Raw genomic sequence first — 69,780 nt, forward strand, 5'->3', positions numbered from 1 at the left:
GGCTAAGGTTGAGCCTCCGGGCCCTCACATGCCGCGTCACCTGTACCAGCTTCTGGAGCCCCCGGGAGAGTGTCCAGTGCTGGCCCTCCTCCCTCGGGGGGCTTCGGGGGCCTCTCACTCGGCAGACACTCAACCTCACGTGCAGAACCTGCTGTCCCTTCTCTGCCTCGGGGGCTCCTCTCCCCACCACGCCCTTTCCGGCCGAAAGAGGAGACCGCCACCCACCTTGGCCTGCACCCCGGAACCCCGCCATCACCGCCACACAAAGCAGGTGGTTACAATCCAGCGTTGAACCCAGTGGGGTCCTCACCGGCAGGAACCTGGCTGGAGGAGATCTCCTGGCTCAGGTCCACGCCTGACAGCATTCTGTTTCTAGCATCCTCCTGCTTGGTTAAATATCTGCAACATTAATTATTACAATTTATTAAATCTGGAGAAATAAAATCTTACTGGGCTCCCCTGGCCGCCACCCCACTCCACCACCATGGACTATCTTATTTTGCTAACTGCTCAAACACAGAACTCCAACCGAAAAACATTGTCCCCACGGCTCATATTTTTCATCATTTGGTCATTAAATAGTGATGGATATAAACCTATAAAGAACCTAAACTGAACCTTTTAACAATCCATGAGCAATACTATCATTTCTTTAATAGAACCTGCTGACCGTGCCTCGCACAGATGCTATTTGTCATTTTCAGCACGCAATAATCAATAAGTTGGCTTGAAAATAAATAATAGAACAGTCACAATATATTATCTTTCAGACTGGCCTTATACTAACCATAAATTGGACCAAAATAAGAGGGAAACTTTTACATACATGTTAAAAAGTTAGGAACGTCGCAGTGGGGCCTAGCATGTGAATTAGACCATTGTCCTTGTCTCTGTCCCTAATTCGCTTTCAGTTCCGTTGAGCTGGGCCGCTGCTGTTGCCTCCTGCGGAGGCCAGGCGGGGGGGGGGGGGGGTTGATCAGAGCGGTATATGGGGGCCAGATTCGACAGAGTTCTGCCACAGACATCCTGGAGTTCGTGCCAGGGACCCCGGATCACATGACTTCAAAGAGAGAAGGCCGGGTTGGTCACGTACCCAATGCCAGGGCTGGGAGGCAGTTTGCTTAGATCTAAAAGGGGGCCACAGCCCAGATTCAGCCTCAAGGATTTGTGTTCTGTGGGACAGACATGCCACAAAAAGTCCAGGCCACCAGGTGGCATTGATGGAGGGCGTGTTCTAGAAGCAGCAGCACCAATCACGGTAGTCTTCCTGGATTGGGTGACCCTTAGGTGCCCGTCCACAGTTCTGCTTGAGTTTGCCGGCCATCTGGTGCCATTTCTTCATCCATTTCTTCATTTGACAAAAAGTCACGCAGAGTCTGCTTATGTGCCCGGGGTATAGCAGGGTAGTACAGACAAAAACCCCTACTTCCTGGAGCTTACAGGCCAGTCGTGGCCATTCAACAGATGTGATATATGAACCTATGATCTGCCAGGAAGGAGATCACAGGAAGGTCACAGCCAGGAGCCCAGGACTCAGAGGCGGCATGTCGCTGTGAGGAAGGTGACCGTCTCGTTCACCTGGGACTTTCGGGGCCGAAACCAGTGCAGCCCCAGGCAAACCAGCATGCTTGGCCATTCGCAGGCAAGTGTCGGAGCTGGAGCGCAAACTCACTTGGATCTAAGGCTTTCTACTGCCCTCCACCCCCGGAGGGGGCATCTTCTCACTAAAGCTGGCTTACTCCTGGGACACTCATGCAGCCATTGGAGACAGCAACTGTCACTCAAAGTTCTAATATGACTGGGCTGGCAAAGACAGACTTAGATTATTTTTGTTTTTGTTTTTGTTTTTTTTGAGAGCCAGAGAGAGAGACAGATTTTGAGCAGAGAAGGGGCAGAGAGAGAGAGGGAGAGAGAGAATCCCAAGCAGGCTCCGCACTGTCAGCGCAGAGCCCGACGCGGGGCTCCCTGTCACAAACCGTGAGATCGTGACCTGAGCTGAAATCAAGAGTCGGACGCTTAACCGACTGAGCCGCCCAGGCGCCCCTGTTTGGGCTTATTTGCACAGAATTTGGACTCTAACAGACCGAGGATCGGATCCCAGCCCAGTCACTCGACAGCTAGGTGCCCTCCGTCAAACGACTTAACCTTCCCTAACCTTCAGTTTCCTCACCTGAAAACGGGGGCAAACGTGCGTTTTTCAGCAGGGTCTCTGCGAAGATCTGACATCATGCACATGACCCAGCCCACGGTAGGTACTCCATAAGTGGTGGTGTTATTAAGACGTGAAGTATTTTATCCCAGGAGCTAATGGAAAGAACTTCTGCTCCTAGGGGCGGCCTGGAGGTAGGAGCGAGCGCTGGCACATTTATTATGAATCAGCTGGCTATTGTGGAGCCAAAAATACTCTCCGTGGGTAGCGTCTCTGTGACTGATATTAAAAATGACTGATTTAAGAGAAAGTGCTTCACCCCCGTTGCAAACTAAGAAGGTAGGGCCGGAGTATTCTCAGCCTTAAATGCTGCCAGTATTTTATCTTTGGGTAGTCATAAAGTTAAAGGTTAATAGGCTGTACAAATGACAGAGTTTAAAGGGGAAAATGCGGAGGGGCTGAGGCGCTCTTGGGTGGCCGTGGGCATGTGGGAGACAGGTGGCCGCTCACCTGCAGGGACGAAATATAGAGGGGGTGGGGCTGGCGGGGCCCTTTCTGGTCCTTCCGGTTTCTGCTCCCACGTGGGGATTCCTTCTCCCTCGAGCTCTTTCTCCACAGAGGGATTGCTTTCCCGGGAGGATTTGAGGACATGTGGTCTTGGAGAGACAGCGGCTGGGCCGGGTTGTGAAAGTCAATGCTTAACCGAGAGCCCCGAGTGAGAGGCTCTCGGTGGCCTAGGGAGAAGGCCGAAGGCTTCAGAAGGAAATGCGCCGAGGCCCAGTTGACCTCACACAGTTGACCCTGTGCTCAGAGCTCTGGTTCTCAAATTCGGGAGCACAGCACAATCCCCGGGGAGCTTGTTGTTCAAATCCAGATTCCCAGGCGCCAGCCCAGGTGTTGAGAGGGGGCCCGGGAATCTGTATGTTAACAAATTCACACCCAGGGCCATGGGTTCGCCTCACCAGTCACCATCGTGGAGCCTTGGTATCACCTCTTTCTACATGCTATTTGGGCCAGCTCTGTCCTGGGGACTGACAAGCAACGGGTACATGTGAAATGTCCTGGCTGCAGGTACACACGTAGGGCTCCCTAGAGTTCAAAGCCTGCCCACAGTCTGGGGTTTTAGAGCAAGAACTGAGCCACCCACAGACACAAACTGATTTAGGGAAGAAACAAATGTTAAATTCGATTAAGCAGAACCCAGCTGTGTACGTCCCCTCTGGGGGAAGACTTTTTAACTGAGTTTCTTCCCATGCACCAAAAAATGTCTTCTCTCTGTAAGGAATTTAACTGATTCCAACACACATTTATTGTTGTGTTTCCTTAGGTCCTCACAAGAGCACCGTAAGGTACTGGGCACGGTTCCACTTTAGGACAAAGCCACTGAGGCCCAGAAAGGCCAAGGGACTTGTCCAAGGTCCTTGGGTGGGCAGAAGGATGGCCCCCAAAGATGTCCACGCTTTATTCCCCCAAACGTGTAAATACATTAGCTTCATGGCAAATGACACTTGGCAGATGTGATGAAGTTAAGGGTTTAGAGGTGGAGAGAGGATGTTGGCTGATGGTTATGACGACTCAGGTCCTTACAGGGGAAAGAGGGAGGCAAGAGAGTCAGAGTGAGTCCAGGTGAGAAGGACTCCCCCCTTCATTGCTGGCTTTGAAGACGGAGACAGAGACCAAGAGCCTAAGAAGATGGTCAGCCTCCAGTAGCTGGAAAAGGCAAGGAAACAGATCCTCTCCTAGAGCTTCCAGAAGAAATTCAGTCCTGAAGACCCCTTGGTTTTATCCTGGTGTGACCCATTTTGGACTTCTGACCCACCAAAGTGTAAGATAATGAAGTTGTGTTGTTTTAAGCCACTAAATTTGTGATACTTTAAAACAGCAGCCCTGAGAAATGAAAAACAGTCACATAGAAAGAAAAGAGCAGAACTGAACCCAACGTCGCTGGTTCTGGGCAGGCTCCCCACACTGTAGAGGGGTACACAACTGTAAGGGGAAATACTCTGATTGCTGCTACGTTCTTTTTTTCTTTTAATTTTTCTTAATGTCTATTTTTGAGAGAGAGAGAGAGAGGGACACAGAGCGGGAGCAGGGGAGGGGCAGAGAGAGAGGGAGACACAGAACCCCAAGCAGGCTCCAGGCTCTGAGCTATTAGCACAGAGCCCGATGTGGGGCTCGAACCCATGAACTGTGAGATCACGACCAGAGCCGAAGTCGGATGCTTAACCGACTGAGTCACCCAGGCGCCCCTGTGATTCCTGCCACTTTCTTTCTGAGAGCCAGTCATAACAGCCACTGGATGGTAAACAATCGAAACTCCATTAACACCACCTCCCTTCCTGTCCTCAGCCTGGCCTGAGGTCCCTGCTCCCCAACCCGGCCTCCTCCCAGCCCTGCCTAAAGGACTAACTCGGGACGCTCAGCCTTGCCCAAACCCCAGACACATTGGTCCTTCCCTCCCCCCCCCAAGGAGGCCTGATGGGGATCCATGCAGTGCAAGAATCCAGAGGAATCTGCTGCTTGCCCAGCTCCTGACCCTGTCCGGGCCGAGGCAGTGAATGCCCCCCGGCCCTGGTAAGGTCTGGGGCGGTGGCTGAGCCCTGCAGGACAGTCCTGGGAAGGAGCTGCTTGTGATCAATCTTGCCACAGTCTCCATGAATTTTAAATAAAAACGGCTTTGCTCCCTGGGTGCGTCAGACTGCAGCTTTTACAAGATCATATTTCTTCACATTTTCATACAATTATTTTAAATGGACAAGATAATGTTGAAATTCTTATTTAAAATGTATGCAGGTAGAGAATGAGCCTTCCTGCTTTTTATATTTAACAGCAGACAGAGCAATAGAAGGGAATTTTAACAACAGAATTAAGGTGGAAGTGTCTTATGCGTTCATGATGGACTATGGTTTTAAGCAGCTGGGTTTTTTTGATGAATAAATAATTACACCCAAAATAGATAGTTTGGCCATTATTAATCTCATTTTAGACTGTGCGCATTGTATTGATTCCGAAGTACAAGAATTTTTTGTGAGTTTCACCAAAGGCGATTTTCTTAATTAAAATGTAAGTTAAAGGGAAAAAAAGTCTGAGGAGTTTTGTCAGAGGCAGAGGGGCAGAAGGCCTGATTACTTCTAGAATGAACCCTTTCCAGACTAATGACCCCCAGAGATATTTTATGCAGCCAGCTCACCTCCAGAGCAGCCAAGGGGATTAGCGGAGGCCCAGCCAGAACAGGGCAATGAGACAGCACTGCCAGAGAAGTTGGGGGGCCCAGCACCCTCCTGTTCGGTCTCTGTCTGCAGGACCCCAGAAAGCAGAGGTGTTTACCCCCGCCTCCCCTCCTCCCTCGCTCTCACAGATATCTCCTGTGCAAACGTTGAGGCAATTGCATTTTATTTCCTTCAATGCTTAACTAGGATTTCATACATCGAGAACATTATAAAGAAGAAAATTCAATAATCCTATTGCATAGATAATACCTATTGACCTTTATCAAATCAAGGGGGTAGGTATACTTATAAAGTTCGAGTAGAAAAGAAAAGTAGCTAATATTTAGAGAGCACTCATGTGGTTTTCAACATACAAAAATTGCGCAGGGCAGACACGGCATCACCCCCGCTTATGGATGAGGGCATAGATGCTCAGGGACTGCGCGTGGCACGGTCAAGGTCGCCCAGGTAAGAAGGGGCAGCACCGGGTTTCAAACCCAGCAACCTGTCTCTCGTGCCAATTAGTATAACCATCTTACTCCACTGTAGTGTAAGTGGAAGGTTAGAAAGAAAAAGCAAAAGCCACTGGTTTCCCCCAGCCCCTCCCACTAAGGGAATCACTGTCGGTGGTTTCTGACAATGTCTTCCAGAAAAAAGTAAACATTTGCAACAGCACCGTGCTCTGGTTACAGATGTCAGAAACGTGAAGCCGTGGGCACATGTTCTCATTGGTAAAACGGTAGGTGTGTTTGAAGCCCCCCCCTCCCCCCAGCTTCCCCGGGGGGGGCCTCTCCCCTCCTGCTTCATCTGCTGTGATTCTGGGCCTACCTTTATGCAACGGAGACTCATTGATGTGGGAAGCAGCATGGCGAAACGCGAGGGCTCTTGCAGCTCCAAAGCCCGTCACCCGAACACAGAGAAGTCCCCTAGCATGCCCGTCTAAGAGACTGCAGGGCAGGGCAGGGGCAGGGGTGTCCTACAGTCACCGGGGAGCCTCCGGAAAAAGACTGGATTTGGACTCTGCCTGGGAATTAGTCCTTCTGGACAAAGCAGCAAAAGCATGGGTCAGAAATAAGCATGGTGCTAAGGGACAAAATCATTCTGGAAGGTTCTTTACATCAGCCTTAAGTGTAGTATCCATGCCACATTTACTTGCCACCTGGGAGACTGACAAGGTCACCTCCTAGCAAGCCTAGCTCAAGTACCAGGGTTTTCCATCATCACGAATTGGTTGGTGGTCATTTAGGGACCAGAGACAGAGCTTGAAATCCTGGGGTTGGGGTGCCTGGCTGGCTCAGTCGGTAGAGTGTGTGACTCTCCATCTTGGGGTCATGAGTTCGAGCTCCACGTTGGGTACAGAGATTACTTAAAAAGAAAATGAAATCCTGGGGTATCGCTCAACCACACTCCGAGAAGGGCACGGAAACATGGCTTTTGAGGGAGGAGCAGGGTCCATCCTGGATCCGACATCCCCCCCGCCCCCATCCCAGGGAACACATTCAGGCAAGACCCATCACTGGCCACTGGGGAGCGAACTCGGGTTACACATGCACGTAGTGCAATTCCCCTGAGACGACAAATGACCACAGGTCCATTGGGAGGCCGTCGACTCATCACCATCCAACTACCGAAAACTCCAGTGGGTGACCGCATTTACCCTTATGGTAAATCGTGACACTTCTTTGCTCATCCTTCCTAATTCCAAGTCGATTTCGCCTAACTTATTTGCTATACGGAAAGCCCATGAGGAAACGGGGCACGTGCTCTGAATTTTACTTGACATGTCACCTACCTCGAAGGGGTTGGGAGGGTCCTTAGTACTGTAGCCTTTTCTGCTGGAGGTGCTGTCTCTGGGGTCTGAAATTTACAACTAATCCTAACAAAATTTCAGGGGAATTGGAATAGTTATGGCTGTTTTTCTTTGATGGAGAATCAAACATGTGACTTGAGTGAATACTTGCCTTTTATGACCCATCCCTGTCCGTAAAATATCTGGTTTATGTGCCAAGAAGAGTATAAACATATGGCACAGTATTGGTTTTTCAGTAACTTGGCTTAAGCCAAAGAGGGGAAAAAATCCCATCCTGACACTATTTATGAAACAATTAATGTTGTCAACAGCCTTCCCACCTGCTGAGTTACACACAGCCATCCAGACTCTGATGACTCCGAGAAGTGTCAACAATTCCAATATGAACTGTTGAAGCAAATCCATTTGAAAGGACTTATTTCTACAACTTATAAAACGTGATGATAGATTGCTCTCCAACTACAGAGTACAAAAGATGCCTTATTCTCCAGTAAAATCCCCTCACCATAAAGCTAACGTCAAGATAAGGAGCGACCGTGATGCACCAAGCGTTCCCGCAAATAGTATCTCACTGAATCCTGACAACAACCAGATGGGGTGGGTATTATTATTGTTATTGGCCAGGTTATAGCTACAGAAGGCAATTCTCACTGAGGTTAAGTAACTTGTTCAAGGTCACGTTGAGGGGCTGCACACAGATTTTTGGCTTAGTCAGCCTGGGCTGCTGTAACAGAATACCATTCATTGGGTAGCTCAGACAACAGAAACTTATTTCTTAGAGTTCTGGAGACCGGAAGTCCCAGGTCAAGGTGCCAGCATGGTCTGGTTCTGGTGAGAGCCCTCTTCCTGCCTCAGCTGTGTCCTCACATGGCAGAGATCCAGCTCTGGTCTCGTCCTCTCTGTACTAGGTGCTAATCCCATCATGGGGGTTCCACCTTCATGACCTCATCCAAACCTAATCCCCTCCCAAAGGCCCCATGTCTTCATACCGTCACACTGGTGGTTAGAGCTTTGACATGGATTTGGAGGGACACAAACATTCAGCCTGTAGCAAATTCAAACTGATCTTCAGGATCCGAAGGACTGTGTGTCCCCCAGCGGGTCACTTAGAGGGGCCTACATTGAACCTCACCTCAATAAATGAGATTCTCTTTTTTTTCCTTAATGTTTATTTATTTTTGAAAGAGAGAGACGGGGGGGGTGGTGAGGGGGACAGAGGTGAGCAGGGGAGGGGCAGAAAGAGAGGGAGGCACAGAATCCAAAGCAGGCTCCGGGCTCTGAGCTGTCAGCCCGGAGCTCAACGCGGGCTCGAACGCACAAACCGTGAGATCGTGACCTGAGCTGAAGTTAGACACTTACACGAAGGAGCCACCCAGGCTCAGTTTTTAAAAAGGCAAAATACCGTGGAATACTTTTGAAAACTGTTCGGCAGTGTCATGTAAACTTAATGTATTAAACATAGCCCTACCGTGTGACCAAGCAAGTCCGCTCCTAAGCATTTACGTAAGAAAAACGAACGCATATGTCCACAAACACTTGCACAAAAATGTGCATATAGCATCGCTAATTAGGAACAACACAAATGTGCTCCAATAGGTGAATAGGTAAACAGAGAGTGGTACTTTCATATACCAGTATATTAGTCAGCAAGAAACAGGGATGAACTGCTTGTGCCAGAAACAATCGGGATCCAGCCCCAGAACATTCAGCTGAGCCAAAGAAGCCAGACACAAGAGAGTAGATATCACGTGAGTCCATTTATGTATATGAAATCCTAGAATGGACAAAAATAATCTATATTGACACGAAGCAGGTCAGTGGTTGCCTGAGGCTCCCAAAGGGAGGGTGATTGCAAAGAAATGGCTAGGAACTTTCTGGGGAAATGGAAATGCTCTCTCTCTGGATGGGGTGGTAGGGCCACGGGTGTGTGCATTTGACAAAACTTACTGAACCGTGCGCTTTCGATTGCTACATTTTTATGGCATGCAAATTATACTTCAGTCATGCTTTCAGTTTTTGTATTTATTTTGAGAGAGAGAAAGAGCATGAGTGGGGAAGAAGCTGAGAGTGAGGGAGAGAGAGAGAATCCCAAACAGCTGCCCGTGTGGAGCTTGACACGGGGCTTGATCTCATGAACCTCGAGATCATGACCTGAGCTGGAATCGAGAGTTGGACGTTTAACTGACTGAGCCACTCAGGCAGTCCTCAATAATGTTTTTATGTATGTATGTATTTATTTATGTTTATTTATTTTGGGGAGAGAGAGACAGAGTGTGAACAGGGGAGGGGCAGAGAGAGAGGGAGACACAGAATCGGAAGCAGGCTCCAGGCTCCGAGCTGTCAGCAAAGAGCCTGATACCGGGCTCGAACTCAAGAACCGTGAGATCATGACCTGAGCTGGGTCGGAAGTTCAACTGACTGAGCCACCCAGGAGCCCCTCAGTAATGTTTTTAACAAGGCGATATGGTATGGCATATTGAAGAGATCATGCCCCCGAGGTGAGAGGACCTGACCTCCTTGGCCCCACAATTCTCTGGACCCACCGCGTGGCATCGGAACACGTTGCCTAACCCCTCAGAGCCCTGCTTCTTCGTGCCTTAACACAGATGCTAAGGCTGTGCTGGGGAGGGTTAATTTGGGCTGCACCAAATAGAAAGCTTAAGCAGGGGTGGCTCAGTCAGTGGCTCAGTTGGTTAAGCGTTAGCCTTCAGCTCAGGTCATGATCTCACAGTCTGTGAGTTCGAGCCCCGCGTCAGACTCTGTGCTGACAGCTCGGAGCCTGGAGCCTGCTTCGGATTCTGTGTCTCCCTCTCTCTCTGCCCCTCACCCGCTCACGCTCTGTCTCTCTCTATCTCAAAAATAAATAAAAACATTAAAAGAAAAGAAAGAAACCTTAAGCAGATGTCCCAGAGACGTTCACACACTTCTGCTTAGACCTGGTTGCCTAAAATCTATTAGCATGGTCCTCCCTGCTGCAAGGAAGTCCTTCACTCCAGGCAGCCAAGTGCCCTCCTAAAACCTGGGGTCTGTCACCAGGAGGAGGGGAGGGAATGCTGGAGGAGGCACCCAGGAGGCACCCAACAGCCTCTGCCCCAAATAGCTTTTCTTCCCAAATGATCTGAGGATCCAAGGACATCCGCATACCCGTTCTGTGGAGCTCAGAGCACACGGTTACTGGTATTGGTTATTAATGAGATATTATTGATTATTCCTTTTCTGAATGGAACGCGTTCTACGCAAAAGCTGTCACTTTAGAATTTCATCAGATAGCACCCTCGCCTACTGCCTTTGCACAAGACACCTTCAAGAGTCAGAGTTCCTGACGGGATCATCCAATTCCAAGTCTAGGCCTCACATGCAATAATTGTTAAAATAATAATAAATATAAAATAATGATAACAACAGACATTAACGAGCTCATGAGCTCATATTGTGTTCCAGGTGCTGTGTGCTAAGTGCTTTATATTCATTTTCTTTTTTTTTATTTTAACGTTTATTTACTATTGAGAAACAGAGAGAGACAGACTGTGAGCAGGGGAGGGGCAGAGAGAGAGAGGGAGGCACAGAATCTGAAGCGGGCTCCAGGCTCTGAGCTGTCAGCACAGAGCCAGACGAGGGGCTCGAACCCACAAACCGAGAGACCATGACCTGAGCTGAAGTCAGACACTTAACCGACTGAGAAACCCAGGCACCCCAGCCTTATATTCATTTTCTTACTTAATTCTCTCCACACCACCTTGAACTTGGGCAGTAGAAATTTGCTGTGTTTCGGGTGCCCAGCGTGGGAACCCGTACAGGGAATCCCACCACTGCCTGGCTCTTGGAGGTGAAGGAAGAGATTCACTTCCGCTCTGGAAGCTGCAGAGAAACTTCCCGTCATGTGACCTGGGCTTGACCAATCAGATGCTCCTGCTGGGACTTCTCGTCTTGGGAGGGAGTGGGGACTGTTGGTGGTTGTTCCCAGCAGAGACTGGTGGCTGCACTGGCGGAGACCCCTGCAGTCGCCTCTACAACAGCAGAGCTCCCACTAGAAAGTGCTTGTGGCCACACTGTGTGCTCACAGCTGTCTAGACTCCTTTGGCTCCTGCTTTTTTCTGAGCCAGGTCTCCAGCCTTCCCTTCTCTTCTCGGATTATCCCGCATCCTTCCAAAGAATTTCTCTCTGCCACTTCCCCTGGGCCCTGCCGGGAGCCTGTACCTGGGGGTGCTGGATGTCCCCTCTGTAAGCAAGTACAAGACTGGTCTCTGACTCTATACCGGAGCCCGGACTCTCAAAGTCTGCGTGGAAAAGACTCTCGCTTTCTGTTCCCAGCCTCTCTCCCCTTCAGGGCTCCAGTCCAGTTCACCGGGTGGGGAAGAAGGGGACAGACGCCATGGCATTCTTTGCCTCTTTTCTCATTGTTCTTTCAAGTTAAATAAAATGGAAATAAAACCAAATTCTTGCTCTTCCCTCCTCCCCAAACGGGACACAACCAAAACCAAAAAGCCCAACTTCATCCACATTAATTTACCGAAAAAGAGACCATAAGGTTTAAAAATGAGCCAAATCGGGGCGCCTGGGTGGCGCAGTCGGTTAAGCGTCCGACTTCAGCCAGGTCACGATCTCGCGGTCCGTGAGTTCGAGCCCCGCGTCAGGCTCTGGGCTGATGGCTCAGAGCCTGGAGCCTGTTTCCGATTCTGTGTCTCCCTCTCTCTCTGCCCCTCCCCCGTTCATGCTCTGTCTCTCTCTGTCCCAAAAATAAAAATTAAAAAAAAAAAAAAAAAAATGAGCCAAATCCCAGGCTCCTGGGTGGCTCAGTCGGTTAAGCGTCTGACTCTCGGTTTGGGCTCAGGTCACGATCTCACGGTGTATGGGTTCAAGCCCCACATTGGGCTCTGTGCTGACAGTGCTTGGGATTCTCTCTCTCTACCTCTCTCTCTGCCCCTCCACCCCGAGTCTCTCTAACTCTCAAAATAGATTTAAAAAAAAAATAATAATAAAGAATACTTTAAAAATGAGCCAAATCCCAAATACAGTTGCACGTTTACCAGGAACCACCATGCCTACCAAAATAAAAATAAATATTCTGCACGCATGTAACTCCCTGCTGATATTCAGATGGAACCTGCACCCCCTATTTGAGTGAGCTGGCTGGTCCTGTCAGGGCCCGGCCAGTTTAATTTATTCTTTACTGTCGGCTTTGCCACTAAATGAATTCCCTATGTGCTATTATTTGTTCAAATAAACTTATTTGAATTTCTTTGACAATCATTTTGTCCTTAGATTTCAAAACAAATAGAAATCCACGCCAACTCTTTTTTTTTTTTTTCTGGAAAACTCACACTGATGCCAATTCCCAATAGAGACACAAAAGTATTTCTCTTCATCCTTATCAGCATCAAGCATTATCTTTCCCTTAGTTTTGCTAACTTACCAATAAAAAGGTATTTCACTGATGTTTTCATTTGCATTTACTTGACTGAGAGAGAGTATATCTGTTGTGTCTGTGACTCACCGATTACATTCTTGGCCTAGAGTTCTGTATCTGGTAAATATTTTTGTAACAATGCGTAAATGCTTTTTAAACATTGAGGATATTAATTCTTTATCCTATTAAGGCCAGAAAGTTTTCTGATTGTTTTTCTATAGTCATAGGCATGTTGTGGTTGCATATTGACCTCATGTATCTTTTCAGAAGGACTCAACTTCCAATTTGATAATCAAAATAAATGCAAAATTCCTGGGCTTGATATACAGACACTCAGTTACACAGATATATGTCCACGCTGGTTCTCCTTTTTTTCAGAACTTTCCATGTGCTCCCCTATGGTTCCTATTTCCTCCCTCTCTACTCCCTCCAATGGCCTTTGATCTCACCTAAATTCCTTCCTCTCACCTTTGTCTCCACATTCCAGGAATGTTCTCCTCAGGTGTCTGCTAAGTATCTGCTGGCATTAAGACCAGAGGCGACCCTTGGAGTCAGACTGACCTGGTTCAAATCCTGAATTTGCTGCATATTTGCCTTCTGACCTCAGTTAAGGTGTCTGAGCTTCAGCTTCCTTGTCTGTAAAGCAGGGTTACTGTGAACTTTAGGATCAAGGTCAAGTTCAGCACAGGGCCTGGCACACAGGAACTCAGTAGGCAGCTCCCGTTATGACTGTGGCTTCCCGAGCTTATGTCCATCTCATTTCCTTTTCTTCTCTTTCCTTTATTTAAAAAAAAAAAATTACGTTTACTTATTTTTGAGAGAGAGAAAGAGAGAGCGCGTGAGTGAGCAAGAGACAGAGAGGGGGAGACACGGAATCGGAAGCAGGTTCCAGGCTCCGAGCTGTCAGCACAGAGCCCGACGTGGGGCTCAAACTCATGAACTTCGCGAGATCATGACCTGAGCTGAAGGCGGATTCGCAATGGACTGAGCCACCCAGGCACCCCACCATCTCGTATTTCAAGATTGCCTGTCCCATTCCTCTGCCCCAGGCCTATTGCTCATTAGCTGGAAAACTCAGCAGGGCACCTGCTGGTACAATTCTTATACTATGCTATTAAAGGTGAAATTTTCTTGTATTATTTAATAATGATGTGGGTTTTTTTGGTATTTTTAAATAATGGAAAAATGTGTGAACTGTGCTTCTCCTTATTGCCAGGTGCTCCATTACTGTAAATTGTAAAATAACATGTTAGTGAGTAATTTTCCTTCTTCAGACCATACATCAAATATATGTCATCTTCATTGTTTAATTGACGCTTTATTCCCCCCATTAAGATACAAGCAGAAATAAATTTCACTTCCCCTCCTGTACATGCAATTTCATTCCGATCACACATGTCAGTGAGAGCAATAAAACATCAATTAAGCAATGGAATCGTGACAAATACATGGCATTTGATGTATAATTGCCCCCTCCCAGCTCGTTTTCCCCAAGGCCAAGGCTTCCTGGACCATTTATGCTCTGTGTTTCCCCCTCTGAAATCAAACCTGGGCTTCCTACCCCGTGCTCCCCCCCCCCCCCCACCCAGGATGGGTATCTTCCTTCAAAACATCCCACCCAGAAGGAGCTGAGCTGGTGGGGATCTTATAATCACAGAGTTGTGGTCTTGTCATTCAGATCAGGAAACTGAGTCTCAGGGAGGCAAAAGCCTGGCAAGTCCTGTCTGGGGTCCCCTCTACCCCCACCTCCCTGGATCAGAGCTGGGGTTGGAACTCAAGCGAGCTCATTTCCGCTGCACTGATTCGTGACTGCAGGGCAGGGTAGGCCCCCCAGGCAGAGGGAGGGAAACAACCAGAGAAAGGCCAGAACGCATGGGCTTGGATCTCAGAGAAGGGAGGCTCAGAGAAGGGAGATGCAGGGGGTGATGGGCACTTGGCTGAGGAGGCCCTCTCTCCGCTCCAAGCCCCCTGAGGCTGGCTGACATTTTGCAACTGCGTGCCGGTCCCCTAGGTGCTGGGCTCCATGCAGACCCTGAAGACTGATGGCCCCTGGGCGGTTTGGCTCTCAGACATCCTGGGGACTGGTGTGGGGCTGTGCGCAGGGGAGAGCATGGGGTTTGGGGGGAGGATCCTCCCCGCCTGGGGGGAGTAGAGGGAGGGAGGGACACAATAACACAAAGTGAGGGCTCAGTAAAGAGTGTTCAACGGATTAAAAATATTTGAAGCGGGATTGCTTCACCCGGGGGAGCCTGCCTAATGCCTTGTCTGGAAGCAGCATAGGAGGGAATTTGCTCCCTGGCCCCTGGGCTGGGCAGGCAGAGAAGGTCAGCTCTGATGATCCCAAGAATGTTCAATGTTTGGGCGGGGGCGTAGGGGGGGGTGCCCTGCCACCTCTTGGAGCCCCCAGCAGTGGCCCCTGTTCTCAGCAAAGGTTGCCACAATTGGACAGGAGGTGGGGACTGGCGGAGGGAACGGAGGGGGTGTGAAGTGAGACGCACCTGAAGGGCCGTTGAAAGGAGTGTTTAACTTCCGCTCCCTGTTTCTGAAGAGTAATTTTCTGCAGAGACATGGAGAATAATAGGAGGAACTTGGCTCATTTTGGCAAATAGCTCCAATTTTCCCACATTCTCGGCCCCCTGTATCACCTGCCCCCACCTGTCTATTTGGGCCACTTAATGCTCTGGATTGGGCCCTGATAGAGGCTGTTTGTTTGGCCCTGGCCCGGAGGCTAGACTTGTTTTCAGGACAGAAGTGGGAAGAAAAAAAACAATCTGGACATCTAAATCACAGCCAGGACTCATTACATAAATGATATGTTTACACAATTGATCCCTTTTCTACTGGGTAATTAATTCGGCATCGGAACTCTTAACGATTTAATTGTCATATGTTTAAACTGAAATGGTTGCCACAAATTTGCCGAGACAAGGCACGGGACCGAGGAGATGGCCTTCTTTTGTCTTCCGAGTGGGGTGGTTCCCCACTGCTTCAATACTGCTGCGAAAATGGGGGCAAGCCAGCGGATAGCCCCCAAAGGGCAAACGCGGAAGGATCGCGTCTGTCTTGGAGCGCACGTCTTGCTGGATTAGGTTGTTTGAGGGATGGAAGGGCCTGGTGCAGAGGAAACCTAGATCCGGAAGCTAGAGACTGGGGTCCTAATTCCACTATGGAAGAGGTCAGTGCCGGTGCCCCGGCTGGGTCCCCAGAAGGCCTTAGCTGCCCCTGCTTCTCTCTGCAAGCACCTGTGACTGGGAGGCCTGCCTTGGGGCTACTGGAGCCACTCTGCCCAATGATAAGGCTGCTGCGGGTGAACACCTGGGACTTTGTGCGGGTGGCCTTCCGGGGAAGCAGGAACATGACAGGTGCAGCATCTCTGACTCTGACACAGGCACTCGGGGGCATACCTGACTCATCAGGGCTCCCCAGGAGATCACAGTGAGCCCATCCACTGCAGAACCTGGCCTGAAGTCGCACCTGACTCAGCCTCCTTGTCTTTCCTGCCTAGCTCTCCCCATCCCTACCCAGTCCCCCTTGGCAACTGCCAGAATCAAGCAAACCCTTACCTCAGGATCCACTTTGGGGGACCCCAATCTAGGGCAATCGGTATATAGCCGGGTGACCTTAGCAGGCCTCTTGCCTCTCTGGGCCTCAGAGCCATCACCTGTGAAGCAGAGAAAATAGTAACACTGATCCCACCTGTTATCAGGCTGGCATTTAGGGAGTCTGTGCCAGGAACCTTCCGTGAGGCACTTTCCACACGTTCTCTCGTCTGATCGTCTCAGTGGCTCTAGGACGAAGATACTCATATTATCCGTATTTTACAGATGGGTAATTGGGGCGCAGAGCAGTTAAGCACTTTGTATTCCCCCAGCTGGTAAGTGGCAGGGACAGGACTCAAACCCAGGCGGTCCGGCTCCAGGGCACCCCCCCCCCCCCTTCGCCCTGTCCTCATGCACAGCCCAGCCCACCCAGCAGAGCCTGGTCCAGACAGGACGATGGACGCAGTGGGTGCAGTGCAGGGGCCCTGGATGCTCACCCCAGCGCTTCGTCTCGCCACCGTCCCCAGGAAGAGAGGGGAGCTTGTCCAGGTCACAGGCATGACCGTGTCACTACTGCCTCTGTGCAGACCTCACAGTCTCACCGGGGGAGGCAGAAGCATGCCTCCCCCCCGCCAAATCCCGAAGCTTCTCCTGCCTCAAGAGGCTCCTGCATAGCTCAAAGACACCCCCCCCCATACACACACACACTTTTTTTAGTCATGCACACTTTAGTAAGAATCAGTCTAATTCTTTCCAAATTGACAGGTGAGAATAAGTTCTCAAGCTAGCCTAAGCAGAAAAGGGACATTTAGTGTAAGGATACACGGAGCCTAAAGATGGAAATGCAGCCAGGCCTCAGGAAGTGGGTGCAACCAGTGACAAGAAAGTCATCAGGGATAGGGCCAGCTCGTCTCTGCCGGGCAACTGCTTGCTTCTCTTTCTCCAGACCTACTTCCTTCACTTGGTCGTGCATGTGGCTAGAAAAACGTGTCCAAATACTTCCAGTCAGTGGGCGTGGCCGTGTGTCACAAACTTGGCTACTGGGAATGCAGGGAGGGGAAGGAAGGGAAGGGAAGGGGCAATCTCTGGGCCAGGAGGTGTCTCAATAACCTGACATCCATCGCATGCCAGGAGTGAGAGTAGAAGGCTGTGGGGACAGGGGAAGGCAGCAGGGCTCTGTGGGTAAAATGCTGGGCTTGGAATTCGTGTCTCAGTCCCACCCCTCCCAGCTTTGGGGTCCTGGGCACGTTGGCCAGCTTCTGTTTCCTCAGGAGTAATCTTGCAGGTGGGAGAGAATTGAACGCGATAACATTCATCCAACATGTGCCTAGCCAGCGCCTGCCCTGGAATGGATACCCAGGACATTTTGATGAGAGGGTGACGGAGAAAAATGTCACTCCCGCGAAAGGATTGAACCCTGATCTCTGGGCTTAATCTCTAGGTTTGACAATCTGGAAATTAAATCTGCAGTTAAAGTCAAATTATGTGGGAGGCTATACTCCAGCATTATCAAACAAGAAATTGCTCTATGGTAGTATTTTTACGGTCGGCCGTCAAGAAAATTCATATCGTTATCCTGCTTATTTTTTTCAGTCTCAAGTCTTGTTTACTTCATTTACTAGTCTGTCTCCCCCACCAGAGTGTGAACCCTGGGAGATCAGATCTCTCGTTTGTCCTATTCATCCCTGACTCTCCAGAGCACAGGCTGGCACCTGGCATGGAGAAAGTACTCAAGAAATAGTAATCTGTTTAAAAATTGTTTTATTTACTTTAATGGGGATTTTTGAGAGGGGGGAGGGGCAGAAAGAGGGAGACACAGAATCTGAAGCAGGCTCCGGGCTCTGAGCTGTCAGTACAGAGCCCAACGCGGGGCTCGAACTCGCGAACAGTGAGATCATGACCTGAGCCGAAGACTGCCGCTTACCAGCTGAGCCACCCAGGCACCCCAATCAACCGCTCTTCATTATGTGAGCTGGCTGATGGAGCCTCCGTTTGGCTGAGAAACTTTACTTCAAGCTGAGTGTGCAGTCGGGCTTGGTGCCTCACCAGAGCCTCGGCTCTGGTCTGTTTAATCTGGGGCCCAGCCTAAAAGAGAGGCAGCGGCCCCCGGGGAAATTCTCTTCAACTCTATGGCCTAAGAGGGCAAGACTCACTGTACAAGTACATTTCAACCCCCTGCTTGCAACATGCCTGAAGCAAGTCAGATGGCCACGCCTGAAGTCAAGGGACAGCCAAGTACACGCATCATCGTGAGGCCAAAGTAAATCCGGGGCCCCAGCTTGATACCATCGGAGTAGGAGGAGCGACCCTCCTGTAGACAGGCTATTTTGAACATCAATTTCATATGCCCCCTCCTCGAACCAGGTTTTCTTCTATGTTCCCCAAATGATGAGATTTCCTTGATTCTAAAGTAGATATGCTTTTATATTTAATATTTCTGAAATTGAGATAATGGACGACAATTACTGTGTATATTTATTGTAGTGATTTCATGCTTTTTCTTTTACCTAAATATCTTGTTACTAAACTGCTGGTGTACTTTGAGATTGATAGTGTCTAAGAATCGTGGAAATTCAGGGGCGCCTGGGTGGCTCAGTCGGTTAAGCGTCCGACTTCAGCTCAGGTCACGATCTCGTGGTCTGTGAGTTCGAGCCCTGGGCTGATGGCTCAGAGCCTGGAGCCTGCTTCCGATTCTGTGTCTCCCTCTCTCTCTGCCCCTCCCCAGTTCATGCTCTGCCTCTCTCTGTCCCAAAAATAAATAAACGTTAAAAGAAAAATTTAAAAAAAGAATCGTGGAAATTCAGTAATTTATGACTGTCCTGCCAGACACGGCAATCTTGAGCGCGTTCAGCTCTTTCCTCTCCCCGACTTTGACTTGTAAGTAGTTATTGGGTTCTGTGGCCCTGCCTTTTTGAAAAACTTCAAATCAAGCCCTTCCTTCCGTCCCCATGGCCATCTCCCTGTTTGGACCCTCGTAATCTCTCTCCTGAACTGTAGGTGCAACTCCTGCCTGGTCTCCCAGCCACCAGACTCTGTTCCCACCCAGCTTCACTCTGCTGACAGGTTTATCTGTATGAACCACAGCTCTAATCCTGCCATGCTCTTGCTCCTACACCTTCTCTGGCTCCTCACTGCCACAAGAGTATCCCAGCTCCCCTGGCTGAGTGTTAGGATCCTCGTAACTCGGACCCAATCTGCCTTTACAGCTAACCCTCACTCCCACGGCTGCCCTGCTCACGTGCCCTGCGGATGGGTCCACCCTATCCTCTATCTGCAGGTCCCTGGGTCTCTGAACGTGCTGTCCTCTCTCCCTGGAATGCCCTCTACCCCCTCTCACCCCTGCTTGTTGAAATCCCGCCTCCTTTAAAGACCTGGTTTCCATACCACTGTCCTCTTCTCCCCTTCACCACAAGAACTTCTTTTTAAAAAAAATTTTTGGGGGGGGGGGTGCCTGGGTGGCTCAGTCGGTTAGGCGTCCGACTTTGGCTCAGGTCAAGATCTCACGGTCTGTGAGTTCGAGCCCCGCGTCGGGCTCTGTGCTTGGAGCCTGGAGCCTGTTTCGGATTCTGTGTCTCCCTCTTTCTCTGACCCTCCCCCGTTCATGCTCTGTCTCTCTCTGTTTCAAAAATAAATAAACGTTAAAAAAAATTAAAAAGAAATAAAAAATAAAATTAAAATTAAAAAAAAAATTTTTTAATGTTTTTAAACTGACCCCTCAAATAGGACTTAGTCTCCCCAAATAGGACTTCCTATTTGTGTCCCTTCCCGCCCAAATCCATCTGTCAAAGCCCTGACCCCCAAGGTGATGGCCTCTGGAGGCGGGGCCTCGGGGAGGTGACCAGGTCATTAGGGAGGAGCCCTCATGACTGGAACAAGTGCCCTCAGAAGAGGCACAACATGAGAGAGAAGATTTCCCTTTCTGCCACTTGAGGATACAACAGAGAGACAGCCATCTGTAACCCAGGTCTCGCTAGACCCCGGCCATGCTGACACAGTGATCTCAAACTTCCGGCCTCCAGAGCCGTGAGGGAGAAATATTTGCTAAGCTCCCCCCAGTCTACGGTATGTTTGTTCTAGCAGCCTGCATGGACTTGCACCCCCTGTCACCTCCCTCCTGCCCTCCGTCCACACTCCCAACATTTCGTCGGCCACCGTCTACCGAGCCAGGTGCCACGTGGAGCACTCCTCACTCGTGACCTCGTGTCAGCCTCACAGCTGGCCAAGAAGTGGGCACTGTCGTGGCCGTCATCCAGATGAGGAGACCAACGTGTCGGGGCCACACACGGCTTGCCAAAATCCATGCAGCCCGGAAACAGCCAGGTTGGGATCAGAGGCAAGGCCTGCCTGGCTCTACATTCTAAAGCACGCCACTTCCCAAACGGATTCCCAGTTCCTGTCAGGCCCGTTATAACCAAAACAAGAAGAGAGAACTTTCTTTTGTGACCTCAGGGGAAAAGTCTGAGCCCTGCGTGAAGACCTTTGGTTCAACCTGGTGTAACTCTTAGCAGCTGAGGGCCCGGTGTTGACTTCTAATGAACAGATTTGCACCAAGGGACCAGGGAGGGTAAAGGCTCAGCAAACTGCACGAGGAAGAGGAAAGCAAGTTGTCCACTTTTTCCCGAGACTTCGAATTTTTGTTTTGTTTTCTGAGAGGCAGTAATAAAGACCCCTGGCCACAGAGTCATGAGGAAGATGTGGAAGGTTGGGTGAGAAAGTGCTTTTCTATGTTTTTCTATTTTTTTATTTTTACAGAGAGAGCACGAGTGGGGAGGGGGGCAGAGGGAGAGATGAGAGAGAGAGAGAGAGAGAGAGAGAGAGAGAGAGAGAGAGAGAATCTTAAGCAGACTCCATGCTCAGCTCAGAGCCTGATGCAGGGTTTGCAGGCCCATGACCTTGGGATCATGACCTGAGGTGAAATCAAGAGTCGGATATTCAACCGACTGAGCCACCCAGGTGCCCCAAAACGTGCTTTTTAAAGTGCAGCACATGTGAGGCCTGGCCAGGGTGATCTGGAGATCTCTGGGTGCACCAGGAGTTCTGTGGTACCTCAACTCTGACCCTACCTGGATCCTTGCTTCCTTATTACTGTGGACTGAATAGTGTCCTTCTCCCCCACCCCCAAAGTCATATGTTGAAGCCCCAGTCCCCAGTGTGATTATATTTGGAGATGGGGGCCTTTGGGCCCCTTAGAATGGAGCCCTCATAATGGACATGAGACCTCTCTCTTCCATGTGAGGACACAGCGAGAAGGCAGCCTTCTGCCAACCAGAAAGAGGGCTCTTGATCTTGGTACTTTGACCTTGGCCTTCCCAGCTCTCTGTTCCTCCCTCCTCTGACAAATCCTTCAACTCATTCAAGTGACCTTTCCAGAACTTAAACCCAAGCACACCCTCCTGCTTCTGATTGAAAAATCCTTCCATCGCTCCCCATTGCCTACATCTTCAAGAGGCTGCCCTTAGTTCCTGAAAGCAGGCAAGCTGAGAAGGTGAGAGAGTTAATCAGTGAAGAAGACAGATGTTCGAGTCTTCTGTAACCTAACCATGGAAGTGACATCCATCCCCTTTGTTCTATTCTATTGGTTAGAATCAAGTTACTAGGCCCAGCCCATACTCAAGGGGAGGAGGGATCACTGGGCGCTGTGAGCTGAACTGTGTCCCCCAAAAAGATACGTTGGAGTCCTAATTCCACGTACTTGTGAATGTGACCTCATTTGGAACTAAGGTCTTTGCAGATGTAAGATATGAGTCAGGTTAAACCAGATTATGTTGGGTTAGAGGAGGCCCCAATCCAATGACTGGGGTGCTAATAAGAAAGCCCTGTAAAGACCCGGGGACACACATAGAGGGAAGAATGGCCATGTAAGCACAGAAGCAGAAAGGGGAGTGATAAAGCCACAGGCCAAGGAATGACCAGGACTTCGAGATGCCACCAGACACCAGGAGAGAGGCATCCTTCCCTAGAACAGATTCTTCTCTAGAACCTCACAGCATGGTCCTGCCAACCCCCTGACTTCAGATGTATAGCCTCCAGAACTGTGGAAGAAGAGATCTCCATTATTTTAAGCCCCCAACTCTGTTGCGCTCTGTTCCAGCAGCCATACTACAGACGAGTACACGGCTGGAAGGCTGCCGATCCCAGGTGACAGAAATGGCAGATTCCTGAGCCCGTGACTCACCACCGCCACCACCACCATGTGACTCGGTGGGTTTGGCGGAGTCTTGTTGGTTTTGATGCAGGAAGTCAAGGGCCCACGCAAGGGAAACAGCTTCTCTGGCCAGGTTTCAGCTTGTTCCTCTAGCCTCCTGTGCATCCTCCCCACCATGCGAAGCCCTTTTCCAACCTCTGCGGCCACATCCCGGCTGTTTCCTCTGTCTCTTTGTCCTTCTCTCTGCTCTACCTGATGACATCCTCATCAAGACTCTAGCTGAACACCTCCTCCAGGAAGCCTCCACTGACCATAGCATACCACCAGACTGAATTCGTTTGTCAAAGCCCATCTAACCATACTCTCAGAATGTGCACACTTCTTTTTTTTTTTTTTAATTTCTTTTTAAAATTTATATCCAAGTTAGTTAGCATATAGAGCAACAATGATTTCAGGACTAGATTCCTCAGTGCCCCTGACCCCTTTAGCCCATCCTGCCTCCCACACCCCCTCCAGTAACCCTCTGTTTGTTCTCCATATTTAAGAGTCTCTTCTGTTTTGTCCCCCTCCCTGTTTTTATATTATTTTTGTTTCCCTTCCCTCATGTTCATCTGTTTTGTCTCTTACAGTCCTCGTATGAGTGAAGTCCTATGATTTTTGTCTTTCTCTGATTGACTAATTTCACTTAGCATAATACCCTCCGGTTCCATCCAGTTGCAAATGGCAAGATTTCATTCTTTTTGATTGCCGAGGAATACTCCATCGTATGTATGCATATATATACATGTAGATATATACCACATCTTCTTTATCCATTCATCCATCCATGGACATTTGGGCTCTTGCCATACTTTGGCTATTGTTGATAGAGCTGCTATAAACACTGGGGTGCAGACTGTGTGCATTTCTTTTGTGCAGTTCCTCAAAAAAAGCTATCCTCAAAAAAAGCTGATTTTGTAAAACTTACAACTCTGCCGTGATCCTCCATTTTGCTCAGAATAAAGACAAATTCCTATCAAGGTCTCCAGAGTCCTGTGTGCTGCACTCCCACCTTTCCCATCTCTCCTGCTACATTCCCTTTGGTCGCACCTCCTTATAGCTCCTTCGACACACCAGACACCCTTCTGCCTTGAGCCCTTAAGCACTTCCTTCTGCCTGGAACACTCAGCCTAATGCACCTGCTCAGAGTCTTTGCTTAAACCTCACCTTCTTCTCATGCAGCCTCACTTGACCACCTGATGTGATGTTATAACACCCCCCCCCAACCTCAGTGCTCTGTCCCCCTTTAAGTTTTACCTATTATACTTATCACCCTCTAACGTACCTTATCATTTATTTGCTCCCTCCGCCAGAATGTAAGCCTCCCAAGGAGGGCGGGGAACTTTGTGTTGCACGAGGAAGAGGAAAGCAAGGTGTCCACTTTCCCAAGACTTTGAATTTTTGTTTTGTTTTCTGAGAGGCAGTAATAAAGATTGCTGAGTAATACTCAGCCTTCCCTGAGGCATCTCAATACAATGCCTTCCCTGAGGCATCTCAAGTGCCCAGAACAGAGTCTGGCACATATTAGGTGCTCAAGGTTTATTGGATACATTATGGTGATATTCTTGACATCTAGAAAGCCTTGCTTTGGAAATCCCAGCCTGTCTCAGCAGTGTATGAGAAAGCAAAGAAGAGTGTCTGTGTCCACAGTGGGGCTTAATGCACTTCAGGGATAGAAGCCACCCCTGAGCAGAGGGGTGGAGAGCACAACAGTTCTCAAAGGGCCGGACCCAGGAGTGAAGACCCAGGGGTGAAGTCTAACAGCTTGTGAAGCCTTTTCTACCATGAGTGGCTCCTTTTAAAAAAATTTTTTTTTCATGTTTATTTATTTTGGAGAGAGAGAGACAGAGTGCAAGCAAGGAAGGGGCAGAGAGAGAGGGAGACACGGATTTTGAAGCAGGGTCCAGGCTCTGAGCCGTCAGCACAGAGCCTGAAGCAGGGCTCAAACTCACCAACTGTGAGATCATGACCTGAGCCGGAGTCACAAGCTTAAGCGACTGAGCCACCCAGGTGCCCCTACAAAGAGTATCTTCTTCCAAGACTTGACGGGTGCCTTGCATGCCTAACAGAGTGGTTTTGGTGTACCCCATTGTATTTCATATGGAGAGGCTGGGACACAGAGAAGTTCAGAGTCTCATCAGAGGTCAGAGCAAATTGGGGCACCTGGGTGGCTCAGTTGGTTAAGCGTCCGACTCTGGATTTCGATGCAGGTCACGATCTCACGGTTGATGAGTTCGAGCCCCAAATGGGGCTCTGTGCCGATGGTGTGGAGCCTGCTTGGGATTCTCTCTCTCCCTCTCTCTCAATATAAATAAATTTTTAAAAAACTTAAAAAAAAAGTCATAGTAAATTATTAGCCAGAGCCCACAGGGTATCCAGACACTTACAAATGGTAAGATATGGTAAAGCAAAATGCAAAAAAAAAAAAAAAAAAAAAAAAAAAGGCATTTGTTTTCCCCCAGTGAGAACAGGTGAGAGATTCTTTTTGGGAAGAAAGGCTTTTTTGAGAAGACAAAGAGGGAACCAGGAAGAGAACAGGCGTCAGGGATGGGAGAGCTAGCTTGCTCCTTGATACTGAGTAAGACCTCCTTAGGGCAAGGCAACAATTCCTGGGGCATCTTTCCCTGGTAAGACTGCTAGCTTTCTTGGAGAAACCCTGTAAGAATGGATTTCTGGCCCGTTCCGGGCTCATCCGAAAAACTGAATAAAGAATAAGAACAGTAAGAGACACTGCTTACGTAGCACTTCCTGAATGCCTGCATGGTCCTTGTAACAATGCTCTGAGACTACCTTCCCTTTGTCACACCCCCTGTGCCTCAGTTTCCTCGTCTGTCAAACAGGGATAATAACAGCATCTTCCTCACCAGATTATAGTGCCTGGCATATAGTGGGGACCCAAAAACTGCTAGCAGACATTACCTCCAGTAATTATCACCCTTAACTCTCAGGAAAGGGCTAGACCTTCGGCCACTATAAGGAAATTCTATTTTGACTCAGGATGCGTCTCAGAGTCACAATCAGGAGCCAAAGGGAGGGGTCTTTGGTTGCATTCCTGGCAGTGTTGGAACAGATAAGGGAACTTTCCAGTAAAGAGGGCCAAAGCACATGCTGGCTGGGGCACAGTTTCCCCAGGATCATAACTCCAAGCTATTATCCATTCTGCCTACAAATCAAGGACCTGCCAGTCCAGAAGAGCTAAGTGCTCATGCGGTCAGCAGGATCCATGCCCGTTCGGTGGGGAGACTCCGTGCCTGTGAGCTTGGCCGCCTTGGCGAAAGGCCTGAGCGGTCCTACCCCACTCCATGGGTAAGCAGGTGGGCTATCCTAGGAAACTGTTCCAAGGAGGACCCTTGGAGGAAAGCAGGTGAAGTTTTGAAGAATATGGAAATGTTCCCCTTGGTAGCTCAGTACTTAACTGACTTCTAAGTGTGCATATGTATAGCTATGCTTTGTATGTGTGGTGGGAGTGGGGGGAGGCAGGTGAGAACACCATTCTAAACACTCCTTTGCCAGGCCTCATTCTTTTTTGTGAAAGTTGGGTGCTAATCACTAGCATTCTCCAGGCCCCTTCTGCCCTTGTCCCACTGGGCTGCAGAGACCCTGTTCTAAACGTTCACCCACCTTTGATCAGTCCGGGAAAGACCCCTCCAATAGTCCTATTGCTGGGGCTCTTTAGATGTTGTAAAACGTGTCATCAAAGGACCTCAGGTTCTCACTAAACTTTTTGAAAAATGCTATTGGATATGATCAGGCTCCTGGAAGAACTATAATCAACTGGACAAATCCTCTGAAATGGGAACTATGAATTCATTCATTCACTCAGGCATTCAGATAGGAACACAAGCGCTTACCGAACACCACTGGCCCTCCCAGGGGGTCACATCTAGCCTGCAGTCAGGATGGGCACCTCAGCGATCAGTTACTAGCAGGAACAGAAAATGGGCCCCAAAACAGGGGCAGGAAAGGAGGGAAGGAGGGTGGGATGAAGGTGAGACCACTTCTTATGGTGGGCGGGTAAAGATCAGGCGATTACACTCTCTGCTTTTTCAGGAATCCGGCGGGGGGGGGGGGGGGAGGGGGGGATGCTTTTGTTCTCTAGCCTTGGCCCGGAAGGTTTAGACAGCGATGGCTTTTAAACGCTTTTCCTTTTCGCAGGGACTGAGGTTTCTCCCGCCGAGCCTGCCGTTTGGCCTAGAGGATGTCCCATAGAGGGCGCTGTTCGCCTGCCATTGAATGGAGTCCTGCGCGCGAGTAAGCAGAGGCCACACCCCTCGCCAGGGAGCGAGTGAAGGGCTGTGTCCGCGCCAGCGGCCCCACATCCAAGAGCTTTCTGGAAGCGGAAAGGAAAGAAAGATTTACTCTCTGCAACAGGCTATTCAAGTCCAGCATCCCTGAAATTCAGAGTATGGGCCGAAGGTGCTGATACCCAAAAAACTCCTCTTTCCGGGTGAACACACACACACACACACACACACACACACACGCACACCCGCGCACCTGCGCGCCCCCTGGGAGGGAGACACCGGGAGAACTTGGGAGGACTAGAGGGAGTGAGGCTCCGGTAGCGGCCTCACTGAGTGCGGGGGCGGCTGTCCAGACTCTTCTCCTGCCAGCCTGGACCCCTTCCCATCTGGGTCTAGTCTTCAAGTTGCCATCAGCCAAGAGCCCACTCTCCCCCCTCCCCCCGCCAGAACTTCTCAGCGATGTCTGCCGGTCGCTTCTTTTTTTTCCCAGGGGGATGAGCAGCTTTTCTGTTCGTCTCAGTTTAAAGGCGGCTTCCGCGAGTCAGCACTTTAGCCAACTTCGCACGCGTTCGCTTCGGATAGGAGAGCTCCCACGACACTCGCGAGGACACGCAGGGGCCTCTCTGTCACAGGCTCCGCCGCGTGGCGGGCCGATCCCAGCCCAGCCCACCCACCCTGCGTAGGCGCTGCGCGCAACGAGCTTTTTCTGCAGCTGGGGAAAAAGGGACTTCTGGGTGTCCGGCACCAGTTGCGTGACCTTGACCCAGTCTCTCCGGGAGCCCTGTTCCATCTGTAAAACCCAAGCGTGAGACCCACCCTGCTTGGCGGGCAATCAGGGCGGTGATTGCTTTCAAACTCAGATTTTGGACGGTATGGCGTTTTGCATTCCATTAACGCTCTGTACCAACTCAAGGGAGTAATAATAATGAGAATAATGATTGTTTACGGAAGTACCATTTACAATGCTTCCAGGTTCCCAAAGCAAAAATTGGGTCACTACGGTAGACGAATGTTTGCTGAAAGAAGCATTAAATGCGCCCATCGAGATTGGGGGGGGGGGGAGGGGCGGGGTCTGAAGCCCCGGATCAGAAAATAATAATACAAACCCAGTTCTCAACAGCGGAACCAAAGCGGTTGCATCTGGCCAATGCATCTGCCAATAAGGCAATGGGGAAGCGAAGGGGCCATGAAAACACCTTGGGTGCATGAAAGCTCAGGATGGTTGGAGGGGACTGATGGCCACTTCGCCGCCTTCCTCTGACCAGAGAGCTGTCTCTCGGGAAGGGACCCCACAAGCAATTGTCTACTTTATTTGATGCTTAAATCTAGAGTCTTAAATGCCTGCCTTACGGGCTTCTTGTGCAACCTGGGGAGTTGCTTTTTAAACCGATGGAGTAGAGTGATCTTCCGCCCAGCTGTCCCTCAGAGGCCCAGCAGGGTTCTCTAGGGACTCGGCGGCCCTGGGGGACACGCTGCGGTGCCGCTGCCACCGCCAGGGCTGAGCAAGGTGCGCCGCTGTGCCTTCGGTTAGCACTGCCGCTGTTCAGCGCCGGCGGGAGAGACTTCCCGGGAGAAAGTGCTGTCTTCCGGGCCCCGGGCCAGAGAAGAGGAGCGCCCTTCGGAGCGTAGCCGTCGGTGCCGCGACGCTGCTGCCCCAGTAGCCCCACCAAGTGACGCGCGGGTGTCAGCCCGTTTTGCGCGCACCCGCAGATGCACAGACACTCACACCCACTCCTGCTCCAGAGGAAAGGCTCACTCTTCGGTTTCCCAGGGCCAAAGGCCAAGGCCACGCTGATTCCTGAGCCCGCTGATGCAGTCCAAGGACTTACACCCTGATTCCTTCCCTAACGATTAGACGGGAACCCAAATCCCCCTCTTCGTGGCCGCGCCCTTAGCAGGCTTTGGGGAGTATGCTGAGGCCGCCGGACCCCAAAGGGTAGGAAAGTGCTGACTTTGCCGAGGGCGGGAGGTCGTGTCCTGCCTCCCAGGTCGGGGCTGCGTGGCTCTCCAGCTGCGTGGGGGCGGCGGGACCCTGTCAATCCCCTGGGGGAGGGGGGGATCCACAGCTGCGAGCGCGGATAACCCCGAGGTGACCCGGGCGGGCCGGGCCCGCCCCTTCCCCCTCCCGCAGGCCTGGCGGCTGGAAGCGGGTCCCCGAACTGCAGGGGGCAGAGGAAGGCTCGGGCTCCCGGCGCCTTGGCTGTCAGTGCGCTCCGGGCCGGGGGGCGCCGCCGGCTCTGCGTCCCTCGCTCGCCTCCTGCGCTCGCCCGAGCGCTCCGAGTGCCTCTTTAGCGGGAGCCAATATCCTTTTGTGCTAATAGGCTTGTCCTCATTTGCTGCCTAATTGGACTATATAAAGCCAATAACAGGCAGGCTCTTATAGCCCGAAGCCAAAGCGCCAAAATCCGAGCGAAGGCGAGGAGGGGGCGGCGGTGGAGGCGGCTGCGGGGCCCGGGCTCGGCTGCGCCTTCGCCTGCCTAATCCCATTTGCCATTGTACGCGCCCAATCGCCGTATACTCCCCGCATTTAACTTGGATGACATTTTGATTTCATCATTAGCATCCGGCGCCGGATTGACGCAGCCCCGAGCCGGGGACTGCTCCCGCCGCCTCCTCCCCGGGAGCTGCAGCCGCCGCCGAGCCGCCTCGCTCCCTCTGTGCCGCGGCTGGGCCGCTCCCCGCCCCTCAGCACCCCTCCCACATGCGAGCCCGCCCCGGCCGGGTCCTCACCCCGCCCTCCCGCCGCTGGATTTGCGCCTGGGGCGGCCCCCGACTTTGCGCCCCGTAGTTGAGTTCCGTTTATGGTCTGATTTCCGGCCGCCCGCCTGCTCGCCCGGCCGCCCGCCCGTCCCGATCCCTCCCTCCCCGGGACCCGGAGGAGAGGGGACCATGCCGGAGCCCGGGCCGGACGCCCCTGGCACGGCTAGCGCGCAGCCCCCGCCGCCGCCGCCCCCACCTCCCGCGCCCAAGGAGTCCCCGTTCTCCATCAAGAACCTGCTCAACGGAGACCACCACCGGCCACCCCCTAAGCCGCAGCCGCCCCCACGGACGCTCTTCGCGCCGGCCTCCGCCGCCGCCGCCGCGGCCGCCGCCGCCGCCGCTGCGGCCAAGGGGGCCCTGGAGGGCGCCGCGGGCTTCGCGCTCTCGCAGGTGGGCGACCTGGCTTTCCCCCGCTTTGAGATCCCGGCGCAGAGGTTTGCCCTGCCCGCGCACTACCTGGAGCGCTCCCCGGCCTGGTGGTACCCCTACACCCTGACCCCCACCGGCGGCCACCTCTCGAGACCTGAAGGTACCGACCTCTCTTTGAACTTTCGTTGTCCTCCCTGTGCGCCAGTACCATCCCCGCCCCGCGCTGCCTCCCACCGCAACCCTGGGACCCCTGCACCCTCCAACCCGCTGTTCGGCCAACTTCCTCCGGCCCCTGGCTTGCACCTACCGCCCGCGCGCTCTGTTGCGCTGCCAGGGAATCCAATCCCACTTGGTGAGAAAAGAGGTGGAATTGGAGCCGGGGGCGCGGCGCTTCCCGGGACAAGTGGCCTGGGGTATGAACGCGGAGGCTTCAGCCGGCTGCGACTGGGGACAGGGCCTGGATGGAGGGAGTGAGCCGGTGGGGCCCAAGCCAGAGGAGAATCTCTCCGTGGGCCCCCGGCGGGGGAGCTGAGGGAAAGAAAGGAAGTGGCTGCGCCGCCACCGGGTCTGTCCGGGTCTGTCGCCTGCCCTCGGGAGGAAGGGGATCCCAGGGCGCGGAGCCCCTGCCCTGGCCCAGCCGGGAAGGAGGCCCATGGGAACGGAGAGGCCTCGAGGCCCGGGGCCCAGAGGCTACCGCGGATTGAGCCTGCGGCCCCCAGGCGCCAGGCCTCTCTGAAGGCTGTTTCGGTGTGCGTGTGTGCGCGTCCGTCTGTCTGTCTCTCCCCAGCTTCGGAGAAGGCCCTCCTGCGAGACTCCTCCCCCGCCTCGGGAACCGATCGCGACTCCCCGGAGCCACTGCTCAAGGCCGACCCCGACCACAAGGAGCTAGACTCCAAGAGCCCGGACGAGATCATTTTGGAGGAGAGCGACTCGGAGGAAGGCAAGAAGGAAGGCGAGGCCGCTCCGGGAGCGGCCGGGGCGAGCGTGGGGGCGGCGGCAGCGACGCCGGGCGCGGAGGACTGGAAGAAGGGCGCCGAGAGCCCCGAGAAGAAGCCCGCGTGCCGCAAAAAGAAGACGCGCACGGTCTTCTCGCGCAGCCAGGTCTTCCAGCTCGAGTCCACCTTCGACATGAAGCGCTACCTGAGCAGCTCGGAGCGCGCCGGCCTGGCCGCGTCGCTGCACCTCACCGAGACGCAGGTCAAGATCTGGTTCCAGAACCGCCGCAACAAGTGGAAGCGGCAGCTGGCGGCCGAGCTGGAGGCGGCCAACCTGAGCCACGCGGCGGCGCAGCGCATCGTGCGGGTGCCCATCCTCTACCACGAGAACTCGGCGGCCGACGGCGCGGCGGCCGCGGCCGCGGGGGCCCCGGTGCCCGTCAGCCAGCCGCTGCTCACCTTCCCGCACCCCGTATACTACTCGCACCCGGTGGTCTCGTCCGTGCCGCTGCTAAGGCCAGTCTGAGGCCCGACAGGGGAGGGGGAGGGAGCGCCCGGCCGCCTTCCCAGATCCCGGAGGAGACTGGGCCGGGCCGAGGGCGCCGAGACGTCCAGCGGCCTTCGGGAACCGGGGCTTGGGCGCGCGGCCCCGGCCTCCCCTCCCCCAATCGGTAGCGTTTTGTAAGTATTTGCAATGCATTTTCGTGCAATTCACCCCTAATGGATTTGAGGCGCTTCTCCCCTTACTTTTGGTTTTGGTTATATTAAGAAAGAGCAGGAAAAAGACAAAATTCCCGGGTCGAAGATTTCGGCTGGCTGGAAGATGTAAACGGTGCAGCACTTCTCCCCAAATTTGCATTGCGCTGTGGTTTTTTGGTTTTATTTTTAGAGAAGAGAAATAAGCCCCAGAAACGTAACCCCCTTAGCTTATTCTTTTTTTTTTTTTTTATATAGAACTATTTTCAGAAGTCCAGAGAGAGAGAGAGAGAGAGAGAGAGAGAGAGAGAATTCAACTTGTGGTACTTTTATTCCTGGATTTCTGGGTGTGGTTCTTCCTCTCCACCTCCAGTTAGCCTCCCTAATTTTCAGAATCTGAGCAGCCTCTGGGAGGAACCCCGACTCAGGCCACTTTTCCGGCAGAGGTGTGTCACAGGTGACCTCTTTATCTGTCCCGCTTCGTGACTGAACAATTCTCTAAATGTTTAAAGGGAAAAGATAAGACAGGCCTCAAGCAGACTTCTGATTATCGAAACAGCTCCACATCTGGCCCGGTGTGAGTGGTCTTATTTATTAGTAGCATTTATTTTGGGGATTTCATTTGTTGGTAAATTATTATTATTACTAGTATTGCTTTGTGCCCTGTTTCGAGAAAGTCCATCCAATATTTAAAAAAAAAAATATCTGTCTTTTAGCCTCTCCCCCTGCCTTTTTGTTCTTCAGTAACTGTTGTACTTTTGAGCTGTGCAATATTGTACAAAATTTCCTGAGAGCCCTGCCTCTTTCTCCAGGGAGAGAAGCAGACGTTTTCACTGTGTAATCTTGGTCATTGGTTTAGGAGAAAATTAAGAAGGGGAAAGGGAGGGGAGGAAAGAAACAGAGATAGGTAGCAATGCTCAAAGGAGTGAGATACGCTTTAAGTGAAGGACAATCAACTTAGGAGAATTTTAACTTATTTGATATATGTACAGATTTCTTGTAAAGTTCACCCTCAATTCCACAGGGCTCCTGGCTCTGCCCCCCAATCTGTTTTCTTTTTGTCGGCTACACCTGTTCTTCTGCGATAGCTTGGTGTTCTCCCCGCCCTGCCCGCCCATCTCCCTCGCCACTACCCGGGTTCAGTCCCTTTTTAAGAAAAAGAGAAAAAAAGCCCACAAAATATTGTTACATTTACTGTTGTCGTGAAATCGAATTAATTAAAAAGAAAAGAAAAGCGAAGCGTTTCGTGTCGCTAGAGTGTGTAAACTTCGGACGATTTTCCGCAGGGCAGGTGTCTCTGGAAGCCTTTTCTGCCTCGCTCTCTGGCTGCCTCTGCGCTCGCGGAGTCCGAGCTGGACGCACATCCCCGTAATCCAGGAGGCGGCAGAGACAGAGGCGGCTTTGTTCCCGACCAGGGCTGCGCTCTCCCTAGTGTTTTTCGAAGCCTGCAGAGCCCTGCGCTCAGAGGGTAACGCGGGGCGAGGACCTAGGCTTATCTAGTTTGAGAAATTGAGCGAAGCGGCCGCCGCGAGCTCCGAGATGGCTGATAAATTTCTGAACGCTGTGCTACAGCCTCGTGTTCCGTTCCCAGGCCACGGTCCCTTCAGAAGCCCCGAGATTCTGGGGAGGACATTCCTAGGCATTCGTCAGCGGGCCTGCAACGCGGTGGGCTCGGTTGCAGCCAGGGGCAGGGGGGGGGGGCCGGGGGGAGGAAAGAAGGGAGTGGACTTAGAATTTAGCTGTGGCCGGAGGCGGGTCGCGAAGTCCAGCTGGGAGAGGCCGGATCGCGAGAGGGCCCTAGAGAAGGCGGCTGCCAGCTCCTGGACAGGGAGGCCTCCGCCAGCCTTGAGGAGCTGCGGCTCTCGGGGCGGCTCGGGTATGCGCGCGGTCCCGGTCGGGGAACAGAGACCACCCAACTGTGGCCGCGGCCACTGAAAGGACCTTGTCTCCTCCCGGCCAGACCCTTTTCTGTCCACAGGCGCCCGACACCTCAGCGGCGGCCTCTCTGGTCTTCTGCCCCCACCCCGGCCCATGCCAGAAAGCGCAGCGCTGGCGGTTCCCACGCGCTCGGTGGGCGGCCAGCGGAGGCGCGGCGCGCGGGGAGCCCCAGCGCAGCGCGTGTCTGCGGGCGGAAGCAGGTGCCTGCGCGCTCCTCGCCGACCGCGAGGCTGCCTGCCTTAGAGCGTGGGGTCCGTACGCCCGACTCCAGGCAGGGCAAGTCTGAAGCTGGGGAGCCAGAAGGGGGAGATGAAGAACCTGTAGACGGTCAAGATGCCGAAGAGCACACCGCCCGGCGCGTCCGCTGGGGAGCGCCTGCACGCGCTCGCCTTCCCTCTCCCAACGCTTTGCTGGGTTCTTCAAACCCAATCCACACAGTCGAGTCTGCTATGGCTGAAATGTTGGGTGTCGTTTTCTATTGATGGGAAACTGCCCCCAAATAAACTGGCATGCGTATTTATGGCGCAATTTTAGCCTGAACCTCAGTGAAGATAGATCTCCCTTTATTTCCCTGTGGTTTGGAATAAAAACGAGGGCATGTGTCGTAAATGAAAAATAAACAGAAATTCAGGGTCAAAATATGTTGTTCCTTGTGTTACCTGAAAACACAGTGATGCCTTTTACTGTTGGCAATACTAACTGTGGGACAGGCCAATAACAGCTCATTAAAAATAATGTTGCAATAGCAAACACATCCTTAGATTTTTACAGCCAGAACACGATGCTATCAAATGCCAAGAAAATACTTCTTTATTTGTGTTTGGATTCTAGAAAACGGTTCTTGACTGACCCAGTCTTTACAAAGTCAAGAAATAACTGGTTCCCCACACGCAGCGTTTATCCTTTGTCCTGCTCTCCCCGTCTCTCTCTCTCCCTCCTATGGGGAGCTCAGCTGCCCTGCACCCACGTGTTCCCACCCCCTCCCCCCCCCCCCCAGCCACCGTGCCTGCCCTAAGGGAGAAGGGTCATCTGGCCACCTCCAGGGACTGGCCGCTGTGTGAGCCTGAAGCTGGCCCAGGCGGGAAACTTCCACCTCCCTCCTGTCAAGTCGGAGTGGTAGTATTTCTCACAATGCAAGAGAAAGAATTGTGCCAGAGTGTGGGGGCACCATGCATCGCTCTACACAGGAAGTGTCCTCGGCTCTACTGCAGGGCTTTCTGAGGCTTTAGTGTCCCCAGAGTCCAAGAAAGCTCTTGGTGGGACTGTCACACCCCAAGAGCTTGTTGGGGTCATCTTCCCCTACAAAGAATGCCCCTCCCCACCCCTGCCTCCGCAGGGATTGCCGGGAGTTGCTGGAACCCCTCAGCAGAGGGGGGAGGTGTCTGAAGGAGCCACCGGGCATCTACCCAATTCCTCCAGGACATTCCATTGCAGGATGCCAGGGCAGCCCCTGTCCCCTACCCTAGGACACTGAACCAACACTCCAGATTTTATCCATTCGATGCCCCCCCCCCCCGCATCGCAGAACCTAGCCTTCTCTCCACCTACCCTAACTTCAGACCCTTCCCTATCTGCACTCCCTGTCAGTCCTCAAATCAGTGCAAATGACACTGTCTTTCTTCATCACCCAAATAGACACACCAGCAAACCACACATAGGGGACACTCCTGTGTGGTATAAACACTCGCCCCACACACGAACACATTAGATAGACCCTAATGAACCCCATACCCAGGTGCTTGCGGTACACCCACCCACATATGTGTTCATCATCACAGCTATCGCTAACACACAAAGTCAGGCATACCTTGTTTGAGGGGACCCTGGGCAGCTGGTTTTCTCTACAGCCTCAGGCTAAGTAAGGCAAGCTGGGTAGAATCCCTTGCTAAGTAAGGCAAGCCTGAAATCCTTCCAGCAGGAATGCCTCGTGCATTCCTCCTCTCCCATCTGGGACAAACTATCGGAGCCTGCCAACACCCCACCACGGACTCCCATACTCCTATGGGCTGGGACCTAACTCGGAGCCGAGGTCCCCACAATGTGGGGCTCTGCCACTCTGAGCGCCCTCGATCGCCTCCGGGCCCTGGGAGACGGCACAGCCAGCGCGCGAGCTGTTTCTGTTGGCAACACAGATGTATTTCTTTTATTTGGTAGTAAATAGAGCGGGTGTGTGTACATCAAACAATAGCAGGACAGATATAAACTGCCCCCCCACCCGCCACTGGGCGCTCATTCTGAGCCGGGACGTCCTCCTGGCAGGCTCCCGGCACGCCAGAGCCAGAGGCCCCGCCGCGAGAACCCCAGAGCGCTGTCCTCTCCTCGCTCCCAGAGCGAGCGTCTGGAGGGTAGAGCCCGAAGAAAGAAAGAGAAGGCAAGGTCGGTGAGATTTGCTTTCTCTTCTGCGGGCGGGCGCACGCTGGGCCCGCTAGGGCCTGGGCGATGGGAGCGGGGTCCGAGGGCTGCGCAGCCTTTGGCCTTTGGGAGCTTTGGCGAGGCCTCGCGTTGTTGGGCTTCCCAAGCCGGCGCGACGCGCCCTTGCGTGAGCGCGGGGCACCTCAACTTCCCTCGAGGGGCGCTGCGGGGTGCAGGCTTAACTGCCCGCCTCCGAGACTCCATTTTGCCCCACCTCTCTCGGTTTTCCACGCCCCGCGGCCCAGTGACCCATCCAGAGGGCCTCTCCCCTTAGCTATCTAAAACCAGACTCTGCAAAGCAGCTAGGAAAAGATGCCTCCACTGGGTCGCCAAGATGGAGTCAGGGTGCAAGAACCCTGAGCTCCATAGAAATCCCCTCTTGGGATCCGGAGCGCAGCTGGGCAAGCTCGGGGGACTACTCCTGCCAGGGCGCGGACACGTGGCCCCGAGGAGGCAATCCGCCAGGCTCCTCCTCCAGGCTTCCCGCCCACTCTCTGCCCACCACCTCGCCCTGCCTGCCCGCTCTCCCAGGCTCCTGGGTGCGAGCGATCCGTGCGTCCCGGCGTACGCCTCTGGAAGTGTGCGCGACAGGGTGCACGTGCCCCGGTCGAGGTGTGCCGGGCGGATGTTGACCCTTTGATCTATAAACAACTGGGGGTTGGATGGGTGACGAAAGAGAGGAAAAGGTCGCAAAAGATAGCTAGGCCGGCTGTACTTTGGAGCCCTGCCTGGTGCTCGGACCCGGATCTCGAGTTGAGATTTGGGTGCGCTTGTCCCGGAGTGTGAGCCCCTCCTGTGGAAGTCCCCTAAAGGCTGCTCGGGTGGGGAGCGGCAGCTTCTGGAGAATCTGGTCTCAGACGGCAGCGCAGTCCTAGCTCTCCCCGGGGTCCATTTAACCGCCTGGGATTTCCTGCCACCCTTGTCGTGCCTCTACGATCCGGTAGACCTTCATGCGAGCGTCGGGCAGTTTCGGAGACCTGAGGCAAGGGATAGCCGGAGGCTGTGTGCCTCGTTGGAGAGTTCCCAGGAGGTGCACACTGGTTGTACTCGCCCAAACCCTTCCTTGGCTGCTGCTCCAGACGAATCTGCCGGGAGAAACTGCCCAAAATCTGGGTCACCGGGGTTCCAGAAGGATTCCTTCTGGCTGCGGTGGAAGAAGAGGAAAAAGAGCTGGGGTAGAGGTGTAGAGCGACCGAGCGAGCGCCCCGGAGAGCGCGTTGCGCCCATCACTTAGGAGCGGTCAGGTGGAGTCACCTGGTGTGCCTCACCCGAGCGCAAATGTCTTAAAGAAATAGAAAGAATCCCCTTCTCTCCTGAGCTCCTCCGCCGCCCTCGCCCCCCGTGGTGATGGAGTGCACGCATCAGATTTTCATCAAAGTTCTATTAAGTGAAACATAGGTTGCAGGGCACCCTTTGATTGAAACAGTTTAAATTTTAATTGTGTTTTTAATTTGACATATAGTTGCAGAAAGGAATGACACTGCGTCGCCAAGGGGCGGTCGATTTTCTTAATTTCTCCCAGAGGAATTGATGAGTCTATCAGGCCACTAGATTGGAAACCCATTAAAGCTCTCTGGTTAGGCTGTTAATTGGAACTTGATGGATGTGGGGGGGGGGCGGTGTCGGGGCTCGGCTATGCTGATCCAATCTTCATGACTTTCTGTTTTCCAATAAATTACACAATTCATTTTCCAGCCGCAGATTACATAAATTGTACACCTCTGGGGCTCTCTTTTTCAAATAGGGAGCCCTTTTCCCCAAAAGCCTATTGCGAGATGTCATTTGCACCAAAGAACGAACAGCAGAGGTCCTTGAATGAAAATCGAAACATAATCAACGTTTATACTTAGAAAATTTATTGAGATCATTTTCTCTGGTATTTCCTTATTTTAAAGTTTGGACGCGCCATATATCATAATCCAGTCCCGTAAAGGTGGGGGGGCAGACTGTGTTTAATATTTATCGAAGCTTGATTCCAAGATCAAACTTGTTTATGACTTCATCTGTCATTTCGGAGGGAGCCTTCTTCCACTATTACTCGGCTCAGCCAGCCTATTTCCCAACTGCTGCAGAGCAGAGAGGATCAATTTTTATTAGGCTCGGCAAGTTTGCTCTGGGCCGCTTTAATATTGAGCAGTGGCATAATCTCGAGACCTAAACTTTAAGCGTCCTTTCAATCTCGGAAAGTTTATCATTCCTTGGAACCCGGTTGTGTCTAATTCCTAGGGAGGGAGCGATCCCCAAAATGAGGAGGGGCCAGAGCCCAGAGTTTCCGCGGTTAATCTGAATGGAGCAGGGAGGGGCGGAGCTATCCCGAGACTCCGAGGGGTGGGGTGGGAGGTGGTGCGGGGTTGAACGATTGCTACACTCGAGGGCAGAGAGAATGGGTGTCTGTGGGTGCTGGTTCCTGGAGCTAAGGGTTCCTGGGAGTGTGTTTTACAACTGTGCTGGGCCCAGGAGAGGGCGTCTGGGCCTTTGAGCTCTGGGTGATGTCTCGGGGACCCCCGGATGCCCCAAAGGGATGGTGGGAAGATCTAGTCTTGGCCTTCCGGCCCCTATGGTGTGACTGCGGTCAGTGCACGGGGGGAGGGGGAGAGGGGGGGAGGGGGGGCGGGAGACAACGCAGGTGACCCGTTCAGAATAGCAGAGGAGAGCCCAGAGGAGAGTCCTTCGGGTAGCAGAGCTGGGGTCCGCTGGTCTCCGCCACGGCCTCCCCGCCTCCGTCCTGCTGCCACCATCACTTCCTTGGCTAAGTGGGGAGGGTGAGTGTGCGCGCGCGCGTCTGTGCGCGCGCACTAGTCAGAGCTCAGAGAACGTTTGCGGCCTCAATGCGTGTGAACGCGTAAGCGTTTATGCAAGCGCGTGCATACAGCTCAGCGCGTGCGCGTGAAGAAGTGCGGGGTGTGCAGGTGACAGAAGCTACGCGGGACTCAGTTGTAGCGCACCTCTGTGTAGACCAGACGGTCAATGCGAGAGAAAGTGGGGTGCAAGCAGAGTACGAGGCCAGATGGCTCCTTTTGACCTCCCAAATTAGCCTGGGGTGGGGGTGGAGGTGGGGGCAAAGTTGTGGGGTCGCAGGGCTGCGTGGTTTCCTAGTTTTGAGTCCTCAAACCAGGCTGCATGGGTCAGCTCACACCCCTCCCCACCTGAGCTCAGTCCCTCGCTGCTTCCGGTCTTGGAGTTGCATCTCTGAAGCCTACCCCAGAGCCCTGCCGCCACCTCTTAGGGTCCCCGCCCTGGCAGAGGCCAACCCCGTGGGCCCTTGACCCCGTGCTCGGAAGATAGCTGAGGTCCTCACGGACTCCATGCCAAACTCCATACCAACGTCTGCTCCACCCCTCGCCCCCTCCCAAGGGCCTGGTATTGGCAGTGGAACAACCTTGAGCTTCAATCTTGGTTACTCTGCCTGGGCTGGTCACTTTTTCCCCCCGGGAGCCTCAGTTTCGCCGCCTGTACAATGGGGTTAAAGATCTGCACCACAGGTTGGCTATGAGGATTAACGCGAAGAATGATGGGAGGCTCCCGGTGTGTTCCAGGTTGCTGGCACCAGGTATTTACTAATTTGGAAGGGTCCAATCAACACCCGCACCCCCCCCCCCCCCAACTCTGCTTTCTTCCCCAGAGGGTGGTGGGTTCTACTCCTCGGGCTGGCCAATTTCCCTTGGGATAGCCTTGGCTAAGGCCAGGAGATAACGCCCACTCAGGGTGTTTGAGGAGGCAGAAAGGCCGCAGGCGGCTGAGAGTCGGCTGTGTCTTTCCAGGAACCTCCCCTCTGTCCCCCAGCCGTGCGGGAGCGCGCGGGACAGGCTGCGACGTGGCCCTGGAGCTTGTGCCGCGGCCGCGCAGAGGACGCACAAATTGTATTTCAGCGCCGGGTCCTTCCGGGTTAATGAGCTGACACCATGATTAAAGCTGACCATTTGTAATGTGTCTCGACCCCGCCGCCGAGCCCTGAAGAGGTTAATGCGGTGACGGAGGCCGGCACCTGCCCCTCGCCGGCCTCCCGGGCCGTGGCGCACAGCCCCTAGCCTCCACCCCCTCGCCTGCCCCTGCTCGGCTGCTCCGCCGACTCCTAATCAATTAGCCCATTAACGAGCCCTTCGAGGAGTTAAGTAGCGAGAGGTTCTGCCACGGGTAGGGCTGCAGTCGGTAACTCACCGAGGCTAATGATATTATAAGCGCTTTACTCAATAACCCCGCGCGGCGCGGGCGAGGAGGGAACTGCACCGTCATGGTGTGGCGTCTGCACATTTGTGGGGACTGATTCCAGAGTCTCCTATCACCTTGGTTGCATTTGGGGGAATATCTTAGGGGCAGGGGGCTCCCAAGAGCTCTTGGTGGAGGGGTCCTGGGGTCGCAAACCGAGCTGGTGTTGCCTGAGTGCCTCGGGGCCTTACTTCACCTTCCTTTCCTCTCAGCTTGTGTAGACAACTGTGCCCCTGTAATGTTTTGCCTGCGCCTGGCTGCTTCGAGGTCCAATAACAGCTGATAGGGAATTAAAGGAGCAAGAACCGGGGCTCAGAGGTCGCCAGGAGGAGGGAAGGAACCACGGTTTATTGAGCACTTACCCCTCACCGCCTCGGAGTTGGCCATGCAGACCTAACTATAACTTCTTCCAGGTAGGAATTTCTTCCCCCAAGTTTAGGAAAGGAGGAAATCCAGGCTCAGAAGGTTTTAGTGTCATGTTCAAGGTCACCCAGATGAGATTTGAATGGACTTTGCCCAATTCTAAAATCATAACCCGTTCTCACCTCTTTCTCCTTTTCCCAGCATCAAAGCGCCTCTATTTCTGCAGTAATTCTGTGACCTGCAAATTTGCCAAACAAACAAACAAACAAACAAACAAACAAACAAAAAACCCCAGAAACTTGTGAAATAGAGAGTGGGCTGTGGGCTATTCAGCAAAAGTTTACTGAGTCCCTACTATGAGCTCCTAGGTCTCCTGGGCTTTCTGCAGCTTTCCATCCCTATCTAAGGACATCCTCAAAACAGGAGAAAGGGGGAGATGCTAATGAGAAGTTCATTCCGCCAGGGAGGGCAGTGAGGCTCTGACTCGTCCTGGTTCACAGCCTGTAAATGGTGGGGCTGGGACGTGAACCAGGATGTGTTGCCACAAGATCTAGGTGTCTCTTCCATACCCCCAAGGATCTTGCAGCCCTGTTGGGCCTGCGACAGGGGTGGGACCTGTAGGCTGGGATGGTCAGAAGTTGTCTGCCCCGGGCCTGCCAGTTAGGGTCCCAGGGAGGGCATCAGTTCGGAAGCGCATGCTCTTAACCACCCCCCCCCCTCCCGCGCCGGGCGCAGTGGTCTGCGGGGCGCCGGCTCTGCCTGCCGGTCCGGGGCCGGAGGGGTGGGAGGGTAGGGAGGATCTTGGAGCAGCCTGTACCAGCTCCTCCGGCGGTGCGAGGACCGTCGCCTGAGGGAGGCGTCGGGCCGCTCCAGCTCGGAGCCCCGCGCTGCCCCTGCCCCTCAAGAGGGCCGGAGTCCGAGCGGTCAGAGTCGCCACAGCGGCCAGGAACCTGGGGCTGGAATCTATGCTGCTTTCCGCCCGGCTGTCCCTGGATGCACACAGCTGATGCCCGCCGGGTTCTCGGCGCGCTCCGGGGCGCACAGTCGCTGCGTGCCGGGCCTGGGCTTTTTGAAAATTTCCGGGGCCGCTCGGCGGCGCTGCGATTGGCCGCGTCGGGGTAACCTCTATGCAAATGAGGCCGCGCCACCTCCGCGCCGGCGGAGACCCCGGGAGCTGGCGGGCAAGGAAGGGGCATTCGCGCCGGGGCTGGGCGGGCGCACCCAGAGTCGGGCGGGCAAGGATCCCCGCGCAGCCATCCTGTGCCCGCGTGTCCCCCGCGCAAAGGGGACGCCTCACCAGCTTCGCCGCCCCCTCCCCCTGGCTCCCCTCCCCGCCCCTCCCCCCGCCTGCCTGCCTGCACCACCTTCCACCCAGATCGTCTCTAAAGGGAGTTCTTGGTTTCCTCCGATTTCTTATGAACCCAGGATGGGCAGCAAGGAAGATGCAGGCAAGGGGTGTCCGGCGGCCGGCGGCGTCTCCAGCTTCACCATTCAGTCCATCCTGGGCGGGGGCCCCTCCGAGGTGCCACGGGAGCCCGCCGGCTGGCCGGCCAGGAAGCGCAGCCTGTCCGTGTCCTCGGAGGAGGAGGAGCCGGACGACGGCTGGAAGGCACCTGCCTGCTTCTGCCCAGACCCGCACGGCCCCAAGGAGCCGGGCTCCAAGCATCACCCCCCCATCCCCTTTCCTTGCCTGGGTAAGGATCTCACGCCGCCGGGTCGGCCGCGAGCAAGCTCTAGGGGCGGGAAGCTGTGCCGGGGTCCAGGCCCCCTCTGGCCAGAGCCCCGGCCGCCCAGGGTCGAGGGAGGAGGGGAGGGGACGCGCGCGTTGTTGTCTCCTCCTCCCGGAGGGGGCCCGGGAGGTGACTGGGAACACAGACCTCGCGCGGCGCGGTCTTGGAGAAGGTTGGGTTGGAGGGAGAGTGTACCACAGCGGGCTGGGTACAGGGCCGGCCGCACACACGGCTCTGCCCTCAATATCCCCCTCGTACATCGGTCGGATACTCTCCGAACAAGAGGTCTGGAAGTCGGGTGCCAGCGGTCCGTCTGTCTCTACCGCAATCTCTTCCAGCATCTTTTTTCTCCTCTCCATCCCTCCCCGCCCCCCACCCTCGGCCTGATTACCACTCCAAGATGATTGACAATGGTGCCTTTCAGAGACGGTTCCTCTTTACAACATCTGACGGAGGGGAGCCCCGCGTTAGTCCTTAGCGTGATTTCCGAACAAACGGCCTGTGAAATGATGCCATACTATAAAGCTCGGGGAACTCTGCCAGCTCAGTTATTACAAGGCAAAATCACCTTTTAAAATGATGCTAATGTCCCCCTCCCCCCCCCCCCACCGTCCAGACCTCCTCCCCCTGTTGCCACACGTCCTTTCACGAAGCTGGGGGCACCGAGACCCCGCACTCGAAGCGGCTGGATCCCTCTCCCGCCGCTTTCCAAGGCCAGGGTGCTGGGCTTCGGGTTCCGGCGAGAGGGAGAAGAGAAAGGGGTTGGGACCAAGGCTGCAGCCGCCGGCCGCACCCCCCCCCCATCACCACCCCCGCCCTCCCACCCCGGGTCCTGGCCAGAGCTGGGGCTTTCTGAGGCTCCCCAACTCCATGCCCTCCTGTCTGTTCTCACTCCCCAGGTACCCCCAAGGGCAGCGGAGGCGCGGGGCCCGCGAGCTCGGAGCGCACGCCTTTCCTCTCTCCTTCGCACCCGGACTTTAAGGAAGAGAAAGAGAGGCTCCTGCCCGCGGGCTCGCCGTCGCCAGGGCCCGAGCGGCCGCGGGACGGCGGCGCCGAGCGGCAGGCGGGCGCCGCCAAGAAGAAGACGCGCACGGTCTTCTCGCGCAGCCAGGTGTACCAGCTCGAGTCCACCTTCGACATGAAGCGCTACCTGAGCAGCTCGGAGCGCGCCTGCCTCGCCTCCAGCCTGCAGCTCACCGAGACCCAGGTCAAGACTTGGTTCCAGAACCGCCGCAACAAGTGGAAGCGGCAGCTCTCGGCCGAGCTGGAGGCGGCCAACATGGCGCACGCGTCGGCGCAGACTCTGGTGGGGATGCCGCTGGTGTTCCGGGACAGCTCGCTGCTGCGGGTGCCGGTGCCGCGCTCGCTCGCCTTCCCGGCGCCGCTCTACTACCCCGGCGGCAACCTCTCGGCCTTACCTCTCTACAACCTCTACAACAAGCTCGACTACTGAGCGGCCGCCGGCCCCGCGCCGCGCTCCCCGGGGCCCCGGCGCGGGGCGGGCTGCGGCCGGAAATATTAAGAAATACACCATGTGTATTCGTTATCTCTTATTTATGGCCTCTGCCCTACTTTTCGTTTCGAGCGTTTCGGGTATTTATCGGCCTTTTCTCCAGCCACATCGCCTGCTCTCGCCTCCTCCCCCCCCCCCCCCCGCCAAAAACCAGTACGCTTTAAAAACCATGTCGGAGGGGATGTCCTCGGGTGGTGGTGGGAAAGGGGGTTTCGGCCAGATCGACAGTGACCGGTAGAAAAGAAATATCAGAAAAACGCCAACCAAGCCAGGTACACTCCTCACCCCATATAGACACCTGTATGTAGGTACACGCACACGCAGCCGGCCAAGCCAGCGGGGGGCTTTGGACAATGAGCTCAACGCCTCTTTTCGTTTCCCTCGTCCCGAGGATGGGTAGGGGCGAAAGGGGGAGATTTCAGATCTGTAAATATTTTTAAAGAGGGGAAAAAAAAATAAAACATTTTAAGCATCGTTGCCAACTTTGGTGAGATTGATTGCCCAGCGTGCTGACGCGCGGCTTTTCTTCGTTTTTGGTGGAAGCGTGCGACAGCAGACGCCGGCTCTCCCCACGTGGAGGGTGGGACCGGGGTCAGGGGTTAAAGGTGGCGACCTTGGCGCCGCCGAGGCGGCACGTGGGCTGGAGCTGCACCCCCCCCCCCCCCCACTCCGTTGATGCCCAGAGTCCTGGCTCAGGCCACGGTGCACCTGGACGGGAATCCAGCTCCGGAGCCCGCGCGGAGAGGGACAAAGGCCGGGAGCCTCACTGCTGAAGCGCTGCCTCCCGGGACCCAGTATCTACCCCGCACTAGGAGCGCCTTGGGCTGGTCCGCAACAGGGCGCCCTGCGACGTCGTGCAACCCGTGCCACGAGCCTCCTTCCGAGGGCGAAGGTCAGGTGGGGTGGCGCTGCCTGAACCAGGTAAAGAGCCCGCTTTGCTCGTCCCTTAGCCTGGCGCGACAGGCTTGCAGCCGCTCACAGTTCCGAGGCCGGTGGCACACTTGAGCGTCCCTCGCGGCGCGGGAACCCGGCGCCGAAAAGAGACGATTCGGCTGAGCAGGGATCTGAGGCTGGAGACTCGGCAAAGAAAGCGCGGGAGGCAGAGGCGCTTCCCCGCACTTTCAAAAATTGTTGTTGTTTATAGTTTTCATTGTGCGTGGCTGAACGGCGGGGTCAAGGGCAAGCACTTGGCCGGTCGCGCTGAAAGGGAACGCGGCGCGCTGCCTGCACGCCCACAGGCTTTCGCGCCACGGGATGGGAGGGCGAGGCGCTCAGAGAATAGCCGCGCGAGCGGCATGTAAATCGCAGAGTTTTGCAATGTTTGACCGCAGCCGCCTGTTCCTTGTAAAACGTCGGAAAAGATGGCTGGACCTTAGAGGAGGAGGGTGGCTCGGTGTCACGTGGGGAGAACTCCCCGGCCCTCCAGCCTCTGGTCCTGAGGTCCTCTTAGTCGGTGCAAGGGTGCTGGAAGTGCACAACGCGGAAGTAGGACCTCACCCTCTGGAAGGAAAACAGTTGCGTGATAGACTGGTCTCTGAGCCGAGAGGCATCGAAATTAATCAGCGTTTTATGAAAATATAGGATATCTATTAACCGTCTATGTGACCCTCAGTATTCTGCCTGAAGTGCTGGGTCTCTTGTCCACATTTTGAGGTCATTGTTTTCCTCTCACCTAAGCTCTCATGAAAATTACAATCTCTTTCAAGATGACGTCAGAAGGATGTTATCCAAGAATACATCCGCCTATTCTGTTTGTTCTAGTCCACTTATTTCATTTCAGCTTAGTTAAATACAGTAAATATTTACTGAGCCCTAGAACTTGCTGAGAACTCTGCTGACTATTGTATAGTCAGAGAGGGAAAACAAAAGAGACACTGGATCCGTTGTCTTCTAATTTATTTGGTCCACATATTTTATTTCCATGAAGTTTTTCTTTCCAGATGACCCACTGTAAATTCTTCTTTTCCTTTAAAGTTGTTATTTGAATATTCCATGGAGAAATAACCCATTTTCTCCAGGAACTACTTGTATAGGAACATTCCATCCATATCATTATTGTCTGCATTTCAATAGATTATGTGTTCGTCAAGCAATGATGGTTTTAACAGCATTGGCTCACTATATCCTCCTTATGCTTACTACTCTTATTGGAAGTGGGTTTCTCTAGCCACTCTAGTCTCTGAATGGCAGTGATTTTGCCCTTAAAATGTCAAGGATGACACTTTTCAAGTTTGTCGTATAGTGGATATTTCAATCTTTTCACTAATCCAGAAATTAGCAGTCCAAGATGATCCAACAGTGTAATTAGTTTCTAGGAATTCCTCTCTCTTACAGGTAACTGATTGTTAATACACACACACACACACACACACACACACACACACACGACTTGAATTTGGATTTAAAATGTTCAAGACTCCATTGTGGCCAGATCTCCTATCTCGAGACTATCAATTCATTTGAATAATCAGCAAAATCATCAGCCTCCTTTCAGGCTGTAAACTGGATTTAAAAGATTGACGGTTCTTAAAACTCAAATAGAGTTCAGCTGCAACTGCCTGCCCAGAGGGACCTGAATCATACACACACGGTATAATGAAATACACTTAGATTTTATTAGCAGATAATTCATGTTCAGAATCTCGAAACTCTAATAGAATTAAATAAACAACTGGAAGAGGGAACCAAATAGAATTATTTGGAGATAAAATTATTTAGCCAAAGTTAGAATGGGGGCAAGGCACTGCATTTTAAAATTCTTAACCTCACCATTAACTTGTTGAGAGAGAACAGATAGAGAACCAAGTATGAGGACTGGTGAGGAGGGAGGGCAAGAATCTGTTCTTTTAGGAGTAATATCAGCACAGCGGGCAGAAGGGTGGTTACTGTGAGTGTGTTTATTGTGCTGAGAATCATAAAAAGAAGTGCACCTGAATAGTGTATGTGAATGTGTAAAGGCCAACAACATTTTTTTCTCTATTAGTGTACCTTAAAAGTTAAACACTTTAACTCCAACAATTTCCTTCCACTTCATAGAAAATCACACAAGAAAGTAAGTTTTTTTGTGTGTCATAAAAGGCAGCGAAAAAGCGGTTGCAGTATGGATTAAAGTAAATATTGCCAGTGAGTTTTTGATATTCAAGAGTAATCGAGTCACAGCATTCTAGGTATAAATTAAGAATTACTTTTCTTTCATGGATATTATGTCAGTTACAGAAGCAACCTTCTTGATTCTCCTATTTCTGGAGGAGTCTAGACACAGAAACTCTAGGGAGTTTTTGGGGTGGAGGTGGATGGGGAGAAGCTGTCATTGTAGCTGTCATTTTCAGACTCTGCTGAAACATATGTCTAAAAGAAGCTTTTGAGCTTTAACGCACTGCAGAGTAATTGTTTGTTTTCCAGTCTGTCCACCCTTCTGGACAGAGTCCCCCAAGAACGAGGACTGTTTGATTGATGCATCTTCTCAGAGTCCCTCACCAGGCCTGCTCAATAATTGTTTGCAAAAAAGATGGAATGGAGGGATAAAGCCTAGTATAAATAAGGGTGAATTTCTGTGATATCGATAGATCTTAAGACAATGGGAAATGTGAGACCCTCGTTCACAGGTGGAAACTCCAGGAAAATGGGAACAAATCAGGGCAAAATAATGCAAATGATTAGGGCAAATATTTCCTTCTCCACTCCAATTCTTGGTTAACTTCATGGCTATATGCATGTCCAGTGAAAGGGAGAATAATTTATTTCTATAGATGTATTGACCAAAATGGGATTTTTTTTTTTTTGTCTGAGAGACCGAGTCGGGGTGGGGGGACCCTAAGGGTCAAACTGGAAAGAGCATCTATCCCACTTACTATCCAGAAAACCGGCAGGGCGTCGGCCCCAGGGAAACTACATTTCCCAGCGTGCCGCACAAGGGCGGGAGAGAGCGTGAGCTCAGCCTTGGCGCGATGCTCTTTGGGAATTGTAGTTTCCACTCCTTCCTCACGGGCTGGGGGGCTCAGCCTTGTGATAAAGGGAGACCACGTGATCGGAAAAACCGTGGTTTGCCTTTGAGCCGGAACAAGATGACTGGGTTGACCGACGCCGGGCCTCGGAGCGGACCAATTGGCGGCCTCGAATGAGACGTTGGCGTTTGAAATTAGCCAATTGCAGCCATGCGCTGGAGCTTCCTCTCCGCCTCTTTCGCCCAGCCCGCGAGTGCTCGGAGGGAAGCGAGGAGGTGGCGCGTCCGCGAGCGGCGGCCAAGTTGCTTCTGAAGGGAGCCCAAGGTAGCGGGGCGAGGCCACTGGGCGCAGGGACGGACCCGTCGGGGACTCCCCAGGTCCGGAGCTGCCAGAGCCGTCCGCAGGGAGCCCGTTTCGCTTCCATCTCGCTCTTTATTTTCGGAGCGTCTGGGGCGGTAGGCCCGGCGGAGGGGCCGGGTTGCGGGAGCCCGCGGCGGGCTATGCTGGGGGCTGGAGTTAGGGGTGCGCCGGTAGCGGTCGGGCCGGTTGGGGCGCTGAGCGGGGGCGGGGGGGAGGAGCGGGTGAGTCCCGACCGCGGTGGGCGCGCACGCTCCGCGCAGGCGCAGACGCCCGGTAGCCTACGTTCGCTAGTTCCCTCCCCGGTGAGACGGCCCCTTGCCGGCAAGGCACCCCTTCACCGTGACCCCCCCCCCCGCCCCCTCCCCCCAGTGCTCGGCCAGCCCAGCACCCCGTCCTGGACCTTTGGGGACTGACTGGTCGCTTGTTCCGTAGATGACCGGTTCCAACGAGTTCAAACTGAACCAGCCACCCGAGGACGGCATCTCCTCGGTGAAGTTCAGCCCCAACACGTCCCAGTTCCTGCTGGTCTCCTCCTGGGACACGTCGGTGCGCCTCTACGATGTGCCGGCCAACTCCATGCGGCTCAAGTACCAGCACACGGGCGCCGTCCTGGACTGTGCCTTCTACGTACGTGTTCTCCGTTCGCGCACCTGCCCTCTTTGTTTTCGGGTATCCTGTGTTCAGAGCGTCCTTCTAACAGCATCGGGTGGAAGCTTTTGTCCGTAGGCATTCGGGTAGCTCTTGACGTTTTCCTGAACACCCGTCTTGAGCCAAATACCGTGTTTTACTTTAACTTTTGGCGTTGGGGTTATGTAGAAGTCGGAAACTCGGTCTCCTTTCCAGTGGAGTAACCCTGCAAACTTTTTGGATACATGACACTTGTATTTGAAATTTGCCCCAAGACGGTAAAATTTGGTTGCTTTATAAAAAGGAAGGTTTTTTTTTTTTTTTTTTTTTTTCCCCAACTAGGAGATAGAAATGAAATGCCTGTTTTCCTCTCAGCCAATGTGCTGAAATAGTTCTTAGTTTGCTGATGTGGTTTTTGCTTTCTTTTGTGCGCTTGGGGTTTTGTGTGTGTGTGTGTGTGTGTGTGTGTGTGTGTGTGAGTGTATGTGAGAGAGAGAGCTCACATCCTGAACATAAAGTGAACAGATGGCTGTAGGAACCGGAATTTTGAAACACTGTGTAAATGTCTATAACTTTTAAATGTCTTGAAACTTTTATTTTGTAGGATCCAACGCATGCGTGGAGCGGGGGGTTAGACCATCAATTGAAAATGCATGATTTGAACACGGATCAAGGTAATATGGCCACATTTCTACCAGTTTATTGTTTTCTCAGCTCAGGTACTAAAGTGTAAATGTTTATTTAGAAAAAGTGGCTTCTGAATTGCTTAGTTCCCAAGTTGTTCAGGTACAAGTAAAAGTGGCTTAAATTTAGGACTTTTTAAAAAAATGATCATCGTAAGTTACTGATCACAAAATACCGTGCATTTACTTTCTCAGTAAATTCAGTTCCATTAGGATCTCCATTCTAAGTCTTTACATGAAGTTGCCCTTAAGGATATGATTTTAACCTGTCCTCAGAAGTGGACCGGATTCCACAGTAGTGTCCTGTACATTGGGATTTTCCAGGAAAGTGGTGATGTTTGAGTGTTCTTTGTTCTGAAGCTATTTTGGTTCAGACTGAAGGAAGATAGGTTTTTAAAAACTAGATATAAAAATAGTCATCTCCAGCTTCTATATTCCACTTGTGTGATTATTTAGCCTAGAATACGCCTGAGTTGCATTTATTGGATGAGTAATAAAATGACACATTTTCTTATAGTTAATTTAAGAAATTAACTGAATAAATTAAGAAGTTAATTAAGGTGCAGGTAGGAAATGACTTACTCAATTTTTTATGGTAACTTCGGAGCAGAGCAGAAGTGCAATGGAACTTAAATGCACAGAGCTCTTGGAGCATTAAAAAAATGTCTTTTTTGTATATGCATCTATTAGGTAGAGTTGTACTTGAAGCAATTGGCGAGGTACAAAGATATGACTACATGAGGGTGAGCTGGACAGTGGGAGGATGGAAAGAGGATGGACACAATATTGAGTCAAAAAAACCCAAACAATTCAGAAGAGGAAATTTCATGAAAGTCCCCTTGTCATGTAACTTAGAACTGCAGATGTTTGGTTTTGTTTGTTAGCAGCTTATTCCACACAGTAAGTTAGCTTGCAGGTTTGGGTCCTCTTTGTTGGAAAACTTAGGAGAAAAAACACACTGAAATACAAAGATTTTTGATCTGGAGACTATAATTAAGGGAATTAGCTGTTTATTCGCAGGAGGTCATTGCCGAACTTCATGAGGAATTTGTGTGTGTGTGTCAGTGATATGTTTTTAAATAGGTGATTTTTCTGTTTGAGGAGCAGGACCACATAATCTTTGTCGTGTCCTTAGCATGTGGTGTAGATTTTGGCACATACTAGACATTTAGCAGATGTTAGTTGAATGAATGAATGAGACTGGGTGAAGAGTTGAAATTGAAAGGAAGGAAATTGTGTATTGGAGACTTGATCCACCATTTGAAAGCCGAGGGGACTCATCCTGAGACTCCCTGCCTTCCTTATCCCCTAGCTTTCAGATGATACTGTTACCACGTAAATAAGTTTCTTATAAATATTAATCTAATGCAGCAAGTTTTATCCAGTTCCAGAAGACCAGAGGTCTCTACTCATTCATTCATTCAGCAGATACTTGCGTACCTCCGTGTGCCAGAACCTGCAGTAGATAAAGTCAGAACCGTAGAGTTTGACAAGGTTTCTGATTTTTAAGGAATCTAGAATCAAGTGAGGAAAATAACAGCTATGCCACCCATTTAATGCAATGTGAAATTCAAGTCAGCCTTTGGTATGTGTCATGCCAGTGAATCAAACTATGCATTGTAAGGTGAACAGAGGAATGGATGACTGTAGTCATGGAGACATTTTTCCGTGTGCGGACGTTTTCATCGAGTTGGTGGAAGCGGATTCATTCCAGTTTAATGAATGTTTCCTTCTATTCGCTTGAGGAATCTTTGTTCAGGAGAGATAGTAAAGGTGGGTGATTTTTTTTTTTTTTTTTTTTTCTCCCCCCCCACTGTAGAAAATCTTGTTGGAACCCATGATGCCCCTATCAGATGTGTTGAATACTGTCCAGAAGTGAATGTGATGGTTACAGGGAGCTGGGATCAGACGGTTAAATTGTGGGATCCCAGAACTCCTTGTAATGCAGGGACCTTCTCTCAGCCTGAAAAGGTAGGCTCTTTCCTTTTATAACAAGAATTTTAGTTTCACGGGTGATTTGACTTGGTACATGTTTGCTGAAGGTGGTGTTGAACTTGAAGGTTAACTACCAGTTGATGAGGAGTGCCTGGCTGGCTCAGTGAGTAGAGCAGGCGACTCTTGATCTCAGGGTCGTGAGTTCAAACCCCATGCTGGGCATATAGAATGCTTAATTGAGTCTGTTTTACAACACAGATGTTTTGAAGCAAAAGGAAATGAATTTTGGTGTGTGGGTTAACTTTTTTTTTTTTTTTTCCTGTTGTCCTCTTTGTGCTAGATGGCACTAGTAAATAAACCCACTGCTGTGTATTATTAATGCTTTAAATCCCAGGACTGAGAAGCAACTCCGTGCCTTTTCAGAGAAGTCATTTAGCAGAGACCGTTGGATTGCCTTAAGTTGGGTTTGACATGCCCAAACCAGGGAGTAGGATGGAACGTCACTCATTTTCACTTAGGACCCGAGGTTTCATTTGAGTGGACTGTTAAGAGGGTGAAATGGGTTATCGCTTGAGGTGAGAAAGGTGTCCTGCATTCCTTGGTTTTTGCCATTTGTGTATTTATTTTTATTATTGATAGATGTAGTTTGAAGGCTGTACTGAGGGAAGCTTTTTAAAACTGAAACTCTGTGTATTCTAACCTTATCATCTGGACAGTGAAAGTAATTGAGCATTCTTGCTGTATCCTCATCAGCCTTTATCAGGTGGTAGTTGATTTTAAAGATTGATTGTTTTAGCAGTTTAAAGGTATCCTTCACTTGAATCTATTTCCTTAGTGTAAATATACTATTCAGTTCCTGTTAGCCATCATTATATACTGTAGTGCATCCAAAGAGCCATTATTTTTGTCACATCACAGTCGAATCTACTCCTGGCAAGACCTTTGTTCAGAATAAAATAATTGCATTGTTTCTAGTTTTGATTTATGGTTGTATGTAACATGTTAAGAGCTGTGATAAATTGCAGACAGAATATCGTATAATGGACAGCCACACTGAATCAAGCTGCTTATTGGTTCAGCAAGGTTCATTATGTCACTTTTTTTAATACTTTCTTTGATAAATGTATAGACCTAGTCAGTGGCATGACAGTGGTTTCACTTGATTTACGATCAGTGGGGATAGAAAGCCCTATTAGAAGCTTGTGTGTCACCTGTATAGTAAAGATTTAAGATAAAATTCCCAATCTGATCGTGCTAGTATAAATCGATCTCTTTCTGGATTCTGTGTTTAAGTTTGGCGTTTCACATGTCTTAGGTTAATTTCTGGTTTTCTGCAAATGTGTTTTTTGAAGAAACTGGTAAAGCTTTACATCTTTCTTATTTAAATGTGCTTAACTAAATCTACTGTTTTGAATCTTTTTAATTCCTCGTAATTTCCCTTAGTCAGATTAGTTGGTTGAATTTGAAGGCCAGATTGTGGAGAGGATTTGATTGTTAATTGTTAAACCTAACTTGGTTATTTTTGGTTGGTGGTATGTATTTAACACACTGGTGGCTACTAACCTTGTGTTTTAACCACTGAACGTTAAAGAGGTGTCTTACATTGCATGGCCTGGGTTCTGTTCATTTTTTAATAGTGTTTCTTCAGGTTTTAAAATACTAAATCAGGTTCAATTAGAGTTGCTTATTAGTTGAAAGTAATAACCAGAGTACAATTATATATCTAAAGTCTAGATTTAAAAAAATTCTTTAACGTGATCAGGAAAATACATTGTGCCACCTTTTTCATCAGTTTGCTGTCTGGTCCCCAAATAGCATGTTTGAAAATAAACCACTTGAAATGCTTGCTTGCAGGAAATTCCGTAACTTGTTATAAAGGAATTTTTTGCGAAAAGTCGTTGTAATACTGCAAAAAGGGCATGATGGGGGCGGGGGATAGATGCTTTTAGGGGAGAAAATGCTTTTTAAATTTTCACTAATGATGAACTTTGTCTTGAGTGTTTAGTATGACATCAGGGCACAAGAATGTGCTTTGTCACATGCCAGACCACTGTCCTCGTCTTTTGAGTTCATATGCCACAAAAAGCAACTAAGCAGCTAATTAACGATGGCTTCTTCGTTCTTCTTAGAAAGGCCTAATTTTATTCAGTGTGACAGCTGAGAAAAATCAAGATTTTTAGAGTCAAACATGAAATCTTTTTTCAAAAGGTGGTCATAGAAAAATAACTTTGAAAATGATTATCTTATGAAAAGTTAGATGCCCGTGGAGAGGTTTCTTGAATTGTTTTATGGCTTTATTGTTTCCTTTTTGAGTAGTTTTTATGGTTTTATATTGTCACTAAATGAAACAAGAAGACTGGAAAAATTGTTAAATAATTTGTTTTATCACCAAGAGAATTAAATCTTCCAAAGTGTTTTTGCAGAGTTAGAATGTACATAATACAATACCTCGCTAAGTATTAAGAATATATTGGGTTGAAGATTTTGTGCAAATTACTTGGTTTGTAAAGCTGTAATATTTAGAATTTAATACCGGTGTTTGAGAACCTGATTGGCTAACTTTTTTATGGTTTTATGATTAGTGGACTTTTGGGGGACCAAATATCATTTTCTGGCAAATAGGTGGACTTTAGTGAGTTTTGGTCTTTCTTGAAAGGTGTATACCCTCTCAGTGTCTGGAGACCGGCTGATTGTGGGCACTGCAGGCCGCAGGGTGTTGGTGTGGGACTTGCGGAACATGGGCTACGTACAGCAGCGCCGGGAGTCCAGCCTCAAGTACCAGACCCGCTGCATACGGGCTTTTCCCAACAAGCAGGTGCGCACCTGTCCCCCCCCCCCCCCCCTTCTTCAGTTTGAAAATAAGAGGATCTCACTGGTCATTGCCTTTTAAAGCTTCGCTTCTCTTTTGTTTGTAATCAGTAGTGGTTTAGAATTTGCTGTTACGTTTTCAGCAGCCTTGTGTTACAGAGTAGTGTGTTAACCCAGTTTCAGAGAAGACCTTGACGTTCAGAGAAATCAAATCATCTACCATGGTTGGAACAGAGGTCTTCTGATTCCTTGGTCCAGGATGCTTGTCAGGTATACGGTAATCCAAGAGGGTTTTGCAGACATTTCCATTCACCAAACCCATGAATTCAGACTTAGATCTGGAAACTCAGGATTATGGAATTGGCTCTTCTCTCTCTCTCTCTCTTTTTTTTTTTTTTTTTTTTTTTTGGCCTCTTTGTAACCCTAACACGAATGGAGTTCTTTAGCAGGTCTGACAGCAGCACTTGGATTTAAAAAAAAAAAAAAAAAAAAAAAAAAAAGCCACTGAAGTTAGAGAGGCCATGCTCTTTACATAATGACTTACTCTTGATATACAGGTTCTCCTCCCTTGTCATCACTGCTAAACAAGACTGCCCTGTTTATTACTGAGCCCCTTCTCCCCTCAGATCCTGAAAGTTTGAAGGAGAGTTGGTGGTGTGGTCAGCTGCTGTAAGAATTTTACAAGAGGAAAAGTCATTAAAAACGGCAGTTATCTTTGGAATCTTCTGCTGTCCTTTCATGGTTGAGGAGCTGGATGCAGTTATGCTGGTTATTCTCTTGGCCCTTTATCTCAAAAGGCTAGTGCCTCAAATGGTGATCCCTGTTCTTTTTCTCAGGAAATTGTAAATTTCCATTGAAGATAAGGAATGGCAGTTATGTGAAACTTTTCTAGATCTAAGCATGTGATTAAAATATCCTTGCATTTATCAATCTCATTTTTAGGTCACATCTAAAACTTTGTTAGACTATCTCTAGTGGGTCACGGAAGTTTCAGATTTCACTGTTTTTTTTTTTTTTTTTTTTCTCCCTAAGTAGTTCTTCAGGAATAATTTGTTTTCATACCTTGAAGAATTAAAAAAAAAAAAAAATCAAATACAGACTCCTTATTTTATGTTTTAGTTTCTTTGACATATTGTCATTCCAAGGAAAGGTGAGAAAAGGTTTGAAATGGTAACCCACTTTTGAACATTGTTGAAAATCTGTGTCGTTTATGTGTGAGCTCAGCTTGCTGTAGTTCAGTGTAAGGGGCAGGATGACTGAGATGGAAGGCTGGCATTCTAGCTCATTTGGATCATTGATCCCCCCACTGGAGGAATCCCCCTTCTTACAGTTGTTGGAGGTAGAGAGGCCCAGGGCATAGCAAATTATATCCAGCTGATGGAACACATTTGAGCCCCATTTGAGCCCCCTCTGGACAGGACGAATAAATGATACTGAAGCCCTTTAGGATTCTTGTCTATATTTTAAAAAGTTACCAGATGTGATAGATTTATTGTTCTTTTTCTATAGAATAGGTATTCATGTTCTTTAAGTTTTGGAATGGTCATAGCTTTGTTAGTACAGCTTAAAACCTACACCTGGTTAGGGGCGCCTGGGTGGCGCAGTCGGTTAAGCGTCCGACTTCAGCCAGGTCACGATCTCGCGGTCCGTGAGTTCGAGCCCCGCATCAGGCTCTGGGCCGATGGCTAGGAGCCTGGAGCCTGTTTCCGATTCTGTGTCTCCCTCTCTCTCTGCCCCTCCCCCGTTCATGCTCTGTCTCTCTCTGTCCCAAAAATAAATAAAAAACGTTGGAAAAAAAAAATTAAAAAAAAAAAAAAAGACAAAAGCTAGATTCCTAGAATTAAAAAAAAAAAAAAAAAAAAAAAAAAAAAAAAAAAAAACCTACACCTGGTTAAAACCTGGCTGTACTTACCTTTCATTTCTGAAATAACCGTCTTTAGCACAGGTTGAATTTGGGAATCAGTGCTTTGTTTTGGGAAGCTGGAGTCACCAGGTTTGTCCTTCTTTGCTTCCCTCTTGGCAGGGTTATGTATTAAGCTCCATCGAAGGTCGAGTGGCAGTTGAGTACTTGGACCCGAGCCCTGAAGTGCAGAAGAAGAAGTATGCCTTCAAGTGTCACAGACTAAAGGAGAATAACATTGAGCAGATTTACCCGGTCAATGCCATTTCCTTTCACAACATCCATAATACATTTGCTACAGGTACGGGATGGCAGGTGAACCTGCATCGCATCACTGAGATAACAGATTTTGCTGTAATTGAACATGAGGCATTTATACTTAGGCAGAGTTTAAAAAAAAATTGTGCTTGCTTTTTCTGATATTTAGGGAGCAGAAATTTTATGTGATCCTCTGTGGGGAAAATGTGGGTCACTCATGTGACCTTAAAAATTAACCGTTAGGGGCGCCTGGGTGGCTCAGTCGGTTGAGCGTCCGACTTCAGCTCGGGTCATGATCTCGCAGTCTGTGAGTTCAAGCCCCGCGTCGGGCTCTGTGCTGACAGCTCAGAGCCCGGAGCCTGTTTCAGATTCTGTGTCTCCCTCTCTCTCTGACCCTCCCCCGTTCATGCTCTGTCTCTCTCTGTCTCAAAAATAAATAAACGTTAAAAAAAAAAAAAAAAAATTAACCGTTAAAGGTCCTGGGTTTTGTTTTGTTTTGTTTTGTTTTCTGTGTCTGCTTTTTAAGAACCCTTTTACCTCTCTCGAAATGACTTGTAGGTGGCTCTGATGGATTTGTCAACATTTGGGATCCATTTAACAAAAAGCGACTGTGCCAGTTCCACCGGTACCCCACCAGCATCGCGTCGCTTGCCTTCAGTAGTGATGGGACCACGCTCGCGATAGCATCATCGTATATGTATGAAATGGATGACACGGAACATCCTGAAGATGGTATCTTCATTCGCCAAGTGACAGATGCCGAAACAAAACCCAAGTGAGTATGCTTCACCTGTACGTGAGCCTTTGCTTGCATTCAGCCCAGGATTTATTAATTTTTCTAAATTCATGAATAGCGTTGTTGATGCCTGCTCGGTATTACAGCTGACTGTAGGGTTGGAGTTGATTTTATCTTGTTCTCCCAAGCCTTCAATATCCGTAGGTTGATAGACGTCTGATGGATAAAATTGTGCCCAGTTGTTGGGCAGAGAAGAATGTCAAACTCTCATTCTTCTTGAATAGGCACTATTATTTGAATCTCTGGAGTTATTACTAGCACAGTGCTTCAAAATTAAGTTGAGGAATTCAAGAATAATTTATTTTAGCGCCTCTGTTTAAGATATTTGAGAATTTGAACCACCAAAAATCTTTCCTCTCCACCGAGGTTGTTCCTTTAATATTTACACAAAGTGAATGACCTTCGGGTCTTACTGGAAACCCAGAATAATGTGGCCTTGCCTGGAATAGCAGATTTCCGTAGTTTTGAAACTTTCATAGCTGTCTTTGGCTCTTGGTTGTAACTGTTGACAGAGAGGAACAATTGACATTTTTTTTGGTACCAACAGGGCAAAGCTCTTTACTTAATTACCTGTACCAGGCCTAAGGGAAAACTGATACTTAGGCGCTTGTTAAACCATAAAATACCTGCCCCTGCGGGTCTTTGTCCCTGTTCCCTGTCCCTCTCTACCCAGGCCTCAGTAAATATAGAATGACCGAATGTTTCCAAGATTCTTCTACTTTTCTGAGTTAAAATGGTTTAACACCCTTGCTAAATTGGTTGAGTCCCAGAGAAGGGGCAGAGTGTTAAATATTTCATATGATGCATATTTTTACAGATTTGACTTTAGCAAAGACTTAGTATGTGAAGCCTGTCGGATAAAGGGCTGTGTTTGCATTTAATCTCTCACTTTTGTGTTTCTTGTCCTGGCCGGCCATTTTGATCTCATGCTGTTCTTTTTTTCTTTTGAACTTGTAGGTCACCATGTACTTGACAAGATTTCATTTACTTAAGTGCCATGTTGATGATAATAAAACAATTCGTACTGCCTAATGGTGGATTTATTACTAATAACAAAGAAACCAGGGAAATATATTAATCTTAATATTATAAGAACCTGAAAATAATGGAAAAGTGGTTTTTGTTGATTTTTTTTTTTTTTTTCTTTTCTTTTAAACCGAACACTCTTAAGTGCATGAGACGGTTGATGGTTTGCTGCATTAAAGGTATTCGGGCAAACAAAATTGGAGGGCAGTGATTGCACTTTTGAGAATCAGTTTTGACCTTGATAATTTTTGTTTCCACTGTGGAAATAACATGTTTGTAAATAAATACAGGTAATAAAAACCCCTTTGCATTCTTTCTGGACCTTAAATGGTGGAGGAAAAGGCTCTTGAGCCATTTGTTTCTTTTGCTGGTTGTAGTTGCTAATTCTAAAGCTGCTTCAGACTGCCTCATGAGGAGGTTAATCTACAATTAAACAGTATTTCCTCTTGGCCGTCCATTATTTTCCGAAGCAGATGGTTCATCGTTTCCTGGGCTGTTCAACAAAGCGAGGTTAAGGTTAGACTCCTGGGAATCAGCTAGTTTTCAATCTTATTAGGGTGCAGAAGGAAAACTAATAAGAAAACCTCCTAACTTCATTTTGTGACTGTAAACAATTATTTATTAGCAAACAATTGATCCCAGAAGGGCAAATTGTTTGAGTCAGTAATGAGCTGAGAAAAGACAGAGCATATCTGTGTATTTGGAAAAATAATTGTAACGTAATTGCAGTACATTTAGACAGGCATCTATTTGGACCTGTTTCTATCTCTAAATGAATTTTTGGAAACATTAATGAGGTTTACATATTTCTCTGACATTTATATAGTTCTCATGTCCATTTCAGTTGCCCAGCCGCTGGTGATTAAGGTTAAAAAGAAAAAAAATTATAGTGAGAATGAGATTCACTTTAATGGAATGCCCTGAAGCAGAACACGAACTTGGCTTGGCCTGTTCTAGCTGGTTCCAGATAGTATTTCTGTTGTCAAACTTTTGGTGTTTCATATGTATTCTTTGCACATGTACGTTTTTGAATGGGACTTGGATGTCTACTGAAATTGATCTATGACGTGTTTTTAAAAAAATTCTTTTGATAACAGAGAAAGGTCTTAATTTTAAGTGTTTCAGTGGAAACTTAGTGCAAGTCTGAACCCATCTTTTGAAATGTATTTTCTTCATTGCAGGTCCACGTAATCATCTCGTGAAAGTGGTTTCTCTGTGGAAAGCTTTGTTTTGCTTCCTACAAATGCATACTTATCCCCTAAGGGATGCGTTATAGTCATTGTGGACACCTTATTTAGTATGTGGATTTCCCAGTTTTCTGTCTTAAAACAACTTGTCTGTGTGCCCTTTCATGCTGACTTTGTGTAGGGTGAGGAGTCTTTGTGTCCTCGTGCGGTGGTCTGAAGAATTGTCCCCACCCCAGCAAGCCCCGTGGTTGTTTATGAGCAGCTTGAGCTCTTTTTTGTAAAATAATCTAAACCTGTTATTTCCGTGCTGCCTAATAAATCAGAGATTCAGAACCCTTAAATGTTGGATGTTTTTAAACGTTGGTAATTAATGTAATTTACTTCATAAAAAGGCTTCTGTAAAGCAAAACTCCCTCCATCAAGGGCCTGGTGGGGATGACATTGTACCTTTAAGTCCACACTGCCTCGTTTAATTATGCCTATTCTGGTGTACGTTGGGGATTCAGTCCTGGCTAAAGTGATCTGTTGGAGTTGTGCCATTTCCCTGGTGCCCTCTTCTGGATCGGCGGGGCCCCTGAGCCGACTGGGCTGCGTCACAGGGGGGGCACGGACCGTGCACGGCTGACGGGCGCCCTTTGGCGTGGCGCTCTCCTGGTGCCGGTGCGGGAGGGCACATGTGGCCCATACATCCCTGGGCTGGCGCGGTCCCCGTACGCGCGCACACAGAGCCAGATGACAGACCCGGCTGTACTTATCCATCAGATGCTAAATCAAAGTGAAGCCCTTGGGATGGTCAATAATGTAACAGCCAGAGACTAACTGACGGTATTGGTTCTTTAGTGTGATTATGTGCTTTTTAGAGTCATAACCACTTGGTCGCGGACAGAGCATAAATTTAAACCATTGTTTAACTGAAAGAGAATTAATACGGTATTGTCAGAGGTGACTGAAATTAAAGCAACGTTTGGGACCTGTTTCAAGTAGATGGTGTGGGAGAGCTTTTTTTGGTACTTCTGTGTGGATGTCCTCTCCTCTCTCCTGAAACTCGTCTCAGCCTGAATGTGTCTCCTTGCCTCCCCTGTGGACCGTTAGCCACTTCGCGGTTTGCCTGCTTATGATGACAGCTGCTTTCCCCCCAAATGACCCAGTGTGATTCCTTAGTGTTTTCAGTGATTTCCCTTCTCCACGGTCTCGTCATGGTTTTTAAGTTTCTCTTCTGTTATTTTATTTTATTTTATTTTTTAAGTGTATTTGTTTATTTTGAGAAAAGAGAGTGTGTGTGCACAAGCTGGGGAGGGGCAGAGAGAGAGGGAGCGAGAGAATCCCCAGCAGGCTCTGCACAGAGCTTGACCTGGGGCTCGATCCCACGGACCGGGAGATCATGGCCTGAGCTGCACACAGTCGGGTGTCGGGCGCTCAACCGACTGAGCCACCCAGGTGCCTCGCTTACGATGATTCTTTCTGCTGCTGCTCTCCCACTGTCTTAAAAGGGCCTTCCGCCCATCTGGGGGCGTGCAGCAGCCTTCGGTCTCTGTCCTAAGTTCTCCCATCTTGTGGAGCAGTGACTTTCAGACCTCTTAGCTGTGATCCCAGGAGGAAATCTGTCTGAACCGCAGTCCGGAACACAGAGGTCGATACAGTATGTGTAACAGACACAAGTTTCATAAACTTGCCCTTTGTGCCTGGGACGCATCTGCTTCTTTTTTCTTTTTCTAAAGAAATGCTGGTTACGGCCCCTTGAACTGTGTGTGTAACAAATGCCTTGCCACCTCTAATTTGAAAAAGCTGCTCTATACCACTCAAGACTTTAAACACACTTGCTTTTTTTCTCACGCTGTGCTTGGGATTGTCAAGTGCTCCCTGTTGCTCATAGACGTCCCTGCGTCACTTTACGGGAAGGTGTGTGTCCGAGGCCCGCAGATCACCAGGAAGCCACTGCTGACTGTCCCGGTGCTCGCAGAAGAATGGGGGCTGACCGCTGGGGACTCTGACAAGTGGATGGAGATGTGGTGGCAGCGACACCTGCTTCTGAGTTCTGTGTAGAAACTTAGGGGTACATCAGTTCCTCCTCTGTTCTGGGGAAAATCCTGGCCCTGTTGGAAGGACCGAGGGCAGACTACACACTTGGCCTCTGGCATTCAAGCCCTTTATTGTTTTGTGTTTGTTATCTGTTAAACGTGTTTCCCAAGGTGTTTTGCTGACCATTAATCTCTTCAGTGAAAAAGGATTGTGTGGTCAAATAAGACTAGATTTCTTCTCCAGGAGCGGAAGCTCAATACACATTATCCTGTTAAGAGCTTGGAGAACCCCAGCAACGAAGACGTGCCTGTTAACTTTGTTAAACCTAGTTTTCCCAAATTTCTTTGTCCCGAGCCTCTGTTCTTTCCCCTCGTCCCCTGTTCCCACACCCCCTTCCCCATCCCCCCAACACTGTACATTTTACCGTTCCCCGGAAAAAAGATCAGGATTTTGTACTCAGTGCTGGGCTGTTTGCTTTACTGTTACTCAGATACACGTGCTGACCTTCCAGATTTCACAGTGTTGCTCACACTTTTCCCTTTTCTGAATTGCTCTTTGAGTTTTCATTTGAATCCTTCTGTAAGGTCCTGTTCGAGATCCCGTTTTCCATGAAACTCTCGTCACTGCAGCTCGCGAGAGTATATTCCTCGAAGCTTGCGGGAAGCACCTCCTGTCTCTATACCTTTAGCATATGCTGCCTGGCATTTTACCTGTTTTGTGTGTCTGCACCTTACCTCACCTGTTACGTTCCATCAGAAGTGGGGAGCACACGGTTTTGTATGCTCTGGCACATGAGCACTGCACCACTTCGGTGTTGTTGAATGATCGGGGTGATCTCTTTTTTCAGAATAATTTTCATTGTAATTTTGGAATAGCCCTTCGGTGTCCAGTATGCTGGACATGTGATCTTTAGCTTTGTTAATTCAATAAGCACTTGACAACTGGTACAGAATTAACGTTTATGGTAGACAAATTTGGATAACTGCATGCAAAAAATGAATTGTACTATCACCTGGTCCTACAATAGGAGATGACAGTTTGGTTACTCAGAATATCCATCCTTCAGAATTCTCTGTGCACATCTTCCTGTAAATAAGCGTTTTTGTTAACCACATCAAATGAAAATGCCTGGGTGAACGTGTTTGGAGATTTTCTTTGAGATGGTTTGATTTATGGTACGTGCCATGCGTCTTTGTGACATTTACTTTGAGGAGGCGTCCTAGGCGTGCTTTGAAGTCGTCGGTGGCTGGTCAGCCCCTAGAGCATTTGAAGCCTGGGTGCGAGCGATCTTACGGCGGTGGCCGAGAGGGGTCTGGCCCTGGCGAACTCAAGACACGGATTTCAAATCTGCACCCCCAAGTGTCATATTGGGCAGGTGTTCCAAATGGCTGGTGGCGGTTGGTAAATGAGCTGCTTCTCACATGGCCTCACTCTTTCGGCTTTTCCAGAGAGGCTGCAGGTGCCTACTTTACCTACGTCTAAGATGCTCCTGAGCGATACGGCGGGGGTGGGGTGGGGTGGGCTTTGGTATATATCATTTGATAAAACTTGGGTCATATAGAAGAAACCTGCTTTTTACACTTAAATGGGGGAAATTTTCTCATAGTTTGTTTCTTGCCTTATTTTTAATTGCCACCTGGTAGGAATATTGAACAAATATTTAATGCCTGCTATATGCCAGGCACTGCTATGTGTCGAGGCTCCGGTGGGAAGTAGGATAAAGTACCTGCTCTTGCTGGGTTTCCAGTCTGGGGCAGGGATTGTGGCGGGCAGTGATGAGCACGCAGGCAATTCTGGCTGGCAGGTGCTGTGACTCCATAGTGTGACCAAGTTTTGCTTTCAAGCACTTGGCTGACCTTTGGTCCTCACACCTATCCTGTTAGTGAAGGGGGCAGTTAGGTTTGGTGATTGCTCTTAAACCTGAACTCATTAATAACGCAGACACTGTAACAACCTGGGCACCAGGAAGAGCCGTGTGGACAGAGAGCCCCTGTTCAAGAACTTTCTGGTTAGTACTTTAAAGAGGAAAGAGTGTTGCGAGCTCCTGTAGTCTTAGAGCCCCCTCACCTGTTTGGGCTGTAATTCCTCCAGAATTGTGCCTGCTTGTTTTTTTGGGGGAAGTGTGATGAGACAGCTTGAGTCCAGCCTTCGAACCTGACTCTGAATCCTCACTTTTCTGCTTGACCCCTTGAGTAACAGTGGTCAGGTCAATTTCTTCCTTTCTTTTCCTTTTTTTTTTTTTTTTTAAATGTTTGTTCATTTTTGAGAGAGTCCAAGCATGAGGTGGGGAGGGGCAGAGAGAGACACACAGAATCTGAAGCAGGCTCCAGGCTCTGGGCTGGGCTCACGAACTGTGAGATCATGACCTGAGCCAAAGTCGGACCCTCAGCGGACTGAGCCACCCAGGTGCCCCTGTGGTCAGGTAATCTCTGAGCCAGAAAATGGAGAAAATACCTAATTCATGGAGTTACAAATGAGTATATAGCAGAAAGTTCGCTTGACAGTGTCCATGAATAGCAAATCCTTGCTCTCCTTGGATAAAAAATATTCAGTTCATGGCTCTCACGTCTTAATAATTGACTTTTAAGTTTTTTTTTTTTTCATTTTAATATACTAATGTAGTTCTCAGGTTATCTATAAGATTCCTAGTTCTTTTGTGTGTGTGTGTGTGTGTGTGTATAGTAAGGATTTTATATTGGTTTTGCTTTTAGTTTTTTATTTTTTAAAATATAATTTATTGTCAAATTGGCTAACATACAGTGTGTACAGCGTGCTCTTGGTTTTGGGGGTAGATTCCCGTGGTTCATCGGTTACATACAACACCCAGTGCTCATCCCAACAAGTGCCCCCCTCAATACCCATCCCTCAGTTTCCCCTCTCCCCCACCTTCCCCATCAACCCTCAGTTCTCTGTATTTAAGAGTCTCTTATGGTTTGCCTCCCTCCCTCTCTGTTTGTAACTATTTTCTCCCCTTCCCTTCCCCTCATGGTCTTCTGTTAAGTTTCTCAAGATCCACATATGAGTGAAAACATAACGATATCTGTCTTTCTCTGATGACTTATTTTACTTAGCATAATACCTTCCAGTTCCATCCACGTTGCTGCAAATGGCCAGATTTCATTCTTTCCCACTGCCAAGGAGTATTCCATTGTATATATAAACCACATCTTTACCCATTCGTCAGTTGATGGACATTTAGGCTCTTTACATAACTTGGCGATTGTTGAAAGTGCTGCTGTGAACATTGGGGTACAAGTGCCCCTATGCATCAGCACTCCTGTATCCCTTGGGTCAATTCCTAGCAGTGCTATTGCTGGGTCATAGGGTGGTTCTATTTTTAATTTTTTGAGGACCCCCCCACACTTTTCCAGAGCGGCTGCACCAGTTTGCATCCCCACCAACAGTGCAAGAGGGTTCCCGTTTCTCCACATCCTCTCCAGCATCTGTAGTCTCCTGAGTTGTTCATTTTAGTCACTCTGACGGGCGTGAGGTGGTATCTCAGTGTGGCCTTGATTTGTATTTCCCTGATGATGAGTGATGAGCAAGATTCCTAGTTCTTAAGTTTGTCAGTATATGTATCTTTTTAAAAACATTGACAAGCTTTTTCAAGCCTTCAGAAATACAATCACACAAGTCTACCATCCAGATTTTGCCATGTTAATATTGCCATATTTACTTAATTGCTTATCTTTAAAATAAAGCTTTGCACACACTTGAGGCCTCATGTGTAGCCCTCTCTCACCGCATTCCCATTTTCCATTCTTCTGAAGTGTACTCACTTATGCCTTCATGCTCCTGTGGTAATGCTCCTGTTTTTAAAAGGTGCAGAGATGATACACTGTTTCTATCCCGGAATGAGCCCAACCCTATTCTACATCAAGTGGTTACTATGTAGAAGGAAAGGGACAAAGACAGGATCATTGGTAGGGAAACAGCTGAGCCAGGTTATACAGTGGAGTGCCTGAGCTAAGTGCCCACTTTCTCCTATGAGTGAGATCAGCCGCCATCTTTCACCTGGGAAAGAACTTCTTTAAGCTGTTAGGCCTACTTCTAGCAGCTTCCTTAAAACAATGGCACCTGACTGGCCATATTGCTTTGGAACTAGCGCAAGGAAGAACGAAAGCTGCTTAGCCCGCTGCCCACAAGCGCCCGTCGGACCGGCAGCACAAGGGCACTTTTCCCCTGAGAAGAGGCGCGTTGCAACAATGCTTTCGTTTTCGAAGGATAGCCACAGAACTTGTGGGGTTGTGGGGCGTTGGCTTCTTAGCTGGGAAGAATTTTGTATCCCGATGGAAAGAAATCTGCAGGTAAAGACTAGACTGTGCTGTGACTGACTGGGCAGAGAGTGGTCATTGAGAGAATACAACACAAGTTAGCTTGGCCGTTCAGTGTAACTCAGGGTTTGGCAGCTGGCTTTCAGAACTTATTTTCAATGAAAAGCAATTGGTTTTATTTTGTTGTTTTGCTTTCCTTGAATACACCGCTGGGGGAATGACTTTCTGAATCCCCTGACTTGAATAGAGACATGGCAAGAGAGATGTTTTGCCTTCCTTCGCTTTAATGTAGCAGGGCGTTGGACCAGAGTACGTGAAGGCTCATTTCCAGTGGTTTATTTCATTAGCTAATTTCCCAAGAAGTATTCTTTGACCTCTGACCATCCTAGCCAACAAACCCGAAGAGGCCGTACAAATTATACCTAGTGGTCACAGAAGCACCGAACTTTGCTTTTCCAATGTTGTAATGAAGTACCTTTCATCCCGTTTATAGGACTCTGTTACAGGCTATTGCAGTAATTTAAAACCTATGTACCTAGACTCCTGACCTTGTTATAACATCACTTTATAATTCTCAAAATACTTGGCTCTCGAAGATTTTCTTAGTACCAGCCATGTATTCTTAAAGAGCCCAGACGATTTGTCTTTGGTGTTTTATTAGCCATATCCCCTCAGCCGGTAAGGCCTAGCATTCTTACTGAATCACCTGACAAAAATCACTCAATTCTTTCATTATTTCACAGCTTAACATGGCAGTCAGTTATTAGCATTCTCCATTTACAGAAATACCCTTGGTCAGAATAATGGCAGTGTGCACCTTCAGGCTTCGGATGTGGAAGCAGCTCTGTGGCCGGGTTTACTCTTAGTTCACCCAGATTGCTGGCGATATCATGGAGAACACAGCCTTCCGGATGTGACTGACGTAGCTGGTCCTACACGTGGAGGACAAGTGTGTTAACACGTAGGCTCTCAGCACGTTGCCCTTTGTCGCTCTAGTCCGGCAGGTGAACGTTGACCTCAGCTCCTAGCGGAAGCCTAGAATGGGTACTGTTCATTGAGAGCTCGGTCCTTCCTTGGCGGCTCGGCTTTCTGCTTGTCACAAGCACGCGTACTGTTCCATGCTGGACTTCATCTTTGCTTTGCAGTAATACGTACTATTTCAAAACATCCTGTGCTTGTGCTGTCCTTCATTATCCAGGATTTGCTTTATTTTTATTTCATTTTTTTAAAGGTTTATTATTTAAAAAGTTTTTTTATTAAAAATTGTTTGGAATGTTTTTTGTTTATTTTTGAGAGAGAGAGAGAGAGAGAGAGAGCGAGCGAGGGAGGGGCAGAGAGAGAGGGAGATGCAGAATCTGAAATGGCTCCAGGCTCTGAGATGTTAGCACAGAGCCCAAAACAGGGTTTGAACTCACAAACTGCAAGATCATGTCCTGAGCCAAAGTTGGAGGCTTGACCGACTGAACCACTCAGGTGCTGCTAAAGGTTTATTTAATTTTGAGAGAGAGGGAGAGAGAGCGCACATGGGGGAGGGGTAAAGAGAGGGGGGACAGAGAATCTGAAGCAGGCTTGGCGTTGACAGCAACCAGCCAGATGTGGGGCTCGAACTCCTCAATCGTGAGATCGTGACCTGAGCCGAAGTTGAAGTTGGCTGCCCAACTGAGCCACCCAGGCGCTCTTACTTACTTTTATTTTTTAAAAAATGTCTATTTACTTAGAATACACATACGTGTGCATGCGAGCGAGGGAGGGGCAGAGAGGAAGAGAGAATCCCAAGCAGGCTCTGTGCTCTCAATGCAGAGCTGGATGTGGGACTCGAACTCACAAACCGTGAAGTGACCTGAGCCGAGATCAAGAGTGAGACGCTTAACCAACTGGGCCACCAGGCACCCCCGGAGGTTTACTTTTGACTCAAATCTGAAGCTGTTGAAGAGGAAGAGAAATCTCACTCAGTTGGACTCACAGAGAATTTGTGGTAAGTCAACAGGAGAAAAAGCAAATGAGATCAGAGGAGATATACTGAACTCTCGAAAGGTGAATTCTTCATGGCGATTAACACATTATTGATAATAGTAGTAATAATTTGATCCGTGCATCAAACAGGGCTACTGCCTGGAAACACTTGGTAGCCATCTCTGTTACTGAGGCTGGGCATGTTTATTATTTCTAAAGAAACACTTTTTGGGTGAAAATAGTGAAACAGTTTGATTTACCCCAGACCTCTCAGCTGGTGAGTGGGGACTAACCTTGGGAAACTTGCAGAGACTAACTTCTTGGGATTAATTGGGAAACAGTAGGACTAACCTGAAATTGAAATTGGGCTCTGTAAGCAAAATTTTAATTTGGCCACCAGTGACTATTTTAGAAAAGGTAAACACCAAAAGGGAAGATGACTTCTGTTTCCTTTTGGACAGTGTTTAGATCTCGCTCAGCAAATTTCTTGGTTGACTTCTTTTTAAGGGTTTTTCCTTGACTAGAGCTTCTTAGTGGAGAAGAAAAAATAAAATTAGGGAAAGTTATTTTTAATTCTTGTTGCCTTGAGCACCTAATTGTAGATTTGGAGTTAAAGAGACAAAAATGCCTGTAAAAGGTTCTGTTTTGGCAACTTGGGAGACGAACCTGGCAAGAGAGAGAAGTGGGCACGTTGGAAGGGGCGACCATGTACCAGAGCCTATGCCTATAATATTTGTGGGTGGAATTGTCATTACTTTTGGCAGAAGGGGATTCCTCTTTGTTTTTCTTAGCCCTCCAGAAATACAAAGGTCGGGAACTAGAAACTGAAGAAGTCAGTTTGAAACAAGCCGCCTTCAACCTCTGTCAGAACTTGCTGAGCAAGGGGTACCCAAAGCCTTGGACATCTGGAGAACAGAGATCTGAAAAGCTTCTGAAGGCCTGGCCTCTTACTGAATGTTGAGGGCCTTACAGAAAACATGAAGTCGTGGCCATTTTTCTCATGGAACTATCCATTACTGCCAAGTGCTTGCTGGAAAAAATAACAGGGGTCTTTCACAAGAGCCTCCTCATCCTCAGAGATCAGAAGCCTGGGCCAGGCTGAATGATTCATGGCACAGGATTCAAGGTCTCTTGGCTACTGCTTAGGGCTAATCTTGCAGATCTGTAATTCAGGGGTCACAGTCCTTCACTTTTCTTTTTTTCTCCCTCTGTTCCTCTCTCCTCTTTTTCCCTTCCCTTCAATCCATGGGCAGATCATAAAACGCATTTGTGGGGCACCTGGGTGGCTCAGTCGGTTATGTGACTCTTGATTTCAGCTCGGTCATGATCTCATGGTTCATGAGATTGAGCCCCGTGTCACGGTCTGCGCTGACAGCGTGGCCTGCTTGGGATTTCTCTCCCCCTCTCTCTGCCACTCCCCTGCTTGTGCTCTCTCTCAAAATAAATAAGATTAAAAAAAAAAAAGCGGCAGTGTAAAAGTTGGCTTAGGAAAGTAAGGCCATTGGTGGATTTCTGAAATAGGTGCTCAAGACCCCACTGTGCCATTTGGTCCAGGTGCTGGTGGGTGGCAATGGACAGTCAGCCCAGTGTATGCCCATGAGACCAAGTGTTGGATCCAGTCTGGCATATGTGATGCCATGAAATAACTGGGCTATTTGAGGGAACCGTGAAATAGCACATTTTATCTTCAGTGCACGAAAACACAAAAAACAACATGCATCGTGGAAGGATTCTTCCAGGCAATCGCTTAGGAGATACTCATCCCTGCTTCTCTGCATGGCTCACATAGAACAGAACATGCTTCTGGCCCACTCAGCTGGGTGCCCTGGGGTGCCGGGGGCACCTGAGGCTGTAGCTTTTTCTCTGGCTCTCTCAGGCTCCTCTCCATGCTGGCATGGCCTAACACGCTGTCCCTTTGCCTTTGGAAGGCAGGGGTTCTCAGCTTCTACAAATATGGACTTGTAATGTTTCTTAAATGTTTGAGTAGCTTGAAAGTTAAAAACCGAAATGATTTACCTCTACCTGCTCAGAGCCCTTAAATGATTTTATCCATCTTTCCTAAATGACACTGGATCATTTTTTCCTTGCATAGTGTTACCTCTCAAAACAATGAGGATGATGTTATTACCATTTTTTTTTAACAAATATATACTTTTAAATGTTTATTTTTGAGAGAGAGGGGCACAGAGGATCCAAAGTGGGCTCTGCACTGACAGCACAGAGCCTGACATGGGGCTTGAACTCATGAATCGAGACATCATGATCTGAGCTGAAGTCGGACGCTCAACCGACTTAGCCACCCAAGCGCCCTGAGGATGATACTATTAACCCCCCAAGTCAACAAGAAATTAACATCCTCCGGGTCATACAGCTACTGTCTGTAGGACCAGGATTCATACCTGGCCTCACTCTGGAGCCTGAGCACTTAACCCACTACACCATTTTGGTTCTCTGTATGTAAATAGTTGATGATGTGTATTATTTCCCTTTCATTCATTTGTTCATTCACTCACTTGTTCATTCATTTTCTATATATCTATTGACCC

At 49.9% G+C, this 69,780-nt stretch overlaps 3 protein-coding genes across 6 annotated transcripts; all 3 read left to right on the top strand.

Moving 5' to 3' along the window:
• The first annotated feature begins 29,225 nt into the window (after positions 1 to 29,225).
• Positions 29,226 to 32,541, top strand: HMX3 (H6 family homeobox 3). The gene is made up of 2 exons (XM_058696067.1): positions 29,226 to 29,831; positions 30,459 to 32,541. The coding sequence occupies exons 1-2, from the start codon at positions 29,432 to 29,434 to the stop codon at positions 31,130 to 31,132; spliced, it is 1,074 nt and encodes a 357-aa protein (XP_058552050.1). The 5' UTR covers positions 29,226 to 29,431; the 3' UTR covers positions 31,133 to 32,541.
• A 2,969-nt stretch (positions 32,542 to 35,510) lies between these two features.
• On the top strand, positions 35,511 to 43,938 carry HMX2 (H6 family homeobox 2). Its single transcript, XM_058698026.1, has 3 exons — positions 35,511 to 35,616; positions 41,647 to 41,915; positions 42,851 to 43,938. Exons 2-3 carry the CDS (start codon positions 41,648 to 41,650, stop codon positions 43,402 to 43,404), a joined length of 822 nt encoding a protein of 273 aa, XP_058554009.1. The 5' UTR covers positions 35,511 to 35,616; position 41,647; the 3' UTR covers positions 43,405 to 43,938.
• A 3,679-nt stretch (positions 43,939 to 47,617) lies between these two features.
• On the top strand, positions 47,618 to 59,329 carry BUB3 (BUB3 mitotic checkpoint protein). Of its 4 annotated transcripts, none has more exons than XM_058698029.1 (8): positions 47,618 to 47,732; positions 48,201 to 48,395; positions 49,000 to 49,069; positions 50,898 to 51,049; positions 53,670 to 53,828; positions 55,845 to 56,022; positions 56,538 to 56,754; positions 57,733 to 59,329. In XM_058698029.1, the coding sequence occupies exons 2-8, from the start codon at positions 48,201 to 48,203 to the stop codon at positions 57,746 to 57,748; spliced, it is 987 nt and encodes a 328-aa protein (XP_058554012.1). In that variant the 5' UTR covers positions 47,618 to 47,732; the 3' UTR covers positions 57,749 to 59,329. The 4 variants fall into 4 exon arrangements, with proteins under 4 accessions (XP_058554012.1, XP_058554010.1, XP_058554011.1 ...); XM_058698027.1 differs by having other exon boundaries at positions 47,683 to 47,785; XM_058698028.1 differs by having other exon boundaries at positions 47,684 to 47,785; positions 58,983 to 59,329.
• The last annotated feature ends 10,451 nt before the right edge of the window (positions 59,330 to 69,780 follow it).

This window comes from Neofelis nebulosa, chromosome 13 (genome assembly GCF_028018385.1).
Source record: "Neofelis nebulosa isolate mNeoNeb1 chromosome 13, mNeoNeb1.pri, whole genome shotgun sequence".
NCBI lineage: Eukaryota > Metazoa > Chordata > Mammalia > Carnivora > Felidae > Neofelis > Neofelis nebulosa.

Bases quoted from the DNA above. Each gene is read 5' to 3' on its own strand.
- HMX3 (XM_058696067.1), top strand. From the start codon at position 29,432: ATGCCGGAGCCCGGGCCGGACGCCCCTGGCACGGCTAGCGCGCAGCCC. The intron at 29,832-30,458 runs GTACCGACCTCT...GTCTCTCCCCAG, and splicing joins CCACCTCTCGAGACCTGAAG to CTTCGGAGAAGGCCCTCCTG.
- BUB3 (XM_058698029.1), top strand. From the start codon at position 48,201: ATGACCGGTTCCAACGAGTTCAAACTGAACCAGCCACCCGAGGACGGC. The intron at 48,396-48,999 runs GTACGTGTTCTC...TTTATTTTGTAG, and splicing joins TCCTGGACTGTGCCTTCTAC to GATCCAACGCATGCGTGGAG. The intron at 53,829-55,844 runs GTGCGCACCTGT...CCCTCTTGGCAG, and splicing joins GGGCTTTTCCCAACAAGCAG to GGTTATGTATTAAGCTCCAT.
- HMX2 (XM_058698026.1), top strand. From the start codon at position 41,648: ATGGGCAGCAAGGAAGATGCAGGCAAGGGGTGTCCGGCGGCCGGCGGC. The intron at 41,916-42,850 runs GTAAGGATCTCA...CTCACTCCCCAG, and splicing joins CATCCCCTTTCCTTGCCTGG to GTACCCCCAAGGGCAGCGGA.